Source organism: Poecile atricapillus, chromosome 2 (assembly GCF_030490865.1).
Source record: "Poecile atricapillus isolate bPoeAtr1 chromosome 2, bPoeAtr1.hap1, whole genome shotgun sequence".
Lineage (NCBI taxonomy): Eukaryota > Metazoa > Chordata > Aves > Passeriformes > Paridae > Poecile > Poecile atricapillus.
In genome coordinates, this window is record NC_081250.1 from 97,099,729 (window position 1) to 97,171,817 (window position 72,089).

Sequence of the window (72,089 nt, forward strand, 5' to 3'; positions counted from 1 at the left end):
TTATTTCCCATTTGGAAATGTATAACAAAGTTATCTGGGCAATGATTCAATGACCATGGCATGTCACAGACAAGGCTGAAGTAATTTATCTTACTTATTTTATCAAGATGCTAATACTTTACTAGCATGTCAATTTTTGAAGGCCTGATGTATTAGATAGTGGACATTTAAAAATTTTGGGAAAAGGGCACTCAAATTTCTTGAGGAGTCAGCCCTCCGACAGTATTAAAGGATTCAATAACAACATATTGTTGGAAAAAATAGCTTTCTTTATTACAAAAAGTCTCAGAAAGATGCCCACGCTGCTGGTGTGTTCATAGACAAACTCAAAAATATGGCTTACATGTTCCTTAACTATAGTCATATTAGTGATATACAATACTGTATGAATCTTTCACAACAGTTGCACACTTCAATAATGCCAATGCTGGAAATCTATGGCAGTGCCCAGAGTCATGTATATTTAGTAGCACTAAGCTGTAAAGTGATGCTATGCATTGCAAATCTACAGAGAGCAAGTGAGCAGACATACTATGAGAATATTGCTAGAGCTGAATCAGAAGCATTCTAAATCCCAAGGGATGCAGGAAACCAGTAGGTCAGAAAAGAAGTGGCACCAGTTAGCTCATCTATATTAGTCTCCAGTTTCAGAGGGATCTGTACTGACATATGTAGCCTTATAAGACAAAGATGGATCTGACATCCATTTTGTGACCTTCCAATAAGAAAATGAAGTGTAAGACTGACTTAGAGATACACTGGTATGGGTAGTAACCATCCTGTCACTTCTGTTAGTATATGGACACATGCTTTGTGAACACATAACTTGCTCACTTCAGCTGTATTAAAATTCAGTGAATATTTCACTTGCTATCACACACAAATCACTGTCATCATTCTGAACTGGTAATGGAGGAATCATACAATGTTTTCAAATGCAGTGTGACTATAGAGAATTCAGACACTTAGACCTTATAATAAACACTATTTTAAGGCCTAACATTATTGATCAACATTTTGGGCTGGACACTGAATAGAAAATATGCTTTTCTTTGTTTCTTTATTTCTATTCGTGAAAAAAAATCTTTGAGGAATTTTGTCTGAACATTCCAAAGCCTCTTTTCTTTTTTTCATTTTATGTGACTCTGCACCAAAATTTCTATGTCTCTCTTTCCAATGGTGAATTGTTTTTTTTAAAAGTACTTGCATCCATAAGTTTTTAAATTTTGCTTTATTTAAAATTAAGAACATGAAGGTTAAGATCTATGTCAGCATTCTGTGCAGATACTTAGGACTGCAGAAAAATATTAAAAGCAGGTCCCTCAACCACAGAGCTTTCATAAGAATGGTATTCTAAAACATTATTTTATGGTGTCTGCAACTTATAGAAGACTCCTTTGTTCTCACTAAGAAATACGCCAATTGTCCTTCTGGCAGAGTATGCCAAATTAAATGAAGGAAGTTTAAAGATCAATAGATAAATAAAAAGATAATAAGTTTTACTCCTTTACACCAGTTTTGCATCTTGCGTTAAGGGCAGGTCACCCTGAAAATGAGCAAGTGGTTTGCTCCACCTTTTCTCTCCAGAGACTTGATGTGATGATACAGCTTTAAAATTTGCTAAGTGTTTTCCAGAAGCTGCATCATGTCGAGAGGTGAAGGGATGTTTGAGATCTCATGAATGCCATAGTATGAGCTCTTCTCCAGAGAGCACCTCCCTCTTTGAGGGCTGTGCGAGTTACACTCTGAAAAGCAGTGCTGCTTCCCTCCTCTTGGAATATAGCTGTGACTAAATTCAGATAAAGCTTTTGCTGTGTTCAGCTTTATTGATTTACTCAGTATAATTAAATTCCTGATTGAGCCATGACAATTTGGTGTAGAAAATGCAAGAAAAATAAATTTTAAAAATTTTTAATTGAATACATCTCTCTTTTGAATACTATTATTCATATTATTAATAATAGTATTAATAATTATCTATTATTACTATATTAATACTATAGTATTAATAAGTATTTTTAAGTATTCTCTGGCATTTAAATCCATTTGACTTACTTTTATTCTTCTGATTAAATTCTTTTCAATCTGAAACATACTCAGTGAGATCTCTTTTTCAGTGAAATATTGTATAAAGAATTAATTTCCAGTTAGAGGTATTTTTAAAGACCACAAATGACACATGGAAAACTTCAAACATAATTTCATATAGAGTCATGTAGAATATATTTAGTGCGTTTTGTGCAATTCTCTTCCCTTCTTTATTATGAGGAGCATTTGCATGTAAACATAGTCTATGCTCATCTGCTTCTGTTCCTTATTTCTCACTTTAGGATGCAATCTTCAATTTGAAGCCTTATGATTATAGTATCTTCCCTAGACATGCTTATTATGGCATCAAGGTAGAATTGTATCTTCAAGCTGAGAATAAGAAAAAAGAACAGATGAACCCTTAAACGTTACAGATTCTGTTGATAGGTGGATAAGTCTAGTGAAAAAGGACAAGAGAGAAGAAACACAGAAACAGACACAAAAAGCAAATAAATTAGGGCCATGCTTGTTTCCCAATATTTTCAAGGAAAAGCCCACAAGTTATCAAAATACAGAGATATAACATATAGTCAATGAATAGTCAATTTATAATTGTATGTACATCATATAAATGTATCATTGCTTTTATAATTTATTTCAAATGGTCCTTAAAATGTCTTTTTATTATTTGTAGAAAACATTTTTCTACCTAACACTTAAAGGCATTGTTTTAACTGACTCTCCAAAAATACTCTCCAGAACACTTAAGATAAGAAAAACAAAACAAAATGAAAAACAGACAAAAAACTCTTCTAAGAGAGAGATAAAACCTGTGATTATTCAACATGGAATTTCATCAAGGAAACTTGAGTGACACTATTTACTTAAAAGGATTAACTCTCAATTCTTGGGCTTAGAAAAGTAATTACACTTCATCATTATAAGCTAACCACATAATAGTACACCAAACCATAACATTTGATGATATTCTTTGTTCTGCTTTTGGGGAACAGTTATCACTTTAAGGCTTCATAGACTGCAGTATGGAAGTTTTCCACCGTAGCCTAATTTTTTTTTTTTTCATTCTGATTGTTACATTGATTTTTCCTTCTTTTCAAAGCTAGTCCAAATTAGCCACCGTTACTAGACAAAAAAAAAAAAAAGGTTTTGTCATCCATCTGGAATCCTTACATTCTACATTTTTTCTTTAAAAAAGTTCTTGTAAGAATATAGCCTGAATAATAATAGGCAGAAAATATGTTCTTTCTGCTATATGCATTTGGCATCTCTGGAAAAGAGAAGATACACTTTTTTTTTTTTCTTTTATCCCCATAAGAAAATGGATACAAAGACTTAGATGAGTGGGGATATTCAGGTGCCATTCACAGTGCTGAGGAAAAGGTCAAGATGTTAATGGAACTGAATTCTAAAGTCCTATACACAAGCTGCTGGGACACTCATACTTGGTGGTATCCCTTTCTGTTGTCATTTAGTACAGGGATGGAGAATGAGATCTCTGAGCTTTAAGAAAGCTTATTACTATTTTATAGTGCATAGACCAATATATTTTTATTTGTTGGATCCATTCTAGATCAAAATGTATGACTATTTATATGTTAACCCATTCAAAGAAAGTAAATAAAAATATGTCCATAATCCAGACCTTAGGGCCTTATCTTTCTGACACTAGATATTTAGTCATCTTTGAAAAAATTATGTACTTTTATAATAAAAAAAACCCAATAGAAATAAGGAACCTGCTGCCACATTCAATAGAATAACTTCATGAATTTATTAGCCCTCTACTAGGACATATAGAAAGAAACACTTTCCTGACACTCTGAACTCGCAACTTTTATTTTTTTTTATCCCTAATTCTAACGTTCTAACATTGTTTATTTATTTAGGGAAAAAGTGCTATTGTGGTTATTAAAAACAAGTTTTAATAATAATAGCAATTATCTACTGTTGCTAAAACAATAATTTGATTTAATGGGACTGAACTCAAGTATCTTTATATCAAAGGGAGTGAAAGGTTTATGATCTAATCCTTAATGAGTCTTTCGGAGTATATTTATTGCAAAATGATTTAATTTCACAGTCTTGTACTTGAGAGAATCTAATGGAAGAACTTATCAAGAACCACTACAGACCTTGGAGCCTTATTCATGAGCAGATTTGCACTGTTAAATTTTAGCACTGAGAAAGAAAATTACATCTATATTATGTATTTTATACAAGTAGGAATAAAAATGAAATTTTCTTTTGTAACGTTTTTCAATGTTACCAAATATATATAAAATATATGTAATATAATTTTAGTGTTTTCGATGGATAGAGGGTGAAATTCAGTGGACCCAAGCTGATTCACTGGAGCTTCTAGGCACTGCTGTTGTTAAATAAACAGACAAATGATCCTCCAGTAAATAAACCTACTAGGTACTTGTCAACTGTGTTTCTAAGGATGACATTCTAAATTTCTTTCAAGAGATTAATTTTCTCTAGAAGTATCTGCAGACTCAGGCTGGTTTACAAAGAGTTTTCCTTGTCTCCAGGTATTTTGCAGGTAGTGGCAATTCAAGTTTAATTTAAATGTGGAGCAATTGTTCTAAAGTCCAGCCTCCTGTATATCTCTCTCTTGGAATGAGCACATAGTCTCTGTGCTGAGCTTAGCAACCAGCCCTCAACAAGAAAGTAAACTCAATGACTGATTCTTGTGTTAAAACAATACGGGAATAATGCAATTCTAAACTAAACTCTGTGACAAGCTGAAGACCATTAGAGATGCGATCTGTTTTATTTATATTTTATGAACTGTGTATTATGTCCTTTTTTACTTGATGTGACTGGGTATCAGAAAGTAAGAAGCAAAACCTCTATGCTGGCCTTGTCCTTGCTGTTAGTCTCTGGGTTGCCCTTTTATTTCTATTCTGTAGGTTTTGGTTACTTTGTTTTCTCTGTTTTTAAAAAAACTTTGTTCTGGTTTTTGCTCAAACACCAAACCAGCTTTGGTGTTTAGAAGCCCTGTTGATTTATAGTCAAGGAAAAAAATCTATCCAGTCAACTCACAAAGCTCTAAAGACTTCGGAGCACTGACAGTTTGTGCTGAGACACAATTTCCTAATCTGAGTATCCTTCCAGCTTTGTATGGCAGTGCTGATTAATTTTTTATAGCAAACTGATGTTGTGGTTTGACACTGACCCAACACCAGGCCCAACCCAGGAGAGTCGCTCACTCACTCACCCTCCCCTACTACAGCTGGGCAGCAGAGGGGGGACCAAATTAACAAAGGGTTTGAGTGAGATAAGCTCACTTCAAGGGCAAAACAGGCTCAACCTAAGTTGCAAAGGGAATTTATTACTAACAGAAATAGAGGAGGATAATGAGAAGCAAAATAAGCCCTTAAAACACCTTTCCCTGCTCCCCAGCCCCTTCCTCCTTCCCACCAACAGCATAGGGAGACAGGGCATGGAGATTTGGTTAGTTCATCACTAACATTTTCTTATGTGGCTCTGAGAGAGGAGTCCTTCCCCTGCTGCACCAAGGGGTCCTTCCCACAAGAGAGAGTTCTCTAAGAACTTCTCTGGCCTGGGTCCACTCTCACAAGCAGCAGCCAAAACGCACCTGCTGAAATGTGAATTCTCCCCACTTTTACACAATCCTCCCAAAACTGCCACAACGTGGGTCTCTCTTCCCACAGGGTGTAGTCCTCCAGGGACAGGCTGCTCCAGCCTTGGTGCAAAGGCCCTTTCTCTCAACTGGGTCTCCCACTGGATCACAGCCTCCTCCAGGCATCCACCTGCTCCAGCTTGGGCACTTCCCCCACAGGCTGGGCATGGATCTCTGCATCCCCCATGGATTCCCACAGGCTGGGCATGGATCTCTGCATCCCCCATGGATCTCCAAGTACTGTGGGTGGATCTCTGCATCACAGCCTCTTCACCACAGCCTCACCACGGCCTGCAGAGGAATCTCAGCTCTGGTGCCTGGAGCAGCTCCTGCCCCTCCTTCTCCACTGACCTTGGTGTCTCCATGTTGTTTCCCTCGCACGTTCTCACCTCCTACTCTTCTCTGACTAGAAGCAAAAACTGTATGATTTTGTTTTGATTTTATTCTTAAATATGTCATCACAGAGGCGTTACCAACCTCTCTCATTAGCCCAGCTTTGGCCAGCAGCATGTCCACCTTCAGAGCCATCAGGGGTTGGCTCTGCTGAATGTGGTGGAAGCTTCCAGCAGCTTCTCACAGGAGCCAACTTTGTGGTTCCTCTGCTACCAAAAGCCAGGCTGTGCAAAACCAATACAACTGAATACACTGAGAGACAGAATATTTAAGATTTGCTTACTAAATTACTAAAAGAAAACTACCAAGCATTAAAAACAACAACAAAAGTTAATAAAGAGAGAGGAAAAAAGCACTGCCATATATGAAATATTCTTTTTTCTAAAGAAATAAAGAGTAAGAATCATAGCACTACACCATCCACAGAACAAATAGTAAAAATTAAGATTGTAGAAAATGTGGTACACATGGGAAAACAGTAATAATTCAAACTGACATACTTTTGTCTTGTATAAAAAGTACAACTAATTAGATTTTTCTCATCTAATAGAGTACAGTTTTCCCACAATTTTCAAAACAATTTGTTTTGTGTAGACTATAGTTCAGTACAGGATAGATGTCTTTATATATCTAATCCATATATTCTCTCATTCTACAATTCAATTGATTTCTAAGACAATGAACACGTCTCCAAATTGTGCTGACACTCATCTCACAAAGTGTCTATCTTAGTGCTAGCTACAGCCACTGGCTTTGGAGATCTTAGAAAACCTTATTTTTTGCCACTTTGATTCACCTTGATAGCCTCACTTATTTGGTGAGTTTCACCAGAAGAATATCCTTTACCTGTGTGCTCCAAACTGGAAGAAGATTAACAAACAAAAGACTATAGGGTGAAGAACAGAGATAGATATATGTCTGTATTGAAAAATATCAGGAGAAAAAAAATATATCAGTGTTACAGTTTATTTATTTAAAACATTACACAGTAATATATCTATGACTGTTTCAAATTAATATAGTTTTCTCCCCCCTCCTTTTCTATTAGCTAAACTATAATATGGGAGAAAAAACCTTTGCCAAGTGTGCATGAAAGGTTATCTTTACAAATCATTCTTGGATTAAGATTTTCATTCTAAATTATAGCATGCTATGAGGTGTTAAAAGTCTAAGGTGGAACTACTTCCCTGAGTAACACAACAAATCCTCTACTCCCACCCACAGAGACATCAACACAGAGGGTTTTCAGCCAAGGCTTGCAAATGCAGAACATATTTTTCATTACTGAATTGCATCTGACTGAGCCAAAATCCAATGTCTTCCAGGTATTTAGTAACTCCTTTCCAAAGAAAGTTATTTTTTTCTTCTTTCTTTAATAGTCACACTGAAAAAGAGTCAATAAAGTCTTGTGACTTTGTTTAGTGCAGAAGAATCCCTCATGCATAAATACAGAATGTAGATGCTATACTATTAAATTAATCATTACAGTTTTTTATTGTTCCTAGCTGAAAAAAAAAATCAAATAAACGAAAGTCTAGAGCTGGTATTTGGTTGGGCCTTGATACCTTCTCTGAGACATAACTGTAGGTACTGTTAGTTTTAGCTAACACAGTGTTACTGTGTTACTGTGTTTTAGTGTTTTAGTGTTACTTGTTTTAGTGTTACTGTGTTTTAGCCTTTTCTGAGATGCATTTTATTATGTATCCATCCTGAAATTCTGTAGTTTTCTTTCTAAAAGTCTTCCCCTTTAATTGTCTTACTTCATACTCATTGCTGAATTTTTTAAAAAATTAAAAATCTAAGTGATTAGAAATCAAAAATGCTTTAGCTTTCAAAGAACACTGCTATTGACAATTACATAATTTTCCAAAATACTCTTGATAAACTTTTGAGCTTTGCAGAGGTATTTGTATATGTATTTTTTTCATTACTCTTCAGCATGTATATGAATGCAAGATATACCTGTTGATCTGTAGCCCAGCATTACAGACCTCAGTGCATTACATTAATACTGGACTCTGTGTGCTCTCAATAAAAAGTGAAATGAATGAAATAAATATTAAATAAAGAAATAAGTAAGCAAACATCACATTGACTAAAAGATACTTATGATTGCATATATATATATATATGAGGCACACAGTTTATTTTCTCTTCGAAAATATGAAATAGAAAATACTCATTAAATCTAGAAATATTGTTTTTAATGGAAATGTTCATTAATGTTCATTTAATGGTCATTGTTGTAAATGTTCATTTAATGTTCATTCTTGTTTTTAATGGAAAATTTATGTTATTTATTCAATGTTCAAAAATACTGGAGTTTTCAAAAAGATAATTGGTAGTATATTTCCAAATACTTTCCTATAGGAGACACTTTGACATACTTGTTGAACCTTGGATGGTAAAAACTCTTTTATTATTAAATCTTCATATATGTACATAATTATTTTCAGTAGAAAAGAGAAATTTTAATCAGGTAAAAATAAATTGTCCTTTAAGGCATTCTGATAAAGAAATATAAAGTTGAAACTAGTTATGTATCATTAATAAATAAAGACTGCTAAGAGCTGGGAAGTAGAAACTCAAGACCAAGCACAGTTCTCTAATAATATATCTATTTTAAGAATAGATAAGCCATCTTAAAGGGGTAATATTTAAATCATAAGTTTCTAATGGTAAGTCATATATTCCTTATTCAGAGCTGAAAATGTTTCAGAGATTCTTGATACTATATGAATTACACTCATAAATGGAATTAAAGTTTTCATTATTACTGTATGTACTATTAAAAAAATAATCAAAATGCTTCTTTCCCAAGTAGCTTAACTTAAATCAGGGGATTGTATTATATTCAGTGTTATTTTCTACTTTGGTTAATGCAGTGCTATTAAACAGTTCATTTCATTCTGTCTCTTAATACATATAAAATATTATGCTTCAGTCTTCCCATTTCAATGCCTGCCTTTTAAAATGGGAAGTGAGTGGAGTTCTGCACAATATAAATTGTGCCTTCTGAATAGAATAGGCCCCTATAAATTGGGCCTTCTGAATTATTGGGAAACAGCAGGGAAAACCCTGTGATACTCCACAAAGGAATCAGGGCACATTTCTCTAGTAAGTTGTCATAGGTGATGTTCCAGCTGGGCGACCAGAAATTCATGATCTTAGCACGGAAAATGTTGGGACAAATCTGTGATCAGTTGACTTGGGCTGGCCATCAGGTGCCCACCAAGTCATTCTATTATTCCTTCTCCACCAACAGGACAGAAAGAGTAAAGCTCATGGGCTGAGATAAGGACACAGAGGTCACACAACAGTTACCAACACAGGCAAAATAACTGGGCTTTGGGAAAATAATTTCATTTTTGCCAATTTAACAGAGCAGGATAATGAGAAATACAAACTAATTTTAAAACCCCCTTCCTCCTATACCTTCCTTCTTTCTGTGCTTAAATTTATACCTGAATTCTCTACCTCCTCCTCCTTCACAGTGGAGCAAGGGAATGGGGGCTGTGGTTAATTTATCACAGGTCTCAGCTGTCACTTCCTCCTCACAGGGAGGACATCTCAAATTCTTCCCTTGCTTCAGTGTGGGTCCCTTCCATAGGGTGCAGTGCTTGAGAAAAAGATTGCTCCAGTGTGGGAATCCCAGAGGGTCACAGGTTCTGCCTGTAAACCTCCTCCACAGGGTCACAGGTTGTAACACTCTGGGCTCGGATGGTCTGGCCAGGTGTTACCTCAGGGACTCTCGGCCCAAGGTCTGTATTAGGGTGGTGGTGAAATGAGGGATGGGCATGATTTAGTGACCCAAAAATAAAGACTTTAATTGCAAAAACTACAAACACATCAGCTGTACAACACAGAGGGCACCAAAAAGGTGAGGGCCAAGGTAGGACAGGAACTTTATATAAAGTAAGTTAGGGGCTGAGTCTGAGGGTAAGGGTCCAATAACAAGTGGGGATTAGGAATATGAAAAACAATGTGGGACATTTCAACCAATACTAACAAAGAAACCATAGAACTTTCTAGTAATATTAGCATACAACTTCCCAGGAGACAGTACTGCTGAGTTTTTGCTTACCCTCGCTTAAAGAGATCCTTCTTCCCAGGGCCTGGGGCAAAGTCCCTTGCCCTGGCAGACTCCAACAATAGGTTCTGCTGGGAGCTTTATCCAGTGTGAGCTTCCCTAGAGAAGCCACGCTCCAGCATGGGCTTCTTGACCAGAGCTGATGTGGATGCTTCGTGATTGCAAGGTGTCGTGGCTTTGAACCAGTAATTAACAAAAAGGGGAAAAAAGAATTATTTATTTCTTGCTGTGAGATATGGATTAAAACAAGAGCAAACTAGGCATAAAACTTAAAAGGAATAAAGAAAGTTTATTGACAAACTACAAGAACACCAGAATAAACTTTTAGAAAAACCTTTTCATTTCTCACTGCCCACCATTCTTTTGTTCACATGACAACAGAGACAAAAACTTTATAATTTTGATGGTTTAAACAATCTCAATTCTTTCTACAGTCTTTCCATCAGTTTCTGTAAAGAAACAGAAGTTCCTTTCTGTTAATTTATGGAGTTTCTCACAAGAAAGCTATTTTTGTTATAGTTTTCTGTTTCCTTGATATCAGCTGCCCAGAGCTGCTGTTATCAAAGCCCACCCCTCCCATTCTACATCACTCTGAAATGTGTTATGGGTCATGATGTTTAGGGATAGTATTTTTAAGGATAAGTTAGTCAAAGGCAAAAAGTATTCTTCATCTGTTTCTGTGAGCTTCACTAGAAAACAGTTTTCTCATTGCCTCTCAAGGCTTCAAATCTCCCAGCACTTCATTATACCACAATCACTCTACTTTTTACTCAAATTTACACTTTGAACACTCTATTCCTCCCCATACACTATCATGAATTAAAAGAGTTCTTTTCAGGACTTCATTGTCCATCCCCATAGTTTTAACAGAAAGATATTTCAGCTTAATTAAAGCATCTTCTTAATTCTCTACCTTTCTTGAAGCTTCTTTTCTTTCTTGCCACTAGTAGTTTATAAAGTCTCTTTTCATGTTGATCACTCTCCTTTTCTCTCTCTGGATAAAAAGATTAATCCGCAAGTCTCATCTGGATAAGAAAGAGTTAAAATCCTGCCCAAGCTTTTGTAGATGGTTCGGTGATCTCTGCTGAACAGGAGCTGGAGCTGTCTGCGATAGAAAGTTCCTCATAGCTGCTGTAGAGAGTGTAGTTAGTGTCTCTGCTTGCTGCAGGCTTAGAGCTCTTCTTCTTCTTTACTTGACAGTTTTCTGGTAAATTCCATCATGGCAAAACCTGCAGCCAAGCCAGGAACCGGCCTGGCCTAGCTTGGCTCGGAGCAAGCTCCCGCAGGCCCCATCTCCCGGCCGGGAGAACGGCAGGCCCAGCCCGGCCCCCGCCCGGCCACGTGGCCGGGCAGAGAGTGAGAGGCCAAAGCTCTGCTACCTTTCACAGCCAGAAAACAAAGAGAACCACAGAATTCTGGTTGTACACTTTAAGGTGGGGTTCACAAGTTGATCTCACTTTTCAATGGCTAAAACTGCTGTCAATTCTCAGTAATGACCGATAATTGGTCAGGAGAAAAGACTCCCGGCAGTCCCCAGCAACTTTAACTTTCTTAAAGGTAAAGGAACCCCATGACACAAGGTTCAGGGCCAGGTTGGATGGAGCTTTGAGCAACATGGTCTAGGAAAAGGTGTAGTTGGGGGGTTGGAACCAGAGAATCTTCAAAGGTTCCTTTTAATCCAAACTTCTCTATGAATCTGTGATACAACTATTCTGTGTTATTTTGAAAAAGAAAAACAAAGCAAAGCCCCAGCACTAAAGCAGGTGGCTCTTCATTTTCTCTAGTAAAAGGAGATACTTCCTGCTTCATAGGAATGTTACAAATGAAAAATTAGCCTTATATAAGATACAAAAACTCCTGTAAATACATTGCACGCTTTGACAGCTTAAATTGATGTCTACATAGGCCAGAGGGATTTTTACTGAATTACTTCAGTTAGGTTTTAAACAATCCACCAGACAATAGCTTTTCCAAGAAGGCTTAATCTTCTAATGACAGAATTAAAAACAGCTTGTGAATTCTGCACTGCTTGTCTACTGCAGCTTAATTGTGTTCATATTTGTGCATTAATTTATGATTGTCTGTAATTTATAATTTATCATTTCCATGTTAGAGTGTTTTGAGCTATAAGTGATAAATCTGCCTTAAATGGGAGTAAAGGAATAAGTTACTTTGAGAACGGCATACTTCTGTTCGGAGAGGTAAGGCTGCATTAAAAATGCTAACAGCCTTTTGAAACTCACTCTCTGAAAATCCACATGAACCAAAGCTTTTCTTCCTCTCCATTCTTTACTTGTGAACAGTAAATGCTACAGTGGGTTATTAGTAGAGTTGACTGCTTCCAAGTTGTCTGATAACATTCATTTATTTCCCTCATGTAAATTTGGATGGGACTGCAGGGAGACGAGCAAACAGTGCTAACATGGGAGGGTGAGGATTTTCCTTTAGGGTTTTATCAGAGTCTAGTACATTTTGACCAAGCTTTTTTAAATGATCTGTATGTGGAAAGTGTAATGTTTAATATCAAGTTTTAATTTTTATGCTATACTGAATTTTAATTTAGTGAGGGATACAACTGTGTAGGTAAATTGCGGGACAGATACAAATTACACTTACGAGAATATGACAGTTGTAATTTACAGCAGAATCACAGTACAAATGCCATGCTCACTAATGCTCTATAGTCTAAAAGACTATTTCACTGTAGGGATAAAACCAGTTGATCCACTTGACTGATGAAGTTTGTTGCCAAATATTTTGATCTGATGGGGCTGGCTGGTTCATATATAACCATTTATTCAGACCAAGGGCCCCTTCAGTCACCTTTGTGCTGAGATAAATTCAGCACAATTCTTTGCAACAGTCTGTAACTGCATATATATTTCCCTGAGCCTCATGAATGAGCCTTCTGTGTCAGTCTTCTCAGAGTCTTTCTTCCATTTTAGGGTTTGAGACTGAAAGTAAATTGCTGGCTGAAAAAATTTGGATACAATAGATGTATGTGATTATCATTCATTTGGATTTGAAACTTCCACTTAATTAAACATATATATGAATAAGCATAAATAAATAAAAACTAGCATTTAAAATGCTAGTCCAGACACATCTAAAACACTTATATACAAGAAATAAGGATTTAAAAAAAAAAAAAAGTTAAGTGCTGCTTTTATCATCTTTCTATTTAAAACTGTTTTCTGACACCAAATTTGATTACCTATTTAGCAAAGTAAACTCAAGACTAGTCAGAAATGTTTCTCCAGAGATGTGACACAGAACCATGTCAGTAGAGAAGCTAATGTTCTCACCTTATTTTAGGTATGAAAGAGATTTGAATTCAATGAAAAGAGCTAACAATGAAAAATTACTTTGGCATTTCAAATGTTTAGATTTAATTTATATTTTTGAGCACTATTTTGCATTTCCAAAGAATACTGTGACATAATAATTACACAAATGGTATATGATGTACTATGCTAGATGAGAAAAATGGCAAATCTGTGTTTTCTAAAAAATGAGTAATTTTATTGTCATATATTTTCAAAAGGGCAAAGTCATAGAGGAAAAAAAGAGAAAAAAAAATACTTTCTTTATGATTTTGGAACTAAGGTTCATACAGTAGCAGTGAGCCTGTATTGTCAAGGCTAATCATACAGCATAGAAAATAACTAATTTCATAGAGAAAATATAGTACATGTCCAAAAATGCAGTGAATTAGTTGTTCACAATGGAATACAGTTTTGGAGGGTAAAAAAAAAAAAAAAAAAAAGCAGGTAAAAAAAGTGAAAAAGTCATCCCTCAGCATATTTAAGATGTTGAAGCCAAGCATTCTATTAAAAAAAATTATTAAACAAGATAAATCAGAAATTTGTTTTTAGCATCAAAGGGGCTAAATGGCACTACATGAAGTCATAATGAAAACCCAGTTTTGGAAGCTACGTCCAAACAAAATAAAATTAAAAATTCTGAAACTATTTTTGGAGTGGCTTGATAGAGCAGTCCAAGGGAGACTTTTTCATCCAAAGAAGCAAACAAAAGCCCCCCAAAAACAAACCAGCTTTGCAGAGAGGTACCAGATCATTTAATTCCACTAAAAGAACTGGGTATAGCATGTCATCTTCTTGCTTGGCAACTGTTTTAGTCATCAAATAAAGCACAGTATAACCAGATTAAAACATTTGGCTTCTTAAATTAATTGAGTTTCTTTTTGGAAGATATATTAAAATTAAGTATAAGTTCTTAGCTCAAATATATTTCTTCACATTTGAAATTATGCCCTTGTATTTATACTGAGAGAATAATGGTAATCAAAAAAGTGACTGATTTTAAACTGGTTTTAAAAATTCACTTTTAATGGTAAGGCTGACAGAACGAGTCAAATTAAAGGTTTTTCCATTCTTGCATACTATTTAAGACAGCAACAAGTTCTGGATATTCAGAAATATGAATATGGAATAAATGTCCTAATTTCTCCCTAGAATTACTTCCTAAACTTCAAAATTTTTTTACTCAGTCTCTTCTGTTCCTAGTAGCTTGAACAGGTTTTTACTTTGGGTCATTTGTGCAGGACACATATTGTAGTGGAAAATGAGCTGCATAATGTAGCAAATAAAAGTGTCCATACAAATATCAGCACTGAATAAGCAATATTTTAGGCATAAATCTTTCAATAATTTGCTTTAAATGGAAATTGTCATGTGATCTTGCCTATTAATGTCTAAGCTCTTATTTGCCTTGGATCCAAATGCTTATATTTCCAATAGATAGAAATATCATTACTATTGACATATAATGGAATTAAAATAATTCCTTCAAAAAGTCTTGAATTTTTTGTATACAATATTGGCAAAAAATCAAAGTCCCTATTGGACTTGTGACTTTTGGCACTTCCCTCTTTCCAGGACTCCAGATAAAAGGCAATGGTCTTTTGCATTACCCCTGTATTTTATAATATCAGTTTAAGGATTTCTTACCTTATTCTTCCCCCCTGCATGAAAGTGGCTGAGAACTGGCTATTGTCATTGTCTAATGATCCCATAAGTGTCAGGAATTTCTAACAGCCACTCTTCCCAGTGTGATTGCCCTTGCTACCGAAGGTGACAAGAAAACCAAGGGAGATTTTGTCCAGGTCTTGCTGTAAGGATGAGGTAGCAAAGAATACCAAAACACTGGAATAGCACTCATATTCTCAAAAGAACTCAATATATTCTCATATTCTTTTATAACTTTACAGCTATAGGAAAGATTGCAAAAGTTTTATCAAGATTTCATTTAGACATTCTGAACAATATGTGTCTGGGAGACAATGCTTCCCAAAAGCAATGATGAATTTGTTGCCTCAATACTAAACCAAAATACAATTAACAGTCAACTAAGCAAAAAAAAAAAAAAAAAAAAAGTACCATAAGTGTAAATTTCATAGCTCTACATGAAAGATATTCTGCTATCTTTTTTATGAAAATCAATAATCTATTAAGTAGGTACAGTACTCTGAACTACCCTTGTGACTTTCAGTTCCTCAAAAGAACTAAAAATTGATTTAATGCATAGTTTCTAATTGCAGCTATAGATTGCTTTTGAAATCTGTATAGTTCACAGTCTTTTCTTCTGTGTTTTCAATTTTACTTGCCATTTGTTCTGTTTTATTCTCCTTTGTTCTACCAAGATGAACACTTTTCAATTTTCTATGCGTAAGTCATTACCTCTTATTGTTGCTTAGTGGGTCCTTTGGCATCTCTAGCTTAAACCGAGTAATTAAAAGAGCTCAGAAAATCCTTAGCCTGAGCTTTCCACAAAGCAGAAAAGTGAATTGTTCCCCCAGTGGCTGCTGTTGAAAGGAAAGAAGGAAATTGAGGAAACAGGATGATTAAACTTTACACCACTACCTCATATTTTATTCAGTGTGATCATAGAATACTTAGCTAGTTCACCACCATGGGGAAATTTTTCATGTTGATTGATAGCAGTAGTTCCTACTTTTAACATGAGGGATTAAGATTTAAAAATATGTAATGATTTTAAAGTACTTTAATGTACAAAACTGTTTAACTAACCAGCTTTCCTCTCAATGCAATACATTTAAATTGATGTGCTGAAGCAGAAAGTGACTGACCACTATGCAAATGAACAGCGATCCCCAAGAGCTGGTGTTATAATATATATTATATATAATATGTAAATATTATATATTTAATAAAACTAAGAAAATTAATATATATATTATCTTAAAAAACTATTGGGTAGTCCAACAGCTGCTGCTATTCTAAGTTATTGAATAGTTCTTTAAACCCCTTCATGTACAAATCAGTAACTCATCCTATTTTCTTGTCAATCTATATTTAATAGAAAAAAAAAATCAACACAACATAACCCAGATAACTAGGGAAGAAGAGGCTATGTTTATGTCTTTTGTTTTCATTATAGAGACTAAGTAATACTATTGTGGCATACCATAGTTCTTGTTAACTTACGCTCTGAATGGCAGAGAGAGCGCAGAGATTTTCATCAGATCCCTTGGACATGATATTTATCTGTTTAGATAGTAAATTTAAAAACCAGGTTAATTCTGGACACAGTGGGACTGTACATCCACACATAGTTAAGAGTGGCTGTATATGTTCTATGAATGTGGAACAAATTTCACACTATAGCATATTTCATGGTGTAAAACAGCACAAATCAGATTCCTAAATAATCCACTGAGCGTTATGAAGAATCAGTAAATTCAGCATATATATATATATATATATATATATATATATATATATATATATATATATATATATATATATAAAATTTTTCATTTCAGCATTTCAGCATACTCAGTTTCTGGTATGCTCTGAATTTTATTATATACACTGCTTTAGTAGCTAACTTAAATTATTCTCCAGCTTTATCTTGTAAGATGATTTTATAGTGTGATATTTATACATTCTGTTCCTTAGCTGTTTTGGAGGGCTATGTCACCAGTGAAATCTTTTACTAAACTTAATAAAATATTAAGATATATTAGTTATTTAAACCTGAAAGTAATTTTAATTATTAGAATTATAAGTTAGTATAAGAAAATTTTTTTACTCTGCAGTGTGGGATGCTGTGTCCATTATGTAATGCACTGAAACAAATATTTTTTTCCTGATTCCTATGAATGATAAATTATGAAATTTAATTCATATTGCATAGCACAATTCCTAAATAAGAATAAAAAATTCCATTTTCTATGCACTTTTTAACAGAGAATTTTTGTGTGAATACTCCTCAAGATTAGTATAAAACGAATGAAAATTTAAAATCTCTGGATATTTGTAATACTTATTTTGCCTTTGAATTGTATTGAGTTGCTATCTATTACATGGTAATTTCTGACTCTATGTTTTATATTGTGGTACTAGTACATGTAGTACTAATACTACTACTACTAGTACTGTACATGTACAGTGTTATTTTTCCTGTAGAATAGATACTACTTAAGTTAGGAAGAGTTGGTAAAAAAATTAGTTTGGAAGGAACTAAATTTTCAAAGAATCCTAAAAGGCTTAATATTCAGACTTGCTGAAGTCCAGCAAGAGTTGAAAATCCACCACTTACTGGGATTTTGAGAGAGATAAGACCACAGGGAGATGTTTCAAAGCATGATTTATTATTTTTCTTCTACAGTCTCATGATACATCTTCACCTTATTCACTAGATATTCTTGGTCAGTGGCCACAAGACTACAGGTCACAAGGTCTTTTAAAGATTATTTAGCCAATAAACTAATGCCACAAAATAATGTTTTTGCTTTCACACCAATGACCAATTATTTTGTTTTATAAGTCTCTGCCGCAGTGTGAACTTTTTTAAGCAATCATATAATGACACACAAAGCTACTTGTTATACCTTAAATGTCTTACCTTCATAATTACTTCTGTATCTTAACTTTAAAACCTTAAAACTTCTTGCAACTTAACCTAATGTCTGTCTATTTAAACTCACATTCTTACTTATGATTTTAAGTCTGGAAGCTTTTTCCAAGGCCTCAAGTCAAACCTTGTGTTCATGCCTAAGCTAAGCTTGCATCTGCAAGATTTTGAGAGCTTTCTGTGTCTGGAATTCCAGATATTATTCCAGACCCATTATCTTATCTGTTTTTGTTTGTGCTATTTGAAGCTCATTACCAGGGTACCACATCCAGACATGGGTCAGAACTCACATGGCTCAGCCTGACACTACAGCAAGACCCAAAGATGGACTAGTTTTCTTCCTCCCCTTACCCACCAGCACCCATGCTTTTTTTCTTTTCAAGAAAATATTCACTGTCAAATGTTTTGAAAAGGGAACAGTTTGTCTAATTGTCAGGAGTCATCTCAGAAGCACATTATGTGCAGATGTATCTGGCTGCAGACTGTGAAAGTACCAGCTTCAAATAAACTTCATTGTTTCCCCCTTTTTCCATGAGAAGTGAAGTGAAACTGGGGCATCTTGTTTATCCCAGTTAGTAACAGCAGTTGGTACTGTGCCTAATGTAATCTATTGAATTATCTTTATTTACAAAAATACATATATATCTTTTCATATCTGAGTGCAGACTGCATTCCTCAAGGAACGAAAGCAATTGTTTCCAAACCCCTCACACCTCATGTTCTTGCAGGAAGGTTGATCAGGCTTTATGCAGGGCTTTGTCTCCTTGTTTTCACTTGCACACACCTCCTCTGCAGATGTATCTAGTTGAATGTGCCCTGGATGGAGAGTTCAAGTTCCTGAACATTCTTATATTTGCCTTCATTTTAAATGAAAACATGAGTACTAACTATATTTTAAACAAAAGAATAAAGTTTTAAAAGAACTTCAATCTAGTGGCCATGGTAGAGTCATTTGTTGCTATCACATTGTCTACAGCATAAAGAATGTCTACTGGAATTGAGATAATAAGTAAATAGGAAAATAGTGTAACAGCATATATATAATCCCAAGACAATGTCTATTTACATGCAACCCAGTCTCTGAGGTACGTAGCATGCATTATTAAACCCTAAACAAATATGTATTAGATTAATATCTGAAATTAGTTGCATCAGTTAAGGTAATGTTTGGCCATATTTCATTTTCTCTGTAATTTATTGTGCAAATAGTATAAATTCCAGAGTAAGAAACGATAAAATTAAAAATTGTATTAAATATATATTTCATGGCATATGAAGCTAAACTACATTTTAATTTAATGCAAAATCATAAACATTAATGCTATGTGCTTCAAAAGTTGGAATGGCAAACTGGTGTGTTTTTATAAACTCTATTAATGAGAAAAACACAACATAGATATTTAAAAAAAGTAATTATATGGTATTTTTAACTGTTCAGTATAGAATATGATGGGCCAAACATAGTTGTCCTGTAATTGGTGTGCTTGACAGTCACATTCTGAACCAAACTCTGATTTTACAAACAAGGCTTCTGTGTCAGTTTTTCTTTCACTAGTTCAGACACAATAAATCAGTGTGATGATATCCGATGAGACTGACCCTTTTTATGGTTAAAATTAAGCCATAATTTAGCTGTTCAGTATCTCACTAATCATGCTGGCACGGTTTTTATATTCAATAGAGTAGCAGTATCAGGCCAAAACTGCAATACCTTCAGGCAAAGAGTGTTTTAAGTAGCTACAGCAAATTTCTCTTCCCAAGTGAGAATTACAGAGTGACTTTCCAGGTTGTGCTGTCACTATAATTCTCTGTATTTTCAAGGGGGAAGAGGGCAGGGGAAGAAGAAGAAAAAGAATGATTTCAGCACTGTTCCTGATACATTTTGTCCTGATTTACAGTCCAGAATAAATGACAGAAAAAAAAAAAAATACTAATAAAAATAAAAATCCTGATTCTGAGAGCTCTGTGTAATAAATAATACCTGTATGGATAAATTTAAATTCCTGACTACTTGGCACTTTAAGTTTGTTGAAGTGATACTATGAAGGATGTCACCAGGACAACAAACATCTTGAAGGCTGTCTGAGCTCAAGCACACTGATTCAGCAAGAAAAGCCTGACACTTTGGGACACAGCCTCTTCAGAAATGAAAAGCTGCTTATTTAAAATGAAATTCAATCTATTGAATTATTCAACAATAATTGATTACATTGGGTAGAAAACCCCTCACTAGCACTTGCTCACATTAATGAATTAGAAATAGAAAACACTGTCAGAATAAAAGTATAAATACAGCTAAATTTGCAGTCAGAAGCACTTTGCTAGACAGCAAAGACTGCATAATTGGATAGTGCAATCTGACAGCATGTGAAGCGTAGTGAACATGGAAGATCCATCTAATGTTAATTTTGCCTAGGAAAGTAATTCTAATGAATAGCCTTTCAAGTCCAGGTATTTTTATGTTAAAAAAAAAAAAAAATTGATCACAGCATTTACATTCTCATCTATTGACATTATGTCATAAGGAAGCAAGTTGATTTGAAAGATGAATCATATGCAGTTTTTTTATCCTGATTATTGATTATCTTTCCACCTATAAAGACTGTGTAAGGTTATGAAGCACTTAAAGATTTATTACCTTTATGGATCTACCTTTTCTGTGGTGATGAAAATAAACATAAATTTGTTTTACCAAATGATACAGTAAACATGATTGCTTTAAATAATTAAAAACATATTAAACATAAAGAAATAACACTCACTGCAATTTTTTCAAGTTAAGAAAAGAATTTAATAAATATTTTTAATAAGCTGTTCTGCTTTGAAAACCTTGACAAATATTTTTATTTTGCACTTTGTCAGAGTGCATAGAAACACCACCCAAATGCCAATTACATCTAGAGGCCCAAGAAAGGTGCTGGGGCTTTTTCGGCATTGCAAGTGGAGCTGGGGAAGACGTAGGAAGGAAGAGAAGCAACAGTAAAAAAAAAAAAAAGCAAGCAGAAGTCAGCAGAGTTGAGTTTGCTGAGCATCTATTAATGTTGCTCACAATGCATAGACACTGGCCAAACAATGCACCCACAGGCATAAATTGCACCAAAGAACAGTGATGCATTTTAACTTGACGGAGACTTCCAGTATACAGAAGTCTTCCTTCCCTCTGTACCTTGATATGGCTCTAAAACAGCTTATGTGACTGTTCTGTAGCCACTTGCAGTTAAATGGAGTCATGTCAGCAAAGCTTTTAATTTTTAAAGCTGTTTAGGATGATCGAAGTAATTCTGATTAAAATGAATTAGGTCTTGATGGCAGCTATTCATAGATTGTTGATAATGATGGATAGAAAGTGGAGAACAGATGGGTTTACAGCAGTAATTCCAACCCCCTCAGACATCCCCAGAAAGCTGTGCCTGCCCACACGCTCAGAAGTCATTCTTAAAAGGCAAACCTAATCGCAGCCTTTTTGCTCAGTAATCCTTTTCTATACTCCATAGTGTACAATCAGCATAATAGCATCATTTTGTGCTAAATCCTTATGTAATTCTCATGGTACATGTAGAAAGTGATCCAAGTAGTACCCTACTGTGTATTGTATTACTGTATGCATAGATGTTGTTTGCAGAGGATTAAAGTTGCTCTTGGATGATGTTTGTAGGTACAAAGGAGATAACTAAGTACTCGTTGATCTGGATAAACAGCAAGCTCTATTCCTCAAGACACAATTGATTCTGGAAACATCTGAGAGTTTTGAGGCTATTGCCTCTTCATCATCCACAAGAATCTGGGTTTAGTCAGTAGAAAATTTATATATGTGTAGATGCAATGATGACTCCTTAGACTGGTTTTGTGGACTGTAATTCCAGCTCTCATAAGATCTCAGCATCACCCTTTGTACTCATTGCTGGATTGAGGCAGAGTTCCAGTAAGGCCATGGGCACTGAAATGTTGTTAGACTAAGCGTGAAAAATGCTTAAAGGAACTGTACATAGTTCCTTTAACAAATCTGGTGTGCATAAAATAAGGAAATGCTTTGTTTAGTAGCAGTCAGTATAATGATATATGAATATTTTTCCATTAGATGTTGACATCAATGTCTGTTATGTTTGTTTGTGGTGTCTGTTTGTTGACATCAAAGTCTTTCATTTGCTGGAAAATCATTGTTCTGTAGATTAGCACCAATGTGTTGATAATATATTAAGAGAAATATTGTGAGCAGGCTATATTTAATTTGTGTAAGATCTATCTATCTATCTATCTATCTATCTATCTATCTATCTATCTATCTATCTAAACTTGTATGTGGATGTATTCACTACTGAAATTAATAAGTACTTCTTCAGTGAAATAACTTAGAATTAGAATTTTTCTTTAGAAATATTATGTTTGTACCATTTTTGTATGTCAGAGGTGCCTAGTATTTCTGGCATGGATGTCATGGTTAATATATTTGTTAACCCTCTAAATTAGAAATTTAGTTAGAATTGATATTTTCCATAATTTCCGAGATCAGATCTCTAAACCATGTCAACAAAATTATTGCTCCCTTATGAAATCTCATTTTAATGTTATGCTGACACTTCAGACCTTTTCCACAACCTCTCACTTTCACATAAAACTTTTGAGAAAGTGGTTTTGCTCAAGCCTTCAACCACCTCCCACATACCATTGTCATTCATCTTTTTCAGTCTATATTAGTTCTTAGCCCAGAAAGTAAACAAGCCGCCTTCATGTAACTATCAGCCAGTGGTTGTATACTAGCCCAAGACTGTACTGTTTTCCTCACATATCTTACACCAGCAGTTAAACTTCTGGTAAACTTCTCTTTTTTTTTTCATTGCCTAATGAATACACAAAGAATTGGCTTTACAAGTAATCCCAGCTGTTTTCCCCAGCAGTGACTGGAGAGACAGAGACTCTGCACAGATTGGGTCACCCTGTGCAAAGCAGCCAGCAAAATATCCTTTGGAGGTGTCTGTCCCTCTCCTTTGATGGTTAAAGGTGTTGCAAAGAATCAGTTTAGACAATTAGACAGATGAAGATAATCTTACCTTTCTCAGTGTGTATCTATTAATATTTCTATTAATCTCATCTATGAATGTAACACACAGTAACTCCTTGAGAAGGGATACCTGAAGCAGGATCAGCTCATCCAGTTTCTTTCAGATCTCACCACAACGAGTTTTCTTTTCTACTTTTCATCTTTGTCGTTCTAATCGTGTTTTTGACTTTCCATGTGGAAAAGTAGACCCACTATTTCTGAAAGTTTTGCTCTAAGGTATCTTTGTAATCCTTGGCTACAAAGGTGTCAGATTTCTTCAATATTTAACAGCAGGAAATGCTGCTAAAGAAGCGAATTGTTAATTTTAGATATACAGAATGCAATAAACAGAATTACATATTGGGACAGATCTGCTTGGTGGATGTCCTTCTTTGAAATGTAGCTGGTTTATAACTGTACTCATCTCTTTATTTTACACACCTCCTGTTAGATAATATGAATTGGGAAAGTTCATTAGGTCATTTCAAAGGTCATTTCAGTGACCAATTCCCACTCAAATTACACTGTCAGTATCACACCAACATTCAGATTTCATGACTTAACATCAGAAAAACCCTACAGAATACATTTCTTTTGTGATGGAAACAGAAATAATGCATCTCTATATCCTTGGCATGTCTAGCACTTGCAGTGGTAGAAAGATTAGATATTTCAGGCATTGATAAAAAAAAATACAGGATCTTCCCCTGCCACTTAGGACATTGCAATCAATTCATCTTAGGCAATTAGACACCTTATTTTATTCACAATGACTGTGTGATATTGTGCCATTTATAAAAATTTACAGTCTCAGTCCAATTGCTACTAGATGCAGTTTTAGCATAGAAACCAAGGAATATGTATTAAGACTGTGTTAATTTTTCAGCAATAAGTATTCTTAAAGAACAGAGAGGAGGAGCATTGACCATGCTATGTTGAAAAACTTGCCTCATACCAATTGCAATGTGACTTCTACAGTTTTGTTCTGGGACTACTGCCTTCGTAAGCTGCCTATCTGGCACTTTTGATTTTACACATTTAATGTTATTACATTCATGACATATGTTTGATTAATCTTCAGCAGTCCATTATTTTTGCAGTAAGCAACATAAGCTATATAAAAAGGTTAAGTTTAGTAGAAGAAAAATGATTTCTGTCTAATAATGCTGCGAAAATTTACATCTGGCTGAAAGACCACATATTGAATTTCTAAAAATTGTATTTGTATGGAATAACTTTACTAAAATATGGATCAGTGTGTAGGAAAAAATATCAATATATGTATGTACAATTTTTTTTCATTTAACCTCTTTACCAGCTGCTTTTCTATATTCAACTATCTGATCTGCTAACCAATGTGAAGAAAAAAAAAATTAAAAAGGTGCCAGTTTTTTCAACAATTTTAAGTCAGTGATATTGACAAAAGTGACTCTTTGATTTTGTCATTATTGTAAGAACAAAAGAAAGCTCTTACTGAAGGACATCCAAACAGCAACAAAATTGGTGAAGGGTCTGGAGTACAAGTCCTGTGAGGAGCACTGTGAGGAGCAGCTGTCTGAGCTGGGGTTTTTTTAGCCTGGAAAGAAGGAGGCTCAGGGGTGATCTTATCACTCCCTACAGCTCCCTGAAAGGAGGGTGCAGCCAGGTGGGGGTCTGCCTCTTCTCCCAGACAATAAGGGACAACACATGAGGAAACAGCCACAAGTTGCACCACAGTAGGTTTAGATAGGATATCAGGAAAAATTTGTTACTGAGAAAGATTGACAAGCACTCAAATATGATTTCCAGGGAAGTGGTGGAATCACCATCCCTGGAAGTGTTAAAAAAAATGTGTGGATGTGGTGCTTAGAGACATAATTTATTGGTGGACTTAGCAGTGCTAAATTTACAGGTGAACTAGAGGATCTTAAATATCGATTCCAATATATTCTATTATAAAAACAAAATACAAAACAAAAAACCACAACCAACCAAAACAAAAATCCACCAGTAGTTTAGTTACATCTTTCACATTGTTAGATTCTTTAAAAATCTTGTATATTTTTCATTGCACATCAGTATTTATATTTGCAATTTTTTTTTTTTTCCCCCCAGAACTGACAGGGCTTTTTAACATTTAATCTTCTGAATTTACAAAAAGCCTGTCAGAAAATCTTTGACTCTTTGAATTGGTGCTACGTGTTAAGGTGATTTTGCCTGTGAGCAATACATATGGCCGTGACAACCTATGTTTGCAAAATGTTTGTCGTGTTTCATATTAACACATGCTGGATACCTTGGCTTTTTCTTATCCATCACCCATTACAGCACACAGTATATATAAAGGAGCTTTAGTTCAATACTGACTCATATATTGGAGATAGTGGACAAAAATAGGGAAAGATGAAGTACCATTTCATCGTAAATGCATTTCACATAAGGAAACAGGTTAGTTAGGCCATTGTAGGTCATCATGCCCAGGTTAAACAGTTTGTTTTACATGAGTGAATCTGTTTGAATATTAAAGCCTAGAAAATACTGAGCTGAGCTTCATTATAAGGCATGTTTTTCCCATTATAAGTATACAGCAACCTCTAAGAGAAATATCTAAGAATTTTGAATTTTAAAAACAAGCAGACAAAAAATCCCTACCAGGTATTACAGGTTTGTACTATAAACAAAGTAAAATTATACAGGGGAAAAAGGATCACTATATATATTCTTACTTCTTCTTAAATGTATTTAATTGAGTGACAAAAAGTTGAACTTAAATATTTTAAAATTTGCTTGTCAGATATGCTCCTGTTCAAAGTACAGTGTTAAATACCTTTCTTATACAGTCATAGAGAAATGATGCTTTATATTTATACTCCTAATTTTTTTTCAATTTCTCTTAATAAAAATTATAGCGAAAATGTCTAGATTTCTTTTCTTTTTGTTTCACCTAAATCCTTAATTGCTAGGAAGAAGAGACAGAAAACGCTACCATGGAATAAACTTTTGTTTTCTTACTAATTCTAGATTCTTATGGTTATTATAATCTAGTTTTACACACAGGGAGAGATTTTTAAGGAAGGCTCTTATGGTACATCCACATATTTTTAAGTTAAGAAAAGATAAATAAAGCCCAACAGTCTTTTTGAAAATTACTGCCTGAAAACCCAACCTGTGTCTTGTACCAGAGAAACTTTTATCAATAGATGCAAGAATTTGATATCTCCTTAACTTCCTGGATCTTACTTCAATAGCTGATACAGAGTATTGTTTTTCCCAGCTTGAGAAGATTGACTTTTCAGGCCCCGTTAATGGAATTTTCATAACACTGTATGAGACAGATGTCCTTCTATCTCCTGTCTGGAGTCTTATATTTCTGAGTATCCAAAATATCTTTTCCAGAAATGTTTGCTTCTCTTATACTTCTGACCATGTCAGCATTCTTGATATTTATCATATCTACATATATTTGTCTAGAAAAAAATGGTTATTCTGGTTCTTGCAACAGAAAATTGAATTAAAATAAAATTAAAAATAGCAGACAGAATGAATGAGTATGTGGTGAGACACAATCCATAGAACATATTTCAACTGATTGATAATCAAATAAGATATAGGAAATAAGGGGAAAAGTTAGTATTCATGATCTGACTTCAATCATATGCTGTTCAATACATTAATAAATACATTAAAAAAGTAATTATTAGCAAACTGACTTCTTAAATGAGTCAATGTTATTTACAGTAACCCAAACTGAAGATAATGAAGGAGTTTTATAAAGATGTCATTATATAAATTGATCTGGACATACAGAGACAGATGTTTTAGATATATTTTCTTTCCCTGTTCTCTTTTCTGTGCATCTGATATTTTTTTCTCCCAAATTAACTTTCATGCCTTCTCTCATGATGCAATTTGGAGAATCTGATTCTTTTCCCTGCCAAGGCTGACACTTATTTCACTTCAAATAAGGTTCAATGAAATAAAGTTCAGTGGTTTTCCACCTTTTCTTTCTTCATTATCTCCTCACTTTTTAAATTTCTGAAACATTTCTGTTTTGTCTTTTGAAACCTCATCTCAGAATTGGGAGGGGAACTATATTTTATTATCTGTTTGTAAAGCATGACATAAATTCACAGTGCTACATGCTCAGTATTTAGTAAAAGTGCCATACCATAAAATTAACAGCTCATACCCTTGCCAAGCTGCTCATTTGGCAGAAAATGGAGGCTCAGGTCCAGATGGGCTCTAAATTATGAAATAACTCTATTATTTGAATTTCGATAGAAATGTGCAGGTTCTATATTTTTAAATCCTCTAGAGGAACTGGTTTTGGCTTGTGCCAATACAACAGTTGATGAAGAAATGGCAGGTTAGGTTCTGTCTCTCCACACACATCTGTACCAATAAATCAGAAATTATTCATCAGGTACATTTGGGGCAGGGAATATAAATCCTAACGTAATGTACTTCAGTTTTGCATTTGGTTTATTTTATAATTTAGTTTGACGTAACCCAAATAACTAAAGTAGGAGTGCTACAACTTGAGGTTTCCTCCTTACTTATTTTTTATAATTAAAGCAGAGAGGAGTGGTCTAAAAAGTATTGTTCAAAATCTTAGGTAGTCTGAACGGTTTCTTAGAGATGTCTATCCGTTCCCCTTACCTATGGAAGAAACTTGGTATTTCTGACTTTATGGATTGCCTAAATTGGTGCTTACTTGGATGACTTCCTGCTAGTATAATAATATAAACATAACACTTCACTTAAAATAAATGTTGTGGGGGGGGAGGGTGGGGGGTGGGGTGGGGTGGGGTTAATAATTTTATATTTCTATATTAATGCAGTGTTTGTAAAACTTGAAACCAATAGTTTTCATAGTAATTAATTTCCCACTGAAATTAATAAAATACACTGAAATCTTACATAGTAACTCCATTTAATTGGAAAATATAATTTCTGTATGAAGAAAAAAGAAAATAAAAAAGTTTGCAGAACTTCTGTTGTAATGAGTTTAGATGATTTACAGAATCAGAATTATTTTTTCAGTTCCTTTGTAATTCTTTCTGTACAACACAATGAAACACATTATGACAGCACCAAGATGAAATAAGGAAGAAAAAACAGAATTTCTTAAAACATCATGGAGTAAATTTCAAAAAATAATTGAGTATGTGATGCAAAAACTGAATTATACTTGAATTGTTTAGTGTACAGCATGCTGTTATTCACATTTTCATTTGCTTCTGTACAGAAAAAAACCCCAAAACCCTCCTTTGGTAAATAATGATAATTTTGAACTTCATTAAGTACTAAACCAAGTTCCAAGTATCTATGATTACAGTAGTAAAGGAAATGTCATTGCCAAAAGGTTTATATTTCAAATTGAGATAAAAAGTTGTGAGAGAGCAGAAGAGCCAAAAATAATGATATGAACCTTTTCTAATAGCTGTGAGTGGAGATAGCATTTACTGATATGTGCTAGTAGTTTTTAAGTCTGACTTCAATGGTGAACAGAAAAGAGAAACAGTAGAAAGCAGGATTACAGGTGCAGACACTAGGATTCTGACAAATGAATTATTTTTTTGTAATGCAAGTGAAAAACATGGTAAATGTACATACAGGAAATGTAAAGCAGAGACAAAGAAGGTAGAGGTCATTCAGGGAGGTTTTCAAATAAAAATCAAAGTTTAATTAAACAAAGAAAAGAAATAAAAAATATAGATAACATTATGAACAAGCTAAAACTGAAACTCAGAGAATGAAATCTTAACTCTTGACAGTATTTTATTAGATTTGATATCTTTCCAAGACATTTTGGTGACAGATTCTTACTTAGGAAAGGTCCTGGGTACTCACTAGGGTAGTGTAATTCTTTGGATTTTAATATAAGAAATAATTGAGCAGTATGACAAGATGAAAGCTTAGAAGTTGAAGATAAGCAAATACAGTGTTTCAAAGCCTTTCTTGTTTGAAGATTACAGATGACCAGAAAAGCAAGGCTGGAATCCTTTTGTTACACCCAGATTATTTCTGACATCCCAGGGTCTGTAGAGATTCTCTGTAAACAAATTTAATCCTAAGCAGAAAGTAAAACTCCTTTGAGGAGGTCTTCTTTTATGACATTTATTACCTCGTTTTATATTTTTCTGTTAAGTTTTTCTTTTGTGTTGTTATTTTGGGTTATTGTGGTGATGGTAATAATTTGTATACATGAATAGTGGGACACATGGTGTCTTAACCTGCCAAAACTTTGGTTTGGGCTGTCTTTTGAGAAGAACTTCACTGCATGTATCTGTCAGATGATTAAAAAGACTACCTAGTAATTACATAACTAAGAGTGGCTGCTGCTCTCAGCTTGTTTTCAAATTATCCTCAAGAGACAGGACATTCATCTGTCCCTTAAAAAGTGAGAGGTTTTTTTTTTTGGTTGTTTTAGAATGCATCATTCATCCTGTAGGACAGAAATACTGATGTAATGGAAAGTGGACTTTGGGTCATGATATTATATCATTAGTACACTATTTCAGAAAGTCCTAGAATATTTGGGATGTTAAAAACAACTTTGTCGTAAATAATATCTTGTTTTTCTTTGGAATTTATTGCTTCAGTAGTGAGAAGAATATAACCTCATGAAGGAGAAGATTACACACTTGTATATTAAGTGAGCTGCTTTGCAAATTCAAGTTTCATATTCAAATACTTTATAACATATTGTGTTTATTGCTTTAAAGTTAGTTATCTGATGCCAAAACCCTTCCCAGACTGTAATTAAAAAAAATAAATAAATAAATAAATTTGGAGATTCAAAAGCACCCTGCATATTTAATGTATTTAGGGATACAGAAAAAATTAAAATATTCTACTTCTAAAATATATACATGTACATACATATACATATGTATATGTATACATAGATATATGGAGAAAAATAACAAAAGAAAACTAAATACTGCCATCACACCTTTGGGAGATATTTTCTGCCAGTGTTGCATCAGAAGAAAGCAGAAAGGAAACACAGGGAAACAGGTCCAGTTTTGTCATAAATCAGGAAAGACGGTAGGAGGCCAGAGGTCTCCAGTAAATTTCTGCCTCTAAGTGCTTACCAGAAAGACTGATTAAAATCCATATAATAGATAAGCTATAGATGTCATCATGTCCTTTTTCTGTGACATACAAAGGAATTCACAAGAATAAATCACTTTTAACAACAGCAACAACAAAAAGTTAGACACGTGAAATAGAAAAGTAGAAATAATCAGATTTATAAATTCTATGTAGTTATCCCTGAAAGAAATCTTAACCTTTCGTAGCAACATCAGAAACTGTGCATCCTATACAGTTATGGCTAGTCCATAAAAGTACATTTCCATAGTTTAATTTGTGATTCTTTCAAACCAATTATCTACTTCATTAGGGTTTTTGATTATTCTTAATGTTTGTTTTTCTCTCCCAACACCATTTTCATGTTACTTTCTTGCATATTTCTAATGAATATTTGGAAATACAGGCTGTTAATTTCTTATACTACTTCCACTGATTAATTTGTCCTTATACTGCTCTCAAAAATAACTCCAATAATGCAATGCTGTACTTTGGTTGAAGGGGACTAATTCAGACCCAGGATTTTCATGGCAGATATACAGAACATTAGTGAGTAAACAGGAATTAATGACATTGATTTTATGAAAGAAGAGGAGCTGACTAGAATGCTATGATCTGTGAAGTACCTGTCACAGCCTGTGACAACGGTTCAGCCAAACAGCTTGGACACACAGGCTGCACTCAGGAAGCAGATTGGTGAAACCAAATACCCTGTCATTTTCTGGAACTGTTCTCCAAATGTGTCTCTGAAAAAATTCGATCCCTGGGTAGGCTGGGGAAATAGGCTGTGAGAATATGCAGCACAATAGGTTCAAATAATACACCAGTCCAGGGATAAGTAGGCAAAAATTATCTTAATGCAATTTAAGTGGTAAAAAAGCCCTCTGGATTCAGTTCTCCTGCTCAGCTGAGACACTGCTGCTCAGGTGAGAGACCAATTGAAAAGGCTTGGCAGGAAAAAACAATAACTTAAAAAAAAAATGTTACTGAAAGCCAGCCTGATAGGATACGACTTGGTGAACAATAATCTTTATGACATATTCTACATAAGGGATTGGAACAATTTTTACCTTATATGCCACCTCTTATAAGGAAACATGGACAAAAATACACATGATTTGGGGTTCTTTCTTTTAAATGTGTATACTGCAAGTTGATTGTTTTTGTTTCCTTTCCGGTTATGTGGATGGTTTGGAAATTTAAATGGAATTAATCTGTGATCTAGAAAAATTCTTTTTGAAATGGAATTCTCAAATCAGATGGCAGACTGCATGTTAAGAGAATGAGACGCTATTTTTGCTCATGTCTTTCAAGAAATATAAGTTTTATATATCCTAGTTATCCATAATTCAAGATGCTGTAGCACAGCACGTAAGACCTCACCCAATATGGGTAGGCAAGAAGTTATTATGAATACATCAAGTGTCAGCTCAATACTTATAATATTGTAGCTATGTCTATCTTCACCTTTCAGTTAGATAGCGCTTTCAATTCATAGCTCAATAAAGAAAGAACAATTGCATATTTTACTATAAGATTTGCCATAACGTGGTCTGTTCTCCATTTTCTTGTCCTTTTCCTGCCTGTTGAAACAGTGGCCATCTAAATGGCTATCTGTCTAAACTGTTATCCTTGTAGAGGTAGAGCTGATTCACTTGCAAGACACAACTTGGCAATCATCCTTAGATTTCACCTAAGGTTTGAGGAGAACTGGGAGTTGTTTCATAATTTACAACCATCAAGTGAAAGTACTTTACATCATGTTGTGTTGCCTGCACAGGGTTTATAAAATATTTAGATGCTAGAGTGGGGTTTAGAGAGAGAGTTTTGTCACATCAGTTTTGGCACTTTCTGTAACTCATGGTCACAGGAGACAATTAACACTTAATCCTCAAATCTGTATTTTGAGAAAAGAGTTCAGGAGTCAGAGAAACCCAAAAGGAATAAAGGAGTGAAGACAATGAAATATTTTTACAGAGAGCAAACCAACCAAGGAAATTTCTTTTTCTTGTTATATCCTATTTCTGTAGCGGTAAAGACAGAGTACTTTGCATGTGTGCACAGAGATGTACATGTAATCAAGAATACTTGATGCACGATTAAACCCAAAGTGAAGACCTAGATTTTGATGCCTGATAGAAAAAATAAGCTTCACTACTTAAAGAGAAAATTATGTCATTAATTGCCCAAAGATATGGAGCATTAGTTTGCACACAAACTGTTATGACGTGATCTATTAGCTATAACCTCGGGATAATCACACAGAGCCCAAGGCTTGTGGAACATTAATGCAAAATGCAGTTGCTGAGTAGTAAGTGGCTCCTACAGGAAAGGACAGATTCAAAGGAATGAAATTACCCTGGAGAGTAGGAGGTAAGCTGAGATTTTGAAAAAGACATCAAGCTTCTTTGGGCAAGAGGGTAATAATTGATTATTCCAGGGTGGGCTACTGCTGCTGTCATTGGATGCTGGCTCAAACCATTCCTACTTGCCTGCCAGCGTCAGTCAGTCTTGTGACTACCCAGAGAAAGCATCTGCCTCTGGTAGTGTGCTGCCCAGGGGATTGCTTTGCCTAGTCAAGACAGCCAAGATACATGGCACAGCCTCAGGAGTCACCATTAGATTGTATATTAAAGTTTGATATTTTCTGAGATGTCAGGAGATTAAGAGTGGGACACCAGAGATAGGGAACTTGCAAAGCTGAACATAAATGAAACTCAAATGACCTCTGGAAACTGTGATGGAGTTAGGAATCCCCTACAGCAGGAAGAAATTTAATCAGAACATACAAATAGGCAAAGAGTTGCCTAATACTCCTAAGACATATTATTATGGTAACATCCTTTGAGTCAGGATTGAACTGTTAAACAGAAAGTAAAAAAAAATAAAAAGAAAAAAAAAAAGAAAAAAAACCTGTGTGTTTTAATAATGTGCTGGACCTATTGGTTCAGAATAATTTAGGTAATAACTGTGATGAATGAACTTTTATCATGATATTTGGTCATATATAAAACTATCTGAAGCAGAATTGAAATGAATATCAACTCCTTTAAGCAATAAAAAGCCTTCAGATATTGGGGAACTTGGTCTTAAATTTTATCTATAGTGACACAAATAACTAGTTATTAAGGAGTTCAGTTATTAGTGTATTCTGAAAACAGAAACAGTTTTTAATTCACAGTAGAGAAAAATAGGCTTTTAAAGCTAAAACAGACTGAAGTTCAGATAGTGACTTCTAGCTAGAAGAAAAAATAATTTAGATTCATGCATTAAGATAAAGTAAATAAGAAAAGCATCTTGAACTTTGACTGAATTCATTGAATGCATCTGAAGTACCTTTGCATAAGACAATATATGTTGGCTTCTGGCTCTTACTAGTGTTTTATGCTAGCATTAAAAGCCCTTAGCACAATTATATTTAGAACCAGCAGTCTACTTAGACTCTGGAATATTAGTTTTTTCAGAATAATATGTACAATAAGAAAAAAAGAAAAATATTTTGGGTTGGATCTTTTTTTGTTCCCCTTTTGTAAGTCAAAATGTGCTTTACAGGTAGAAAATAGATAAATGGGGATAGAGTCCTTCACAACAGAGTTCATTATCAACCTTCTAATTTTTTACAACCAAATAAACAAATTTATTGACAAATACATACATATTTATATAGTATATGTATCTATATATCGTTTGATTTCCAGAAGACCATAAATTCAAGGATACATTGATTTGAGTTATATAACTGAATAAAATAGAAATAACATGTTTATAGAGAAGAAAATTTTACTCTGGGATTTGTAAGTCTTCTCAGTGTACAGCAACTCATTGTAGGTTATCAATTTTCTCGCATTCTGATAAAAACCCCAAAATTCTTCCTGTTTACATCAAGGCAGTTGGCAATTTTAAAGGTAAAGAGAAAAGGAAGAAATAAAAAGAAATAAAAAACCAACAATTTCAATAATGCATTAACTGGATTTTGAGTACTGAAGGGAAAAGGCATGCCAAATCCTCATCTTTCCTTGTGCACAGCTGTAAAATAGACTAATGCTACGTGTGAGCTGCTGGATCCTGAGCTCTGAATCTCTGATCATGTCATTACCATTCTGAACAGAAAAACTTGAAACTCACCAAAACAGAATACAGAAGAAAGCATAATTATTGTGTGTTTTTGTTTGGGGATTTTTTTAGGGGGGAGGGATTGTTTGTTTGTTTCCATTTGTTTCATTTTCTTTTTGTTTGTTTGTTGGTGGCTGGGTGGTTGGTTGGTTGATTGGATTTTTGCAAGGGAGGTGGAGGGTGGGTTGCTTATTTTTTCAACATATCTTCTAAGCAGGTTGTCCAAAAAAATCAATAGGTACACATCACAGAATGGTAAGAGGAGAATTAAATAAATGTAAGCCTAAGCAAAAATGAAATTTAATGGTAGGCAGCATTAGTCAAGGAAACTCCTTTGGTAATGGTAGAGCAGTGAGAAGAGACCAAACTGAAATGCTAACAGGAAAAACTGGCTACTGAGAAACAGCTATTTCAAAGAATTTGCTTCAAGTGTTTACATTGATACAGATGATCAAGAACCCACTTTTTAAAACACTAAATTCTTAGTATTATTTATTCTAAAGAAATATTTCAGTACCATGAACTAATTAAATATTATATAGTCCCCTCTAAGGAAAGAAATCATTAAAAAAATGTATAGTACAGAACTTTAGGATTCTCTTTGGTGAGAATCACTATAAAGTGTGTATAATCCAGTTTCTGGCTTGTTTCAGTACAGATTTTAAATTGTTTTGTATCTTTCTAATTCTAAAACAGAGTAAAAGTCTTTCACTTTGTACAACGACCTGTTGTGTTTTGCACAAATCTTAATTAAAATTCAATATGATATTTGATTCTAGGCTTGCACTAGCATTCTAGTAGAGATAATGGAGCTATGTCACAAATGAAAAAGATTTTGCAATATATTAACTGAATTCTCTGTTGGCTGATGAAGGACAACTACTCATACTTGACATTTTCTCTGTTTTTCTTTTCATTTTGCATGCAACTTAAGGACAAAAAAATGGCTTAAATCCAAGTCTTCATTAGTCTATTTTAACAGGAAGAAGGATTCTAGCATAATATATATACACATTCAAACTGCTGGTACCGGAGTGAAAGCATTCAGGAAACAGTGGTGGCTGAAAATTATATTCCTAATCAGATATTCCATTTTCATTTTTTCCTTTTCCTTTGTGTCATGAATTGTAAAATATCAGCACTTATTTCGAGGTCGCACAAGTCAGGGCTAGCGGAGGAGTAGAGGCTTCCAGCAGGGATGATGGGTCAATCAGACACCTCTAGTCTCAGCATGAAGCTTCTACTGAAGCAAAGGTAAGGCAGATTTGGCATGGAATTTTTTCAACAAACTAATGGTTTTTATTGGAGCGACAGGCTATTATTTTTTTTCTCTGATCTTTTACAAGAAAAAGAAGAAGTAATTTTGTCTAATAGGGAATGGTTTAAGGTTCCATACTGGTAAAATGTCAGTATCATCTAAGCAAAACTACATATTACCTCTTTGTAATGAATGACATTTTTATTAAGATTAATTTTTTCTGTTTTATGGGCACTGTGCTAATGTATTGTATTTGTCCTTGAAAAGTCTGTTTAAGTTCATGTAATTTATTTCTGTTATATACAATTCAAGATGAATCAGATGAAAATACATACTGGATTCTGCATTTGGCATAGCATTAATAATTAAGTAGAGCAGGTTCATCACAATCTAGGATAAGCAAGTCTTTTAGCTCTAGGCATTTTTCCATAGGCATGCAGATTTCTGAGTCCTCTGTAAAAATGCTGCTACACCATTCCACCTTAAGATTCACCTTTTGTGTAAAGCAGAATCACAAAATTATAGACTGTTTGAGGTTGAATGAGACCTCTGGACATCCACATTTCTGCTCAAGTAGAGCCACCTGCCTGCCCAGGACTGTGGCCAGAAAATTCCTGAGTATTTCCAGTGATGGAGACTCCACAACCTTTATGGGTAACCTGTGCCACTACTCAGATACCTTCACAGATTTCAGATGCTCAGAGGAAATTTACTGTGTTTCAATCCTTTGCCTTTTTTCCTGTCACTGGGTGCCACTAAGAGCCCAAGTCTTTTTTTCTTTTTTTTTTAATCTCCTTTGCACCTTACCTTCAGTTAGTTTGCTAGAAGCTCCTTGTTCATTCATTCACACCTTCCCACATATTTGGCTGACTTTGTATTTGTTCAAATGGAACCTGTGCTTGGCAGAGGCGATCTTTGAACACTAGCCAATTTTCTTAGTCCCCCTTTTTCATCCAGGACTCAATTCAACATATCTCTTCCAATCAGGTCTTGAGAGAGGCCAAAGTATACTCTCCTGAAGTTCAGGCTTGTGAGTTTGCTTTTCACGCTGCTCTCAGAATCTTGAACTTCCCCACCTCACTGGTCATTGTAGCCAAGGCTGCCTTTGATCTTCATATCCCCAGAGATTATTTCCTTGCTAGTGAGCATGAGGTCTGGGAGGCCATGTCTGTTGGCTTCTCTATCAGTCAGAGGACAAAGTAACTGCTCATGCACTCTGGGAACCCTTTGAATTGCTTATGTCTTACTGTGATGTTTCTCTAGCAGATATGGGGTAGTTGAAGTCCCCATGAGTTCCAATGTTTGTGAAAATAAAACTGTTCCTCTGTAGAGGACCTGATCCACTGCTCTTCTCCGCTATTGGGGGCCAATAGCAGACACCCACTTTAATGTCATCTTTACATATTTGCTGGTTTTTTTAAAAAATTCTAATAAGCGCTTGGTTCCTCATCCATCCTGGCAAAGGTCTGTGCACTCCAGATGCTCTCTTAGAAATAAGACAACACTCCCTCCTAAAGTTTTTCTTTCTGTACTTCTGAAAGAACACATATCCCCTGCTTCATTGCAACGTTCCAGACACAGAAGCCATCCCACCACATTTCCAAAAAGACCACAGTCCACAACTGCACAGAGATCTCTCCCTCGTCGTGCTAACTCCCCATGCTGCCTGCATTAGGATACAGGCACTTCAGAGACATGAACTGATGCATATATAACTTGTGTTTGGTGAAATTGAACAGGTACAGAGTGAACTTCCAGACAATGTGTTGGGATAGCATTGCAACTAGCTCAAAACCGTACTCCTTGTACCTCTTCACAACATCTCAGCAGCTATGCCCTTATTCTACATGCTTGTTGCATCCGCTTGTTACACAGTCTCTTTGAGACTGTCATCTCTTTGAGCAAAGGAATGCCATTTTTATATATTTGCCAAAGCCTGTTCTCTCTAGACACCACTACATTATAAATGCATAATAGCAGGAAGAGTGGATACAAAATACAAAAAATCCCCAGCATTAGAAATATGATCTGTAACATCATTTATACATGATTCTAGACCTTTGCCTGCCATTCTCTGCCCCTGTCCTATTTATCACTTGAGCGCTTCAGAGACAATGAAAATTTTTCCCAGAAAATGGACAATGAGATCAAGGAATGAGATGATTCATTCTGCAAATAATGGAGCTTTGACCAGCTCAGAATAGTAAAATATGATTTCCGTAGTTTCACTTGTCTTGCGACTATATGAGGATGGTAGAGGAATCTAGTGACCCAAAGTGAAACTCATGGGGCATCAGATTTGATTCTGAAAATGTGATTGAAAACACAATTTCCATCAAAAATTTTCACATGAATGTCTGGATATATACCAAAAGAGCCGCTGGTTCTAAGCCAAAACAAACTCCAAATTGTTACCAGAATTGCTGGGTTTATAGCTGATGCTTTTGTAATGCTTTTTTAAAATTAATGGTAAAGAAGGTTGACTGGAACAATTCATTGTATACCTAAGAAATTCACTAAGGAGTTTACTCAATTTTTATTCAACTGAGAAGCAAATCCTTGACGTCAAGGATATATGGCACAAACACAAATCAATCAAGTCACCAATACAGAATATGCAGGCTTCATTCCCATTGTTTCCTTTTCTAGGATTTCAATATTTTCTACCATCACTAGTATCTTCATATGATAGAATCCTTATTAGCCAGCTTTCAAAACAATACTAAGATAAAAAGCCTGTTTAAAAAAAAAAATATGTACTCATTAAATGTCTCTCAGAAATTTGAAACACAATGTCAATTTTAAGTCTAGCATATCAAGTACAGATTTAATTGTCTGCTTGATGAGACAAAGAGACAGACCCCGATGATGTGTCACACCTTTTCACAGACAATGTATGAGAAAATTCCAGCTCTTTGTCCTTTCTCCAACTTGCAGAATCTAGTATTATGCTATTGAGAATAATTCTTACACCTATTTGCGTAATCCTAATTAAGTGAGTACAGGATTTAGTTATGACAGGTGTGATGTGTTTATAAGAATATCTCAAAATTATTTACTTTCCCCCATGTATGGCCCTTGTGTGTTTTGTTTTATAAATCTTAAATAGTATCACCCTCTTTTTTCACAGTACACCCCTGTGATTATTTCGCTTAAGTAGTTGTTCAGTAACAGTTATTTATATTACATATTTTGAGCTCTCCTGCTAATGACCTGACTAGATGAATTCCAGTTTAGGCATTTGGTGGTAAAGGTACCTCAATACATTCATCCTTATACTGTGGCAGAATGTGTTTGAATTTAGTTTTCATCTTCTGCAAGGAAGAAGAAAACAAAGCCTACATTTCTTTCCTTGATAAAAAAAAAAGAAGAAGAAGAAGAAAAAAGCAAGGTCAGAATTAGATTATATATGTAGGGTTTTTCTCATTTCACTGATATATTTTACTAATCCTACAAGTCACATGTCAGTTCTGCTTTACACACACACATATCTCATTCTTTATATACAACACTCCAGCTGTTTCACATTTCCCTCTCACCTGCAGACAAAACAGGTTTTGAAGAACACAATGTTGTCCATGCCAGAAATTACTACATCAACCTTAGTAGACCAAAATACTTATGCCCCAAAATGTATTCCAGGAATTTATGCAGAAATGTATTTTCACTCTTCAAACAAAACCCAGACTTTTGATATTACTCTTCGTATCCAAAAAGAGTCATCCTGTAGAGAGTTATATACATACATGGCAAAAGTACTGTTGTCTTTACTGCATTTAAAAACTCTTTGGTCTCTACATATATTGCTGTCAATCTCTCAGTGATCTTAGGAAAGTAGAATTTTTTTTTTCATATAACAACATACATGGAATAGTTTCTCTCTCTTTCACACATACATACACATTAAAAAAAATGAAAAACCAATAAAGTTAAAGAAACAAATAAATTGGGAAATGTAGCTACTCTTCCTGTAAGTCAGGAGCTGGTTAAAAGAAAAGTGTGCAACATATCTTCAGTTTCTGGATAATGGATAAAATAAGGCTTTCACTAATTTAAAGTTTAGGCCTTTGAAGGTCTATCCTTTGAAAAGCATTTCACCTCACAAACCCCCAGACCCACTCTATGTATAAACTATGAAGAAAACATGTAATTAATTATCAATATGTTTTGTTATTATTTGGATTGATTCATATGCCTAAACATATTTTCCAGACCCATTTACAAGATTCAGGAGTGTCCAAGAATATTTTTGAGTTACCTACTTGCTACCAGGCAGATGACAAACAATGGAAAATACCTCTGGAAACCCCTCTCTGCATGTGGCAGGAGGAATGCAGGGGGGATATCTCGTGAGCATGAGACATTCATCTACAGGGAATCATCTGCTTTCATCTCAGGTGTTTAAGAAATAGTAGTTTATATAGTGAATAAACTTTACATAAACTTATTTGCTTATATTACATATTTTTTTTACAAGGCCACTTTGCTTAAGTATATCTAACATGAAGTTAGAAAAAATAAGGCTAATGTCTTTTTGAGGAAATAATATATAAAAGCAACTTTAAAATCACTTATAAGAGGAAATCTTTCTTAAAATATGGCAATATTGCATGAATTATTAGTTTTTAATATAACAACTGTGGTTTTTTATCCAATATTCGAGGCAAGATTGAAAATTATATTTATAAGCATGTTTCTTATTCATCTGCAAGCTACAATTTTACTGCATTTTAGTGCCAGCTTCGTTCTTGGAAGAAACAGAACACTATGGCAGCCTACTGCTTCTTCTATTTAAGTGTATAATTATGACTTAGTTCTAACACCATTCAATCAACTATTAGTTACAAAGAAGCTGAAATCCTAGCTGGACTTTAAAAGCAACCAAATCAAACTACAGAAAAAAAAACCAAAACAAAACAAAGCAAAAAAATAGTTATTTGAAAGTGTATTGCTTGGACAAGAAATTATTTTTCTTCCCTTATTTAAAAAAAGATAAATCACATTATATGTAACAACGGCTTCTGACTTGAGATCTCAGTGCTTGGGTTGGAAATTTACTTGGTCTATGAAAGCATGGCAACATTGTTTATAAATCTATTAACCTTACCTTTAGGGTCCCTGGTGTGATTTCACACAATTTTATCAGGGTCTGATAATGATGACCATAAAGTACTACCTTTCAAATAAAGACATTACTTATATTTCCCACTTAGGAAAATTTGGTGGGAAAAGAAACAACAACAAGAACTCAAAAAAATACCAATACTGATAGATCAGGGCTTTCTCTTTGGCTGTGAAAGAAGACAGAGAATAGGACCTTTTTTCCTTCTTAAAGAAAATCCATTCTTGAGTAGAGCACGGGCCTAAACAGGTGAATCTTCATTTAGCGCTTCTTTAAATAGCTTGACATTATCATCAATAATTTTTAAAGCAGCTGGAGGATACATGAAGGCAAATGCATACTTAACCCTGTCTTTATGAAATACTGTGAGGAGCTTCTGACCTGTGAGAGAGGGCACTAATACAGGAAATGCAAGGGTAGTGGTACACAGTAGATCATCTGTTTTATTTGCCTGACGGAGCATATGCTGACAGCCAAAACACTGCAAGCAGTTACTGATGCTCCTGAAATTTATTTACTGCCTTTCTTGCTTGAGAAAAGCAAACATGAGTAATTATGGCTAAAAATATTTGTTAAACTTGATAAATAGAGAAAAAAAGTGGATGTTTAGTAATTCAAATTAAAGAAACTCTACCCATCCTTCTACTTGGTATTTATAACCTCAATCATTTAACTGCTGTTTGTATGACAGAATTTTCCTCATCATGTGATGGTTTTGGACTAAAGGCAAGGTAGAGGCTTGGACGGAAGAAAAAATTTACAAAATACCCACATCAAATTTATGGAAATAGTTCAGACCCTCATTAAAACAATTTTTTTAAAAATCAGAAAACTTAAATTAAAAATTTAGATATATTGCCTAGAAGGTTCAGTGCCTTCCTTCAAACAGCAAAAAAAGAGTGGGTAAAAATATAAGTTGTGTAAAGTGGTATGTCAAATGAACAATGCACGGAACTGATATTTTTTAGGGCATTTTATGGAGAAATTCTGGGGAAAACTGGTAAAATACAGGAGCTATTGGAGCTGTGGGAGAGAAACTCCTTTCCTTTATCCAATTCATGGCAAAAGCTCTCTCTACAAGGTCTACTTATTAAAGCAATGAAAAATGTACTCCAAAATGTAGTATTGAATTTTTAAATAACACATAATTATCTAAACGTGTAAACAGACATGTGCATCTTTCCCACTTTAAGTGCTTTACTTTTTTCCTAATGATGATAGCTATGCTCCATTTTATACTTCCTTCCTAGGAAAATTAGCTCTGAAAATTGAACAGTATGATGATGGAAAAATATAGATGACCAAAAAAAGCATTACCTTCTCCAGCCTACACTTTCAATTCCTTCATTTTGTTTTTTCATATTCTAATTAAATATCCTTGTCTCAATCTTCACCATTTACATAGTCTACATTTTTCCTATGCTTCTTTTCATACCACTTGGTTAAATAGTGTTATATTAAAAGCCCTATAATTTCTCCATGGGATTTTGTACTTCTACGTGTTCTCTCTAACATTTTTCTGTGGCAATATAAGTACTTTCATTAAAGGCAATGTAAGCACATTTTCTTAAAGGGCTCGTTACAATCTGCATTTATGTTTGGTTAGATAACAAAATGGCTTTGATTAATTATTCAGGGCCAGTAGTATTTGTTTCATAAGACAATCTATTTCATGGATATTTAGGACAACCCAAGCTTTTGAATCTTTTCCATATCCTCAGGAAGATCTTGTGAGCCTTATGAATATTTTTATGTTTACTCACACATTAGAAAGCCTTTGCAATTAAGTGTATGGGATACTTAAGATTAGGTTCATGCAGTTGCTTTTTATTCCTTCTATCACTCTATACCTGCTTGCATCCTAGTGAAACTATATTATTTCTGAATAACTGCCTCTTGTACACCTAATTTAATTTTCTCTTCCAATAATGCCTCCAGCAGCTTCAAATAATTTCATCTGCTTTCAGATCAAGATAGTTTTATGGCACAGAAATTAAAATAATGCTGTATTTAGAAGTTGATTTTTTTATATGTCAAATAAAATTTCTTGCTTCTTCAAAAGAAAGAGAAAAATTAAGTTAACTTTAGGAACATAATGATTAAATTGTGGTGATATTTGAAATCATGATTATAAATAGGGAACGAAAAGTATTCATCACACTGTTCTGCCATCTGCCTTTCAGAGAGGCCACTGAATCACAGCAAGATGGAGCATCCTATCCAGCATGTCTACTGCATAATTTATCTAAACGAGTTTGTCCAGAGTTTGGTATTTGTGGAAATAACAAAAATATAATAGTTTGATTACATTTAATTGCCATCACATAGTTTTGGTCCCTGCTGAAGAAAATTTTGTGTTGATGCCATATAGTAGCCAAGTTCAGGGACAAAAATTCCAGCTGCAGTGAAGAGGTAATTCACTGTAAGTGCAATGTTTGTGTTTTATAGTTCCAAACCTCCCACGGACTTCTATGGGTACTTCTGTGTTCAGGGTCGTTTCATAACTGTAATTTCACTTTGCTGATGAGAAGCATCTAGCACTCAGCATTTTTATAGCTAGGAGCTTATCCACAGTCACCTCAGGCTTATAGACCACTATGGTTCTTGAGTTTAGAGAACCCATGCATAGTTGTTTCCCAAGAAGACTTTCAAAGCAGATACATTGAAGAGTTCAAGTCTACACATTACTTAAGTCTTATCATTGCTATTATAGTGAAGAAAGTAATCAAGAATTTGCTCTCAGAAATGTACTTTCTAAGCGTGTTTTCAGCAGTAAATTAAATATACTATGTCCCATAAAACCAAAGCGATTAATCTGCCTATTTACTGTTTACTATTTCACAGGTCATGGATGTTGATGACATAAATGTTTAAATTTAGCCAGGTCTGCAGATTATTTAATAGTGGATATAATCACTACCTCAGAGTAGCTCTGGATTTTGTTGTTAGATAAGACACACAAGACCCAAGGCAAAACTCTATACAAGTATTTTTCATGATCCTCCAAATGCCTAAAGAAATAATGCATCTTACCTTTAAATTCAGTGTGGAATAGTTAGAAAGGGAAGATTGGCAGCCTTACTCACTTATGAGGTAGAACAAGACAAAAAAGTTAATCTTTAGACTTGATTTTTTAAAGGACTGCTACTTTTCCAGTGACAATGATGATCCCCAGTATTGTTCAGATGCATTATTGTAATTCCATAAGTCTGATAATTTAGCATAGTCCTGATCTGTTAGGCCAGGAGATCAAAGGGCCTCGCAGTTGGTGGCTGGAAAGCCCTATGCTAGCTTGAAAACCAAGGCCCCCTCTAGAACATATCCTGTAAATGAGATTTGGCCCATCCAGGGGAGAATTCCTTGGGATGGGAGGATATCACGCTATTCATTCATGCCTTTCATTGGGACATCTTTGTTAAATATGCTAATTTGTTAGGCCTGTAAATTGCATGTGCAGTTTATCACGTGTGTGCATTGCAGCACATCCCACCTTGGTGAAATGGTGCACCATAAGGATCCTTATCAAGAATCCCTTATCTCTTAACTGTGTCTGGCTCTTAATTTTTGAAGACCAGGAAAAGGCATCAACAATATTTGCTTTTTTTTTTTTTTATTATGTCTCATTTTGTTTTCCTTCTTTCTTTCTTTTTCTTCTCCAGTGATATAGATTTCAATTCATTATGTTGGCTGTCTACATCCAAAATTATAGGCAGGTTTTTATTAGTATAACTTAGAAAATTAAGAACATTGTGACAAAACCAACTAGAAGGTGCCTAAGCATCTGAAAAAAATACTGTAGCCTAGCATTCTTTCTCTTTATAGTGTATATTTTAAAGCCCAAGGTCACAAGCAGTATAAATTTAAATCCTACACAGGAATACAAAATATCTCTCTGACTGCTAAAATATCTTAGATTCAGTAATGCGTCCAGTAATACTAAGCAATAAAGGTATTGCAAAAACATTTGCAAAAATGCAAAAAACAACCCTAAAACCAAAGCACAAACTCAAAGCTATATAAGAAAAGACTGGAAAGTGACTTAAGACTTTCCTATAAAACAGCAGAATTTTTCAGTAAAAATACTTTCAATGACCTCTGCCTCTCCCATGAGTTTCCCTCCATCACCATATGCCTCACAGAAAAAAAAAAAATCTTTATTTTCTGCCAAAGTCACTGCACACAATGGTATAATTGAAAAAAAAAAAATTTCAATTGTTTCTGAACTTCACTATGTATAGCTTGGAAAAAAAATATTATGACCTCGGTCAAATTTGCACCAGGAGGCTGATGCTATCATTAAAAAAAATGGAGAAGCTCTTTGATTTGACTGTGTATTAATTTATTCGGGCAGCCAGGCATCACCAAGAGTTTAAGGTCAAAAAGAAGGGTGATACAGAGGATTTCTGTTAGCTGTGGAAAAGCAGGAAACAAATCCAGCAGTAAAGCTCTTCGACACAGTGAGAAGGGCTTTTGAAGTAATCTCTAAACCTACTTTTTGTGACTGCAAAATACAGTAGCAGATTTTTCCACCTGCAAGAATTGTTGCCTCCATAGGCAATCTGTCTCCTCTTTCACTGCAATGCCTGTCTATAAAATTATGTGGAATATCATAACTATTTGTGAGACTCTGTACTTGTGTGTATTCACACACATTTAATCCGCCAAAATACTATTCACCCATAGCATCAATTCTTGTCCTTAAAAGCACAGATGCAGTTTAGAATACTTTTTTAATCTCCTTATCTGTTTGGCAGTGTTCAAGAAGTTTCCTGATTTTTAGTCTTAGTTCAGAGAGTATAATATTTAGATGAAGCAGACATACATTTACATTTTCCAAGCTGTCTTTTGGTGTAGAGTCTTCTGCAAGTTTGTTCTACATACTTTACTTGAAGCAAGGCTTCCACGGGAAGAGTGCGGGGTAATTCTAAGGTACAGATTACAAATGTTGTCTTTGTCAAAGTCCAGCTCTAACTCATGAATCTATTGACTGTATTTCAAACAGACTCTTACTTAACAGTGATAAAAGGTCTTACGAGGAAGAGAGAAAATGTGTAATGAATCTACACAAGGGTATCAGCTGAGGAGAGACAGACATTGTCTACATTCCTTAAGGGTAGTCTGCACAGTTTTGTTTTCAATTGCTAAATGTATGTAATGGTACTTAATCAGTAAAGTAAGTTCAGAAAAAAACAACTGGCAGGTATTATCATAATTCTAAATAATTTCAGATATTTTTCTTTTACTATTTTTAATAACCTTACAAGATTGAACATTTTGTATACTTCTCACAGATTATAGCTATACAATATTCTGTCTTCCATTTAGATAGATTGAATTAACTGTTATCTAGCCTCTCATCTATGAGTTTTAGCTGATGCTCATCAAACAAAAATTGTGATTATCTTCTCTGGTTACTTGTAAAATCTGCTGTGCTGGTTTGAGAGTCCCGTGACAGAAGCTGACTAATAGATTATTTTGAAGATGAGATTGCTAGGAAACTAATTGATATAAAAGTCATCTGCCTTGAAACCAGAAGAATTTTGTATCAGTGAATGGACAAGTGCTAAATTGGTAGCTTTGTCTTCAACTACTAGTCCTGTGATTAATTTATTTAATGTTCTTGCTCCCCTGCCATGCCTTCTAAGGACAGTTATGTAATTACTTCTATAAAAAGTCAGGAGGTATAAATAATATTTGGAGTAAGGGCTAGATATGAAAAAATATTAATGTGAGAGCTCCATATATATCCACTCAAACCTGTGAGGACTACAGTTCAGGACAAAAAAAAAATCCCATGATCATTTTAAGAAAATACTGAAAAACCGCACAATTTTAGGTTTTGTTGATATTATCAGGTTGTTTAAGTCAAGATCTAGGATAATATAAAGTGCAGAAGGGTTGTTTTGGGATTTTTTAGGAACAAACATAGTCTTATTTCTGTCTTATTTAAAAAAAAAATTAATAGCCTTTTTTTTTTAGATTTTTGGGGGAATCTTAAAACATAAATGAGTTCAGAGAGGAGGTGTGGAGGTCCTGAAAATTAATCTGTAAAGAAATCTAGTTTTATCAGATGACAAAGATAGCTCTAACTAATCCTGAAGTGGCTGTTTAAGTTGTAGCTGTGCTTATCATGTGCTTATGCTTCTGTTGGTTTGATTCAAAATCTGTGGAAGGAGGCTGAAAGACTCCAGAGCACTACAGTAGGTTTTGGTTCAAATAGGAATACTTCAAAGAACTGACTTATTGGTTAAATATTTGTTTAAGTTCTACACTGCTTTCTTGTTGAAAAAACATTCAGAAAATTTCTACGTGTTTAGAGAAAATTTTGATTTTCTTTGGAGGCTCCTGATCATTCAGACATAATAAATAGGATTTTTATTGTTCAGTCATATTAACATCTTTGCTATAACAGCCTTAAGTAAAGTGCATTTTGGTAAGAAAATCTGGCCCAAAATTCAGGGCAGATCATATCCACTTGGTTTGTTGTATTTTAGCTGTAGCAAAACAGCCATACTACATGCCAGAATTTTGCATCTACCAGAGACCAGATGGATTCTCTGGTGGGGACCTCTGGTGGTGTAAGAAAACGTTTTAAATCAGAGATATCCTGCTGCTTCCTCCATACAAATGTTTCCAGACAGGCATGTCCAGAAATGCCTATCCATTCAGTATGAACAGATTACATGTCACGCTTTTTCTTAACACGTCAGAAGCAGCAGCCTGGGAAAAGCAGAGTATATGAACATGGCAAATAGAGAATTACAGTTTCTGGCACTCCAGTATAGAGGTAGTTTCTGAGTACCATCTCTTTTTGGTTTTGGTTGAGTAGTTTGTTGGTTGGTTGGGGTTCTCTTTTTGGTTTTGGTTGAGTAGTTTGTTGGTTGGTTGGGGTTCTTTATGTTATTGGTTTTGATTGATCTCCTTTCATATTTTCAATCCCTTTTGGAATACATTTATATCTTTGGCCTCCACAGCATCCTGTGGCAATGAGTTTTACAATTTAATTATGCAGTGTGTGAAAAACCACTTCCCTTAGTTTGCTGAAAATTTTCTGCATGATAATTTCATTTAGTGCCCCTTGTTTTTGTTTTACAAAAATAGTGTCTAATTGCTCCCTAGCCTCCTTATTCATGGCTTTTATTATTTTATACATCAAGAACATATCTCTTGTCTTTTTTCTCTAAGCTAAAGATGCCTAATCTAATACCCCCTTCAACAGAAGTACTTGTATCTTTGATCATTCCCTGCCTCTCTGTCTCATTTTTCTCATGAGACAGCAGAGTTGCGAGTAATAGTAGGCACATGGTCAGCTTTCAGTACAATGACCACTGAAAATGAGTTAAATATACAACTTGAATGTTTGTGATAGGAATGCATTAAAATGTTTTGCCAAGGCTTTGGAGCTATTCTACAAAGAGCAAGTTTTCTATTTCAGAGCCTTTGAAGCTCACTTCAACATGAATGCAAGACTTTTCAGCCTAGAAATCTACTGCCTGCCTGATTCCTTGCTCTGAACGATTTCCACAGTATGAGCTACTATGAAGAAAGGAAATAAAACTGTGAGATAAATATAAAAGTATTTTCCCCTAATATCAGTATTATTTTAGGATAGTTTCCCAGGAAACTCACTGGTAAAGTCTCATCTTCATGGATAGGAAAAAACCCCAGATAAACACTAAAATAGTGGGTTAGTTTTATGGAAGATGATGATTTTAGAATTTTCAGTTGCAATGGCAGTCAAGAACTTTTTAGCTTAAATTTGGTCTTCGAAGTAGTCCATCAGAATTTATATGAGTTTTTAAAAAAAAAGTGGACTTTTTTCCTTGGAGAGTTAACTGTTTATCTAAACTCCTGCTATGCATTCCAGTCTGTGCTCCTTGCTTCAATATGTTTGTTCCATTGTCTCTTCATGATGGCTGAAAAAATGTTTTTCTCAAAAGTTGGAGGGAAACCCATGTAGATAAATGATGGGATAAAAATTGCAGATCTATGTGGTCTGTGGGTTCACATATGTTTGTCAGCTTTTGTAATCTCTGAGTGACATTTGAGTGACACCACATAGATAGAACATATTGAAGTGCCCAGAGGAACAATTCCTTCCTAAAGACATTTCTGCTGGATAACAATACTACCCAAGATTCAAGACAGACACTCTAAAGCAACACAAGGAATTGTTTCAAGGAAATTTTAGATAATATGAAATAGAAATTTATTGAAATATAAAATGAAACCTGATTATTACCTGGAAGGAATATTAATTGGCTGTCCTTAATCTGATTGCTGTCTTTGCTAATATACCTGTAAAACTAAAACACACTTGGACCTGATGAAAGCAGGATGTAAAACTCCATTATCTTCTAAAGTTAGAATAAAATTATCTCCCTATTTGCATCAGAGTCTTTACATGTTTATACAGGAATGGTGGAAAAGCTGCAATTTTGTGACATAGTTGAGATTTTTGGAACAAATGGAGAGTATTCATAGATCTTCTCTGATTCTCTTCTAAAGTGATTCCACTGAAAATCTGTGAAGTAGATAAGAAATATCTCACAATTTGTGAACATGTGAATTATTAAAGAAATACTGAGCATTTTTTAAACTTTTACACAGATTAAAAATGTCTGTTTTTTAATATATAAGATCTAAAGCCTCTTTCATATTTTTGGAGATGTTTCTTGTAAATGTCATTAGAGCAGTCCAGCACATTGGGGCAAGGTCTTATAAGTTTAATAATTAACAGAAGAGTCTTGTAATTTAATTTTAGGAATAACATCATATATTTGACTACAGTCAGTAGACTTCTGCTAGGAATTATAATGCCAATTGTACTGTATTTAACTACTACCATTGTATTACAGACTTGTTTTTAATGACTCCCTTTGTGGGAGTTCAAGCTCTTTCTTTTAATAAAGATATTTCACATTTTGTCCTTGCCAATATCAGTTTAAAAGAAATGAATACTTCCTATCTGTCTTGTTAAGGGAGATGACCTGTCCAACCTCTCAGTAGGTTTGGATTCCCATTAAAAGTTTTCATTTCTCTCCTTTCCTTTCAGCTCCTGTGTCTGCTGTATCTTTTGTAGATACTTTTTCAAAAAATAAATGACCCAGTCAGAAGTAAAGAAGATTTTGCCCCAAAACTTTTAAATTTGCTATGGAGTGGTAGTGTTAGATCAATATTTGCATTAGATAAGCTGAACTGGTTGCCAAAATGAGAAGATCAGTACGACAATTACTAACCCTTGAAAAAAGTTAACCTTTAGGTCCCCAAAGGCTTCGTTAATGTGTAGAAATAGGTAGAAAAAAAGGAGCATTTGGTGTTACTTGAAAAACTTTCAAGATGAGTGCTAAAATCAGCATCCTGATCAAAAAGAAAGCCAAAGACTTTGTACTTTTATTAAGTAAAATATTTGGGCTCTCTGGTAGAACTAATATTGGGTAGCAGTGCTGTTCTGGGTTACATGACAATAAAAACAAAAGTGTGATAATATAATAAATACCACAAATTTATCAAAAGTGATTTGTCTGGTCCATGAAAATTAGACTGTAATGTAAAAGCAAATATCCCCAAGAGATATTAGGTAAATATAGATTAGAAAAAGGCACCAAAAGGCTCACTGATGATGACTCTTTCTCTTGAACATATCTGCTGTAGGTGGTATGGTAGTATAAACAATTCACAGGTAGTATGAACAATTCATATGATATTAGCAATAGTGAATGCATATTACGCTCCCTGCTTTCTGCTTAGACCTTTTTTATTTTTCTGCAATGACTTCAGCTTAATGGATCAATATTGGGGGTTAGGTGTCCTTTTTTTTGTTCTGTCTTGCCCGTGGAATTTTTACTCACTAGTCGCAGGGACAACCTAACTGTGGGTACTTAGTGGGTGCTCGACAAAAGACAGAGTGGCCGGGCCCAGGGGGGGAAGGGGGGCAGGAAAAAGGAGGGTGGGGACAGTTTGGTGGGCTTTCTTCAGCTTCGGAGAAAGACACATTTTGGGCACGGAGCTGCTGCGGTGGAGAGAAGGGAATTTCGCCATCACCCAGACGGAGCTGCTGCTTCTTCTCCTTCTCCCCTCTTTGTTGGTGGCCTCGCACCCCCTGTCCTGCCGGGACGTGTGGCAGTGCCAGGCACCGCCGCGGAGCTGCTGATCCACCTCAGCCACCAGCCCAGGATCTCAGCTCATCCCTGCTGTTCCACCTCATCCACCAGCCCAGGATCTCAGCTCATCCCTGCTGATCCACCTCATCCACCAGCCCAGGATCGCAGCTCATCCCTGCTGTCCCAGCCGACTGTTCCTCAGAGCCCTGCAGGAGCACCGGGACTGACTGCCCGAGGGGTTTGTGAAAACAAAGCCTCTCCTCCATCCCGTCTCAGCCGAGAAAGCTGTCACGGGGTCCCTGGTTCTGTTTTCTTGTTATTGCTGTAGTTATTGTTTGTTTGTTTACCTGGTTATACTAGTAAAGAACTGCTATTCCTATCCCCAGATCTCTGCCTAAAAGCCCCTTGATTTCAAAATTATAATAATTCGGAGGGAGGGGGTCTACATTCTTTCATCCCAAGGGAGGCTCCTGCCCTCCCTAGCAGACACCTGTCTTCTAGAACCGAGACAATCAAAAATTTAAAAAACCCCAAAGTAATAATTGTTAAGTAATACATGTTAAATGTGCTTTGTTTAATCTGGTGGATAAATACAAGCACCACCTTCTTTTATGGAAATAGCAGTTGGGGCCACAGACAGACTACAAAGCACCTTCAAATCTATGGCTTCACTGTACAATGGGCAGGTGACTAATAATAACAAAAAAGAAAAATTATCATTAAAAATAATCTAATAAAAATATTTTTATTAACATTTTAAAAATATAATAGTGATGTCAAAATAAGAGAAAAAAATATGACTGGGCCAGCAGCATAAATTAAAAAATAATATCTAACCTTCCATTCAACTTATTGTAGCAAGAGAATGAATATACATTTTTTCTTTCAGGAATAAATAAACAATTATATGTCAGCCTGTATTACAGGCCCAAAGGTAGGTCTGGAAAAGATACTTTTAGACAAATATAACACTTTCATCTGCCTGAAAAAATCATCAAACTTCAGTATATAATTTTCAACAGGTATTTGAGGCCTAAATGTATGAGAATACTGAATTTTTATAAGGATAAATGTCAGTAACAATAGCCAATTTTATCCAATGTGTTGTGGGATACCTCCATTACTTTTGCATTAGCTGTCCATATATTTGAAGTTTGTTATTTTCCAAACAATCCAGTTGCATATCACTGTCTGAAGTTTAAGAGAAAGAAGAATCTTCTTCCAAGTATAACGGCATTTTCTGAATTAAACCTCGTTCCTGTGAAACTTCAGCTTTGTGTAAAACACAAGACTGCTCACTAAACGTAGATTAATGGGAAACCTTTTATGGTTTTAGTAATTAGGAGATTTTCACAGGACATGTAAATTGTGCCTGCTAATTCTTTCAGCCTTAGTTTACTATATTGTGTGTTAAAGGTCTAACTTGCAGAGGTACTTGCAAAAACAATACTTGCCCTACTTGTCTTCCATTTTCCTTCAGAGCTCTTAATTTAATTTTATTTTATTTTTTCTCTTTATGAAAAGTTTATTGTCAGATTTGGCAAATTCTAAGCAACAAAACAACATTATTAAAGTTAATCCTAAAAACATGCAGTTTATATTCAATGAATGGCATCAGATTATTGAAACATGACTTTCCCCTTGTGCAGAAGAGAGCACATATATCAATACAATTACTTTCCACATTTCCCAATAATTTAATTTTTATCAAAGATAATTTCAAACAATTTAAACGTGTATAAGTAATGTTTAAAATCTCTGGTGGCCTGGATCATGCCTAACAACATTTTAAAATACACTTACAGCACTTACTTTACTCTTTTGTTATATTAATTGACTTTAACATGAAACTGAAAATTTTTAGCAGCTGAACGGCCTCTTCCCTCAGCTAGTGCAGAAACTAAATTAAAAAAATTGTTAGCAAGGTTTGATAATACATTTATCAATTTGTATCAAAGCCTTTTATTTTAACTCTTTGATATTCTTTATTATTAGAAAGGAAGTCCAGATAATCAACTCCTCAATCACAGCATGTGGAAAAGACCAGAAAAAAAAATAGATTACTTTCTCATTGATATTGTGCTCTTCCTTAACGGCTTTTTTCCTTTCACCAGTTCTCTGACAGATTTGCTAACTTTCTTTCAGTATTCCTTCCTCTGATACAGATTAAGAATTTCTTGTTTGATGCTTGTGTGGTCTGTTTGATCTTTGGTTTAATCTTACCCTTATCATCTTTTGTCCTTCCTGCATGTCAAGTGCCAAGGGCATGACTTGACTGTTCTTCGCATAATGGCAGATTTTAGAGCATCCTCAAGGTGTGATAAACTACACCAGAGGCTGTAATGGTCATAATATTATCAAGAGATCACTGAGATTTCTGAAAGACATCTTTGTCTTCACCTCTTCTTTGTTGTACTATGTAGATTGCTATTACACATTGACGTTAGTATTATATATCATGTTGAAATTGTATGATACAGATTTTTCTCCTATAAAATTTAAAACACTAAGCCAGAATAAATAGAAATACTTAAGAAGTAAATAGTTTAATAACTGTCAGAACCACTGGCTCTCTTTCAGGCGTCTTGCCTCTCTAATTCTTTGTTTTCTTGTAGATCTGAACTTACCAAGGCATGGGCTCTCTTCAGCAGCACCAAGAACTTACTCAGTTTGCTACAGACCATCAATATGCTTTAGAAGCAATATGTTCTGAAAAGCTATGAACAGACATACTACAGGGGTTCCCTGCACAGTGTCTGGATACTCTGAAGTGGCAGGGAATCGTAGAATGTCTGAGATTGAAAGGGACTTCTGGAGGTCACCTGGTCCAACCCAGTACCTTAAACAGGGTCACCAAGAGGCCTCTTACTCAAAACCACATTCTGACAGCATTTTAGTATCTCCAAGGAGGGAGATTCCATGAAATCTGTGGGTAGTCTGTGCCCAATTCTGTCAGCCCCAAGTGAAAAAGTGTTTCCTGATGTTACAGCTGGTCATTCCTATCCCCAACCAATGACTCCACAAAACATCCTGACACTTATAGGGAGCCTCCTATGTTCCAGTTTGTGTACAGTGCCTTTTGTCCCATCACTGGGCAACACTAAAAAGAGCCTGGCTTCATATTCACTATACACTTCTGATGTCAGATATTTGTACATATTGTTGAGATTCCCTGAACTTTTCTTCTTTAGAGTCCCAGATCCCACAGCCTTTCCTCATATGAAGGATGCTCCAGTCCCTTAACTTTCTAAGTGACCCATCTCTTGTCCTCATCAAATTCTCTATGAGGATTTTATGGGAGACAGTATCAAAAACATTGATATCAAATACATTGATACAAATGAAGTCCAGGTAGATAACAATCACTCATCCATCAGGCCGTTTGTTTCATTGTAGAATGCTGTCTGGTTCATCAAGCAGGACTTCCTCTTGATGAAGGCATGCTGACTACTCCTGATGACTTTCTCATCCTTGTGCCTGCAAACCATTTCTGGTATTAGCTGCTCCATCACTTTCCCAGAGGTTGATTGGCCTGAAGTTCTAGGATATCTCCTCTTGCCCTTCTTGAAGGTAGGTGGGGCACTTGCTCTCTTCCAATGACCAGGAACTTCTCCCAGTCATCATGACAGTTCAGAGATTATGGATTGACCTCACAATGACAACAGCCCCTATGGGCTGACAAATCCCTCAGCACTTGTGATGCTGGGGCATATGGTATGGACTTATATATGTACAGATTTTAAAATGTCCTCTAACCTGATCCTCTTCCATCAAATTTTCTGGCTCCACACTTTTCTCTTGGCCTGGCATTTCTGAAGGCAGATCTTTCAGTCAAAGTCGAGGGCGAAGAAGGCATTCAGGATTTCAGCTTTGCCCATGTCTTGTGTCATCAGGGCCACATTTTCTCTAGTCTTCCTCTTGTCACCTTTGTATTTCTAGAAGTCCTTCTATACGTTTTGCTCTGATGTCCCTTACTGAATTCAATCTAAGATTTAGCTTTTCCTGTCTTTGTCAACTCTGAGAGTGTCTCTGTATTCCTCCCAGGTTACTTATTCCTTCTTTTAACTGTTCCACCTTCCACCAGTGTCCTTCTATCTTTGAGACTGACCTTTTATCCATACAGATAACTTGGCACTTCTGTCTGACTCCATGCACTTTGGCATACTCCAGTTTTGAGCTTGAAGAAAGTAATTTGAATATTAACCATTTCTTAAATGTATCTGTTCCTGGTATCAATTTGGATTGGAGGCAGGAGGTTTTTTACTTTTTTATCTTTATTCCCTTTGACTTTAAGTAGCAAAAATAAAAACTCATGGTATCTTATGGATTTTTGTACCTTGTACAGAATATTTTTATGAGAAATCAAAACCTAGTCATTATTGAAACATACAAAAATCCTCATAGTGGTAAGTGTGAGAAAGAATGATCTCAGCCTTGATTACATATTCAGATACAATTTCAGATAAAATATACCATAGTATAATGGTCTATTTTCCTATCAATTAAGTGTTGGCCTAGAAAACACTGAGACTCGTGCATGCAGATCTACATTACCTTCAAAATCACTTATTTCTTCTCAGAATTATTTTCAAGCATGGTTTTCACTTTAAATAATTTGAGTCCGTTCTAACATTTTCTGTATGTTGTTTTGTAAATGAAAACATTTTTGCCATGTAATAGTAGAAACATATTACAGAAGATTATGTCTATAGAAATTGATGAATATTGAAGGTAGAATTTATATTCTGTCATATTTAAACTGCAATTTTTGGCTTTCAGGTAGTGAGAAAAAAACTTTGCAGAGGGAAGAAAAGATTTTTTTGTTGTTTAGATCTCAGGTGTGAGAAGCACTCTGAATATATAAAGGCTTATCATGAAAAACTGTGACAGGAAATTTCTGTTGAAATCCACAGACTGCAGTTTTCAACTTTGTACTTTATAAATATTTATCCCACTCTTTAAGTCCCTACAGTTTATGAAATTCTTCAGAATTTTCCTGTCATTATGTTTCACTATTCAGTCTTTATTAGCATGTCCTCTGAATCTTTCAGACTTCGGGTGAAAAATGTGAGTTTGTTGCTTCAATACTAAAGGCTTTCACATGCTAAAGAAGGAAAAAAGGGCAACATTGTCACTTAGCTTTCCTTCCTATTACCATTCAAGAAAATCAACACTTGAATAATCTTAAGTCTGTGGCAAAAGTAACTAACATAGGATTTTCTAATAATTTTTATAGCATCACCTGCAGATACACATTATAACAGAAGAATATTTGTGTCTTGTGAAGTTATCCTAAAAAGTTAAAAGAAATGCTACTTTTGAGTTTTTACTGTTTTAAAAGCAAAACTTTATAACATAAATTGATGTTATCCCATCTTGATAATATGTTTGGCCTTGTTTGCAAAAATGAGAAATGGTAAAATTTTCTTATCAAAGGAATAAGTACTTTTCAAAGTCATCGATACAACTAAATAAGTCATGCTGCTTTGGAGATGTGCGTGACTTCCATAAATACTCTTGTCTCAATTACACTAAATATTTTTTTTTGACAAAAAGTTTTTAATCTCTACGAGTGTAAATGCAATCCATATTTACTTTTTCTACATTTAGTTTTATGTAATTTTGGTATCTAATGTAGAGTATTTCACATATTAGAATATTGGAACAATAAAAGAAAGATTGTTTTGTGCCAAGGGAAAACTTTAGTTTTTCTACCATTTTAGAATAAAATCAGCATAGCATATGCATTGGAGATTTTAGTGCAAGTTTAACTGTATGCTATGGTTTCTTCCTTTCCTCTCATAATTAGATGTCAAATGGGATATGGTACCTACAAATTAAAATTATGGTACAAATAAGTTAAAGTTTTCACTTTGTTAAAAAGCAGTGGAATTTGATAGGCTACTTGTTTCTCCCTGATATCATTACATTCATGCTCATCTTAAAGTCATTGAATCAAAGCAGGATGAGGGCTTTTTTCCCATAGTCCCAGTGTGATCTTATTATTTTAATGGGGACAAGTTTTTATACACAAATAATGAAACACACAGAAGTGCAGTGCATCAGCACAAAATAATCCCTAAGAAGCATGGACTGGCAATTAGGACAATAGGAAACAAATATTAAAAGGTTAGACATTCTTTCATTTCCACCAGAATAAAAAGAGCTTCAGAAAATTCCAGATATTGCTTTGTTGACACAAAATAGTTTTTAGGGCTATTAAGCAAATGATAATTTATAAAACAATGTCAGAGTTCCATGAAATGGTTTCTTTCTAAACAAAACATAAATTTGAAGTGCATATTCATAAAACTTTGTGTTAAATCAAGAATACACAAATCAACAATCATCAAATATAAGCACACTTTTCCGATCTTAGGATTTCTTAGGGGATGCCTTGAGAACAACTTGAATGAGTTGTTCTTTTAACACAGCTGAACAAATACAGTTCAAGGTTTTCAACCAACCTTTGAGTGAATTTGCTTTGACAATACTTGCAACCCTTTGGTGATCTTTCTGCAGGAATGTTTGAAGTATTGAGTTTTACTGGCAAAAGCATTAGAGGAAAGTAAATTTCAAAGATTCAAGTGAATATTTGCAAAGCCAGGGTTTTAGACAAATAGTTGCAAAAGCTTTACTGGTCCTAGAAAATTCTTTCTGCCTTTGTGTAAGGACAAAAAAAATAATAAAAAGTGATATAGTTGACACTTCAGAAATAAATAACCAGTAAGTTAATATTTTAGATGTTCATAACAAATGGTTCATGAACATGCAAGCTGCAGAGAATGATACAAATTAAACAAAATACAAAGCCTGAAAATAGATCATTTGAATGTTTCTAAATTTATTCAAGGATATTATCATTTGCTTGTTTATTTCTTTGCTGGAAGCTATTCCACATGCAAACAATAGGCTAAATTTTTTTTAATAAATCCATTGTTGCAAATTATTTACTAAACTCTAATCAATAATGCATTTTGTGGTAGATTCACTTTGACAGATATCACTGTTACTAAAAGTAATGTCTTGTAATATAATACAATGCAAAACTTCATGAACAGTTTTTTGAACAAAGGTTTAAACTGGGAACATAATTTGACAGTATTAGCTCCAAATCGCGTTTGTCATATATGAGAAAGAAAATGATACAACTTGATTAACATGTCTCTAGACACTTTTTCAATGAAGAATGAAAAAAAAGACTAATAATACATTGAATAATTATTAAAAATAAATAATGATACACTGGAAAATAAAGTCACATACTGAAGAACATTTGTACATTTTTTTTGAGATCTAGCAGTATTCTCTACTACATCTGCATATTTAAATAACCTAAGCTATCTGAAACATACAGGAAAAAAAAATCTGAATATATTCTTTATTGCCAATTTGCCTTATATTTGAGGTATACATCTTCTAAGCAATACCGTTTTGATGATATATTGTGTTAGTGTATCTTAAGAGCCATGTTGGTTTGATGATGTACACCCGTTAATGACAAGCCAGGTGGTGGCAAAGAAAATTATTTTGTAGTTGTAAATCTGTTGCTTTGACAGATTATGTAAATGAAATTATTTATATAAATAAAATAAACTTGAAATTTAATTTTGAAACTTATACCCGTATTTTATACATGCATATTGAGAGAGATATAGATAGATATTTCTGAGAGGTTATTAAACACTTAAGTAACATGCTGTATGTTTTGAAAAAATCTTCTCTCAAGCTTTTTTGACTATGTGTTTAAGGCTATTTTCTATTCCCTAATACCCTTTCATTAGCTTCTTTTGCCCTTCTGTACATTTGAACTATACATATATCAAACATACACAGTTTAATTTTCAGAATTACCTTTATGCCTCCAAAACTGATCATAGCAGTGATGAAAACAGAGAGTTGAGAAAGCTGGTTGGAAAAAGGTCCACAGAGTGGATCTGTGCTTTGTTATCAGTTTATCCAAGTATTTCACTTCATAACAAGGTTGATAATTCTCTGAAAATGGGCTTGGGGAAATATGGATGTAACACAATGCACAATATGCAGGACAGAGTAGACCTTAGGAGCTTTAAATTTTTAGAATGCATGCATAATACTTGAGCAAGAAAGGAATCTAGATGACATTCAAACCTGCAAAGAAGAGTGTAGTAAAAGAGAAAAGACCATAATAGAACAAGTAGCACATCCCAGATAACACATCTACACTGATTTTAAATGGATCAAAACAAGAATCATACCCAAAAGGATACAGGGAAGGTGAATACAAAAGAGCGGCCCAGAAATGAGATAAATATCTAGGCTGACCCTGGGTGCTCTCAAGACCAGGTTTTTGCAGGAGGCACCTGCCAGACAAAGTCTAGGTGACAGCGAGTGTAATATGTAGGGCTTCTTTCTAAACACAGCCACGGTGCTCTTATATAACTGAGAGTCAATACTGATGTCTTCCTGCAGTGGCCTTTGCTAGTTGTGTGGGTAAAAGAGCTTTTTTGGCTTTGGGGAGAGGTTTCACTTCGAAGTTCTATAGATGCAGACAAAAATGAGCTCACAAAAAGCTTTTTTATGGTGTTTTCTTCACAGAAATATCCAGAATCACCTCATATATTTGTATAGGGTATATTAATTACCCCTTTTTACTTTTTCCTTTACCTTCACAGTGAATCCACATGCTTAATATATTACAAAATTAGTAAAAAGCTCCAAATTGCAGATTATAGAATAATGGAATAATTCAAGTTGGAAAAGAAGCTTAAGATCTTTGTGTCCAAACGTTAACCTAATGTTGCCAAATCCATCACTAAAACCATGTCCACAAGTGCAGCATGTACACATTCTTTAAATACCTTCAAAAATGGTGATTCAATCACTTCTGATGGCAGTCTTTTCCAATGCCTGTTAATCCTTCTGGTGAAGACATTTTTCCTAATATCTGACCTAAACCTCTCCTTCTACAACCTCAAGCTGTTTCTTCTTGTCCTGTTACTAGTTGCCTGGGAGAAGGGACCAACCCCACACTGGCCACAACCTGTTTTCAGGTACTTGTAGAGAGTGATAAGGTCTCCCTTGAGCCTCCTTTTCTCCAGGCTAGACAACTCCACCTCCCTCAGCTGCTCTTCATCAGACTTTTACTCCAGACACTTCAGAGGCTCTGTTACACTTCCCTGGACATGCTTCAGCTCCACAATATCTTTCTTGTAGAGAGGGGCCCAAACCTGGACACAGGATTTGAGGTGTGGCCTCACCCATGCCCGATAAAAAGAAACAATCACTACCCTAGTCTTGCTGGCCAAACTATTGCTGATCCACGTCAGGAAGTCACTGGCTGTCTTGGTCACCTGGGCACACTGATAGACCATATCCAGCCACATGTGGATCAGCTACCCTGGGTCCTTTTCCACCAGGCAGCTTTCTACCCATTCTTTCCCCATCCTATAGCACTGCCTGAGGATGTTGCAACCCAAGTGCAAGATCCAGCACTTTACATCGTTGAGCTTCCTACAAGGGGCCTCAGCCCATTGATCCAGCCTATCCAGATACCTCTGCAGAGCCTTCCTACCCTTCAGCAGATCAACCCTCCTGCCCAACTTGGTATTATCTGTGAACTTACAGAGGGTTCACTTGGTCCCCTTATCCATATAATCAATAAAGACATTAAACAAGAATGTTTCTAACGCTGAGCCCTGGGGAGCACTGCTAGTCAATGGGCTCCAGATGAATCTAACTCCACTGTTGCTCTGGGCCTGGCTGTCCAGCCAGTTTTTTACCAAAAGAAGAAAGAACTCATTCACACAACACACAGCCAGTTTCTTCAGGAGAATGCTGTGGGAAGTATATAAAAGATTTTACTAAAATTCACGCAGCAGCACCCACAGCCTTTCACCTGTTGACTAAATGAGTCACCTTATCAAAGAGGGAGATCAGGTTGGTTAAGCAGGACCTGCCTTTGATAAACCCATGCTGGCTAGGCCTAATCCCCTGGTTGTCCCACACATGCCATGTGATTGCACTCAGGAAGGTTTTCTCCGTGACCTTTCCCAGGACTGAAGTCAGGCTGTCATACCCATAGTTCCCTGGTTCCTCCTTCCAGCCCTAGATGGGTGTCACATTGACCAGCCTCCTGACCACTGGGACCTCCCTGGTTAGGTAGGGCTGATAGTAAGTCCTTGAAAAGGAGGGCCTTTTCATATCTGCAAGAGGAGGAAAAATATCCCTTCATTTTTCTCCTGGTTATTTGATGCCAGAGATCCTAGAGAACATTCCCAGCCATATTAATATGTTCACAGGGATTGTAGCTGTGACCATGACGCTCCTTTCTCATTTTCACTCTGTCATGCCACAAGATTGACAGTCATCTTCGTGGTAACCTCTAATTTTGGATGGGTTTGTCTGCACTTTATGGGTTATCTTTCATTTTAATCTCTTTCACACATCTTCCATTTTCAATTTTATCTTTAGTTGAGATTCTTTTTGTGGTAGCAAAAGGAGATCTTTCTGATATTTTTCCATATATTTCTATTTCTATCATGCACACATAAGAAGCTAAGATATGGACAAATTTTCTATTTTTGTTAATTTTTATCCCCTAAAGTGTTACAATAGTCTGACAGAAGCCTAAAAATTAAATATATTAGCAGGGTCCCCAAAAATATAGAACAACATATCAACTCAGAACTCTGCAATTGTTACTAAATATTAAAGCATAAGACAATTTTATTTACAAAAGAACATAATTTTGTGACAATGCTTTCAAACACATTTTGATCTAATGAAAAGTTGCTATTTTCCCTAGACAAATTTACAAAAAAAATCTGTGTTTATATAAATCATAATCTCTTCTTTATTGTAACTTTTCTTTTGGTTTTTTTGTTCTATTGTAACTTTTTTTTTTGCTTTCTTGAAATGTAACTTCTCTAATGTAACTTTTGCACAACTGAAAAAAACCCCAGAAGATCCTTGAAAGGAAATACAAATAGCTTAAAATATTTCACATAGACTTTTAGGTCTTAGAGGTAATTTCCAGCCTAAGTGATTATATGATATTATATTATGGGAATGTTTTAATAATATTGTCCATGTGATTTTATTGGGTAGATATTCTTCAAATTCCCAGGCATAAATCTAGATAAACTGAAAATTACTGTGTCTCCACACAACATAGAGTTAAAAATAAAACAATCTTTCAGACTTCCCAACAAAGACAATGAATTTGTACAATAAAAATTCTTTAAGACCTTGGTTATTAAAGGTTCTAATGACCTCTCTTGAATTATCCTTCAGAAACAAAAAGTTGGTTTTTTTCTAATTTACATTTTATTTTAATATACAACATCATACTATATTGCATGTCTTAAATTCCCAAAGAAAATGAGAAGATTCAGTCTCGCTTGTAAAGGATAAATAATAAGTGACTAGTAACTATGAAAAAAAAACCCACGATTTTGTGGATAAAGTTTAAAACTGTTAGGAAGGAGAACAGAATTTTTTTGTATTTAAGCTGCTGGGGTTTTGAAGATTCTCAGGTAACATTTCTATAAAGACTACTGATTTTTAGTATCTGAGCTCAAACCTCAAGGGCTTCATTGCTAAGAATAGCTCCCTAGTGAAATCTGAAGTACTTCTGGGGTAAGAACAATCTACCTGGTAGCATCCAGTTTCCAACAAAATATAGATCTGTAAATTCATTTTAGGAGCTTATTTCTATTTTTTTTCCTTCTTCTTTTGTAATAAAATGAAGCAGTTAGTGCATAAGCTCCATTTATAAATTACTGGAAACAAAATAAATTAAAAAATTGCAAAATCTAAGCTGAGCCTTTACTTCTAGGACTGTGTAGTTGGAGTTTAGATCTAAGATATCTTTCAAAAGCTGTGCCTGTCAAGTAATATTAATCAGATTAAGTTATACTTCATGAATATGCAATTTATTTGTTCATTATCGCGGGTTACACTTCCATTTATAAATAATGATCCGATTTTATTGCTACCATAGATAAATATTAGAGATATAACTTAAATAGTTTTATTAGCAACATTGTACCAGATCTCCACAGAAATACATACACTTTTATACCACCAATTTTTATCACACATTTATGTTTGTACTTGTATTGAGATATGCCTGTCACCTATTAGCTATATATGTTAAATGCTTAATGTCTATATCAGAGAAAACAAATTTTGAATTTGGAAAGTAAACTATGTGTAGTACAGTGTTTCACTCTACTGCTTTCACATCTGAAGATGGGAAACCTGCAGAGCCACTGGACATGTAGGTCTGTAGTCTTTGCCCAGATGTGCTTCAAATCTTGTGGAAACTGCCTGACAACTACTGCTGGCTTAGGAGGAAGAGCCAAGTCCAGAAATATTATGCCCTACTGCAGACTGGCCAGTGGGATTGGAGAGGTGACAAGTGGGAGAGAATGAGTGTCACACTCTTGTTACAGAGCTCACAGCTGCTGGAGATGAGGTATGTGGCAATCTTTTATAATTATTTATATTTCTTTAGTGTCCGAAGGCACCTGCTGGGATCAATACACCATTGAGTAATCTCTTACTCTTAAGAAGATGTACCCTACTCCAAAAAGTTTAGGATCTGAAAAGGTAAAGCAGAAACAGGAAACTATTACTTTTCAAGAAGAGAAAGAGAAGACACGGTTGGTATGAATTATGCCCATCTTAGGTTAAAAAAAAGTTAGGTATTTCTTTAGAAATAATTATTTTGGGGAAAGCAAGACATGGAGAGATATGCAGGCAGAAACATCTAAATGGAAAGAACAAAAGGAAAATAAAAAGGCATTGAAACAGGATGCAAAGGAAGTGAGGAGAGAGGATAAAAGGATAAAGAAGGCAGAAGGAAATATGGATAAAAATAATTAATCCACAGACATTTAGAAAGTAGAGAAATTTGATAGTACCCACTTTTTTGCTAATTTTTAATAAAGTAGCTATTTTTCGTCATTGAATATAGTAAATGGATGTAGAAATACCTAAATCAAGCTTTTGCTTCCATGTTATTCATATTTTCTGATGACATTATTAAATAACTTAGCTCCACTCAATAATCTAAAACAATGATGTCGATAGTGAAAAATTACCAGAACTACAATTTTCCTGGTTTTATATCAAAATGTACTGGGTATACAAGGTCACAGCTACCAAGCAAACAAGCTGAGTAGATCAGATTATAATTCTCCATTTAAATTGATTTCATATTACAGAACAAAAAAGAAAAATACTCTACCATGAAAACAGATTATACAAAATGCAATCAACATGGAAGGATCCTTAAGGGCTGTAGGCAGGAATACAGTCCAGTGAATTTCAAGGAAACACAACAAATACTTCTCAAAAAAGCTTGGCACAACTTTGGCAAAATTAAAAGCTTCTAAAGATCCCCATATGTAGTACATTTTGTTACCCTAATTGATATTACAATATTACCTAACAGTATTGTTAAAAGTCCTCAAGACCTGCAAATATCAAAGCAGTTAGGCTCTAGTGCTGCACTTCCTGTTTAGTGAGATTTTTTTCCTTTTCATTTTGTCTCAAGCTGTACCTGCAAAAATGAAAATTATGACATGCCTACAATGACCTGAAGTCTGTAAAACAGCAACAATTAAGGATAAAATTAGATTTCTAATATGAAGTAATTTCCTTTAGTCTCTTATTGTGTAATCATTAAATTAGCTAACTTAATAGTCTCATCATCTTTTTTTTCTTCTATGTAAATGAATGATCTTGGTAAAAAATTATTATTTACCCTTTCTTTAATAAAAAGACCCTTGGATAAGGGCTTCATGCTCAAGGATTTTATTATCCTTTCTTTATCTCTAATTCTGTTGGAAAACAGAATACAGTCTTGTTTTGCTCTTTCTTAGAGAAATTTCTGTATGATGAAAAATAAGCTTAGTGTCGTAAGTGTAACTGAAAACAGTGATTTCAGTAAAATTACAAGATCAGAAGTGATTACCAGTCAGGATCTAAGAGAAATAATCATGATCATTTACACCCATAAAGGGGATACTTAATTCCTCAGTGCTTAAAAAGCAATTTGTGAGTCCCAAAAACTATGCACATAATTTCCACATTGACTATGATTTGACAGTAAGTAATATAAATTGTTCAAGGGTCTGATCCTCCATTCTCACTCAAGCCCAAGCAACATTAATAAGAGGAAATAATAATAGCTGTTGTTGTTATTGTTATTATTATTATTTTAAGAAACAATAATTAATTAGAAGAAAATATGGGTTTAAATGAGTTTTCTTCTTGAATGGGCAGATATATGCTGAAATTTGAAGTAAGCAACATTTATTTTCTGAAGAGCAGTTGAAAATACAGTTTGTAGGTTGTAAAAATAAGAGTTTTTTCTGGCAAGCATGGAAGAAACTTCCTCTGTCCCCACCTTCTAAACTACAGAATAAACTCATCATACAACTCAATTGAACACCTGGGAAATGGAAGAAAACACTAATATAGGAAATGGGACAGTATGAAGGAGAATTTATTGGGTAAAAAATCCTCATTGCCTTGTTGTAATGGGTGAATCATTAGAATTTTAGTATTATCAACAACTAGATCATTTGAAGGATATATTTGTATGACTTGAGAGAAGTTTTAAGGTACTAGTTACAATAGAGTTGTGTTTCTTTTTTTTTTTTAAAAAAATAGAAGCTTATTAACTTGTTATAAAAAATATTGAAGTCCACAACAGTCTTCTGGGTTTGTTATTTATACGCATTTCAAAACATAGCTAACATATATTTATCCAGGAAACCAATAAGCTATGTAATTCCAGTTTAACCACCCTGTTTTTCAGACTTCATTTGACTTCCTTATACATGAGGCCATCCAAGATGACAGGGAATAAGACTTGTTCCAGTAGTTAACTGGACAGATTCTTGTCTGACCCATTGCTCATGCTTACCTCATATACTGTTGCTGAGCACAACTTCCTGCACTGCGGCCACCAGTGAGTTAGACGACAGAAAAATACATTTTTCTCAGTAAACCTATTGGAAACAGTGGTACCAGGTTGCTGACCTAGAGTTCTTTGTCCAAAACAGTGTTTACACAGAGGGTAGTGCTGACCTAGAGTTCTTTGTCCGAAACAGTGTTTACACAGAGGGTAGTACTTTGTAGTTTATGATGGTCTTATATATTCCATTAATTTTAACAAGTTATCAGAAGATGGTGTGGCATAGGAGGCAATTAAGGGCAAATCCTTGAATTTGAATGTTGAATGTCTCTTGAAGGTTGAATCTCTCATAGTTAGATCAGATCAATTTCAAAGGAAAAATTTTATAGAGGAATAAATCCCCTCCTAGGATGGAGCTTGTGCTTCGAAAAAAAAATTGAAATCAGTTTGTTTCCATTTAAGATTATTTTTTCAGTGAGATAATAGTTGGAGTGGTTGTTTAAATAGCATGTTACGGTTTCTCGAATAGCATAGAAATAAACTATTAATGTATAATAGTTTATTTAGGTGGAGACTGAAGAAGACAGGTCAAATTCCTTACAGAAAGTGAGTAAACATTTCCTCTCCTCTCAATACCTACTTTGAGTTAAAGAATATTTTTCTGGGCTTTCGACTCATGTTTTTCTGGCATAAGAACAGAGGGTTAAATTTCCTTTGCTACATAGCACAGATAGGTTCAAAGGACTGTAATTTCAGGTGTATGGTCCCCAAAAGAACAAGAGGGAAAAAAATCTGTGCTGATCCACTATTTTGGTGATGTCTTTCTCATTGCAAAGTCCCTCTTTGAGTGCAGGGTGGTGACTACAACTGCATTCTGTACTACCCTCTAGCAAATTGACTTGTCTGCTCCACTTCAGGACAGAAATCTGAGTTATGATATAAAAAATATTTATAAATAAATCTTATGCCTTCCTAATGAATTCAACTAATACTTAACTACAAAGTCTTACCAAACAGGGACTGATATCTGTTTACTTTTTCATTGGAGGCTATGTATTCTGGGTATAGAGTGTGTTTACTTTCTGGGCAATGGAGAAAGCACCACAGTAGTCATTATCAGAAATTTCAGCTATATGTCAGTACATAGAGAACTCACACCCTGACACATTAGACATAGAGTTCCCATGGTAAGCATGAACTCAATTCTATCTCATGTCACACTTAACAAGCTTACTTTATAGTAGTGGACCTTTTTAAAACAAGCCTAGTCCTTCGGCCAAAATTGGTTTGGCTTTTGAGCTGGCACTATTTGCTTCATTTTCAATCAGTGGTAGTGCTACCTCTTTCCACCTTTACTACTACTCTGTAGTAATACAGACATGGTGAGCTCTTTATTCATTCAGAAATGCAATAAAACACAAAGAATTTTATTGTTCCATGATGAAATATTATTAACTTCTAACCTTAGTTTAGAGCTGATAAAGTACTTTATTGTTTCTGTAACAGAACTAAAATATCAAGATTTGTCTATATGAAATGTAATTAATATCCTCCTTTGTTAAAAAAACATCAGTGATAAGGTATTTATTTTATTCAAATATGGCTTGCAGGAAAGAGAATAATTACTTCTGATTAATTCAATTTTCTCATTTTCCTAGCCTTATGGAAAGATATTTGACAGATATTGTTTATTAACATAGTTTTTTATAGAAGGTCATAGAGTAAATTTTCACTATCATTGGTGTTGTCTTCTGAAAAGGCATACATACACTACCAACAAAACAGAGAAGTTAATACCTGGATTTCTTGTATGACTATGTCCTATATTCTGAAACTAAGTAGGAAAATTAATATATTTACCTTTGTAGGTACATGTGAACTGAATTTTGGATAGTTTAGTTCTAGTACTGACTTTTCCTTGTTTAAAAACAAACCATGTGTAGCAGTAAGAACTGTGGAATTTGAGAGTAAGACTCCTCCTTTTTTTTTTTTTTTTTTCCCTAGGGAAACAAAACATCTTGAGAAAACCTACTGCATTCTGGTTTTTATTATCTATGTTAAATAATCACTTGATTTTTTTTTCCCCTTTAATACAATCTTCTTCCATCTTACCATAGCTGGAGGAGACACACAGAATTTAGTGCTGGCAAAATAATTCATTCTCAACAAGACGTATCTGAAATGTTTTTGTTGATTTAGTGTTTCTTTCCTAACAATTAAGAATGTTCTTTCCATTTGTGGGGCAGTCAACAGAGAAGATGACAAACAAATGAGGCAGGGTTATTTTTTTGTTGTTTGTAAGGAGTCCATGTTTATTCACTGTAACTGTGTAGACTTCTCTTGAACGTGAAAATACATTGATTCAATGACCATGTAGCTTCAGGAAGATCTGTTTTGCTTTATTATCTTTGACCCTTTATTGTCTCTGATCCTTACTGCTTCAACTTCTGATTCTTGATAAAAACATCTACAGAAATATGTGTGTATATGATCTAAATAAGATTGCATTCCTCTGTTAAGATCCATTTTGTTTGCTGATCATTAATGGTTTGGGAACATTTTCTGTTATACTCCTACTACATAAAAAAAGTAAGAAAAGGTAGGAAGAGAATTTCTACCTTTTATAGATGTGGTAGACTCAAATATTTTTTATTTTCTGGGAGGAAGGGTTTTTTGGGGTTTTGTGAGGCTTTTTGTGGTGGTTTTTTGGTTGGTTTTTTTGGTTGCTCTTTTTTATTTTTTACAAACTGAATCAATTCTTCTGTAGAGTTTTAGCAATCATTTACAAAGGGAATTATAAACCCACATCAGTTTCGTCTAAGTTTCCAAATTTTTTTCTCACAATTCTCATGATTTTACCTATTCAAGTTTCTCTTATATAACAATTCTGGAGCACTCAGATATGTTTTCCCAATCACACTGATTCTTGAAGAGCTGAAATCTATTCAATGGAAAGATTCCCATTTTTAAGGGACTTAAACATTAAGGGACTTAAAAAGGCACTGAAACTTAAGGGACTAAACATAATTGAGCTATACTAGCATGCCATGAAGAACGTTCATATGTAAAGGAAATTATATGAACAACCAAGGAGAACTCAGATCATGAAGATGTTTATATACATACATTTAGATAATTAGATATATGCATTTATTTTATGCTACATATATTTTATATAATTTATGTCTCCATTAATTATCAAGAAGTGATAATTAGACTATAATAATTATATTTTTTATTTTATTATTACAAATAAATATACAGAGTTTACTTTTCAAGTCCATTATTGTAGAGTTTCTGCCTGGGTCTAGGGACTTCATATTTATACTTAATAATATTTGAAGCATAGAGGTTTCAAAATCGGTATCACCTTGAAATAATCAAATGAAGCTGAAACACATAAAGCAAACTACATAAAATGGCATTCAAAGTTAGTGAAAGTCTAATTTCAGTCCATTGTATTTTACTGGATAATTTTCTACAAATGGATGAATTCTTCTCAGTCTTTCCTTCACACTATCCTACTATATGTGCCTAAATGAGTCATTGTTTTTTATTGATCTAACAGCAGTGCAGAGGTAAAGTCTCAAACCTGACAATTGTAAAAGATGATGCTTTCAGTCATTAATTGTGATGAGACAGTGACCATTATCTGTCTATTAAAGTATATTATACTGGAGACTAGAAGTCACTACAGAATTTTTCCTTTGCACTGACTTTTCTATAGGCTGCCTAAAGAAACAGATGTTAAATACGTGAAGTACCATAAAGAATATTAGAATTGGGGCATTATTTCTTGAAATTGATAATATCAAATGGCTTCTTGAACAGCAGCTGAATTGCTGAATCTGAATCTGAATTACAGATTTACATTATAGATGTAAATTAAAGATGCAAGTTAGGTTTTCCTGTAATTTCTTAAGGTTATCCTGGTTCAGCTCAAAATCTCATTTCAATATATTGTTCTTGGCAATATTCTAAGATGATGGAAACTCTAAGTATTTTTGTTCTGTATTATTCCTTCTCTTTCTACTGTTTATTCCCACCTGAAGTCAGAATCTCAGATTGTGACATCAATCATAGCACAATGAAAAGTGAGGTCACAAAGGAAGGATTATTATTTCAGGTGGGAGAAAGAAGCTAAAGCATATTAATTTTTCAGAAACAAATAAAGGTTTTCATACAAATGTCTTTTCCGATACAGAATAGTGGAAATGAAATACAGTCAACATGAAGTGTGACTACAGGTAGATTTTTTTATTTAAAAGTTGTTTTTCAGAGCCGTACTTGCAGAAGAAGTGATCTTAAATATGACTCAAATAGAAAGAGACGAAGGGTGGAATTGCATCTCAGTGGCATGAAAAAATAAGCTTAAAAGTTTTATTTCTTTACCTGTTTCCACTTTAATCCTTTTATTGTTTTGTTTTCCTTCTTTCTTTATCTTCTCTTTTTTTTCAGTTTAAAAATTACATGGTTTGTATCAACAGGCAGCTGAAAAAGTACTTGAGTCATGACATTAAGAGTTGACAAGAAAATGAAAACACAAACTTAGGGGGTCTTTTTTGTTGTACTAGGATTTTTTTATTATTTTTATCTAATTAATTTAATTGCTGAAATGCATAATAATGAGTATCTGAGACTTACGGTTATACTAATGAAATCACAGAGGGTGAAATATGGTTATAGAACATCCTGTGTTTGAAGGGGCCTACAAGGATTATTAAAGTCTAGCTCCTGACCTTACCCAGGACACCCTAAGAATCGCACCACACATCTGATGGCACTGTCCAAATCCTACTTGAGCTCTGTTAGGCTGGTGCTGTGACCACTTCCCTGGGGAGCCTGTTCCAGTGCCCAACCTTTTCATGATATCCAACCTAAATCTCCCCTGACACAACTTCAGGCCATTCCCTCAGGTCATGTCACTAGGCACCACAGAGAAGAGATCAGTGCTTGCCCTGCTTCCACAAAGGTCCATTACCTGGCTGGCCATGCTGTGCCTGATGCCCCCAGGACAGGGTTGGCCCTCTTGGCTGCCAGGGCACTGCTGACTCAGGTTCAGCTTGCCATCGACCAGGACCTCCAGGTCCCTTTCTGAACTGCTTTCCAGATTCTCATTCCCTGGTCTCTACATACAACCAGGGTATGTAGGTCCAGGTATGGCCTCGTCTCAGGTGCAAAATCCATATTTGCCCTTGTTAAACTTCATATACTTGGTGATTACCCAGCCCTCTAACTTTTCAAGTTCTCTCTTCAGAACCTCTCTTCTTCTCCCAATTTAGCATCATCAAGTCCTGCATCCATGCATTCATTTATGAAGATGTTGAAGCACACTATCTTTAAGGTGGATCCTGGAAGAGCCACACCAGTGACCAGTCACCAGACTGGTGTAACCCCATAACCCATGAGACAATTGCTCACACGTGTTTAATACCTAAAATGCCTTACAGTATGTTTAGAAAAATCTACAGTTGGATATATATTGTTACAAGTCATATATATAATTATTAATTATAATTCCCCAAAATTAAAATATACCCTCCCAGAAATCTACTACTATTTAATTTTTGCTGACATAAAATTAAAGTTTTTATTTTTTTGCGAACAGAATTAACTGCCAAGAAATGTTATAAAAGTGAAATCTTGGGCCAAATAAAATTACTGACAATTATTTCACTCATTTCTCTGCAGCAATTATTCCCTGATTGTTGGCATATACCCTATATTTTGGTTGGAGTCCTCAAACAAAAACTCTATTTACTCAAAGCAATACTCAGAACACTAAAAAGATCTAACAAAATTATTTTACCAAATTTCTTTTAAAATGTCATAAAATTTGTGTAAATTTAGAGTTTTGCTGGATTGCCTTCACACACAGGAGGACCTACATGACCCTGTACAAGGCTGAAGAATGATTGCATGTGAACCAAAGCCATTCTCAACAAATATATCAAGAATTTGAGATATAGACTAACAGCACTGCTTTATAACAGTACACACAGCACTATGGAATTAGGTTTTAAAGTGGAGCTAATACAAAATTGCATTGTAATTAAATTATAATCGAAACAATATCAACTTAAAACCTGACCATTCTCTTTTTAGAATCTCACACTTAATTTGTTACAAAGTTCTGCATTTTCACAAGCTCCTTAATTATTTTCACAAAAGTGACAGAACAGCCAGCTCAGTCTCACATCAGCATTACACAGCAGGGCCCTAAATAACTTAATTAATTTGCAATTAGTAATATCTCAGTTCAAGTTGAGGTCTCACTGAATTGGGTCCTGAAGCTATAGAGTTCCACATATAGCAGCAGTAACCGTATGTTAAGTGTAACAGTAATAAAATAGTGTACCTGTTGGAATACTAATTACTCCAAAGAGT